Raw genomic sequence first — 70,837 nt, 5'->3', positions numbered from 1 at the left:
TTTTAATGAAAATTAGAATTATAAATTTACTTAAAAACTATACTCAATAATTTATTTTTTTATATTAATATCTGATGAAGAAGACAAACTTAAGTGGTTTTGGGGCTCGATAAATTTTTTTTTTGTCCATAGTAATTTAGATTTTTGAAAAGATGTTGAGATAGAGGAAGCAACCTCTACTTCCTCAATTCAAGTTGTTCTTCAAAATTTTCTAAAAGATTTGGTAATCCTCGCTTAACATGCGAATATGAATATCTTATTCTTAATCATGCAATCATGGGATGAATGCCATAGATTATGGTCGTTGTTAAGTATCTAAAGACTAAGTAATATAAAGGAGTAGTTGACCAATGAATCTTAGTAATTAATATTAGAGTCCACTTCAAAATTGTTAGATTTTCAATTTAAATCTCATTGAAATAAATAAATAAATTATATATGGGTAGTTGTACTTTTTCTTATAAATTATTTGACGATTTGGTCATCCATTTTTATTAAGATATATAATCTTCCAGGTATTATTCCTACCAAATTATTCTTTTTTTTTTCTTTTCTTAAAAAAGCACACACACACTTAAGCAGAGAGTATTCAATTGGTTGATTTCAAAATCAAATCAAATTAAATAAATTAAAAATTAAAATTTTAATATTTATAAAAATTAAATTGAATTAATTTTAAGTAGAAACTGATTCAAATCTAACCTATCTAATTTAATTTATTTTGATTTAATTTCATCATTTAGATTTTTAAATTGATTTTTTATTTTTTATATTATAAAATTTAATTAAAATACTTTTAATTTTAGTTATAGTTTAATCTCCCTAATTATTAAAAATAATATATTATTATCATTAATTGATTTGATTTGATATTATTATTTTTTTTTATTAAAATTGAATCGAATCAATATAATTAAAATTTTTAAAAATAAAAATTAAATGAAATCAAATTAAAATTTTAAATTAATTTAATTCAATTAATTTTTTAGATTTGAATCGAATAATCATCACCACCTGTACAATCAAGTATGGATCGAGAAGAGAATTTTTCGCAATTATATTTTTTTTATATAATTTTAAGGTCAATTGATGTGAAACTATTCTCTATCTTCTTAATTAAAATTTCAAATACAGTGTTAAATCATAAAGAAAAATATTTTTAGTTATGTTTTACAATAAGAATATAAATTTAATATAAAAATATAATATATAAGAGTATTATTTCTTAGTTGGAATAATAATTTTTCAATAATTTAATTTATTTATTTTTATTAATTTTCTTATTTATGATGAATAATTTTGATTATTTTTAGCATAAAAGAATAATTATTTTGAAATAATTATAAGAATTCATTTAAAATTTGTTACAAAATGAAAATTTAATGAAATCAAATAATAATTTAATATTTATATTCTTACAATTTAACTGATAGATTCTAATATATTTGTTTAACATTTTAAACTATCTATTATTATTATTATTATTTTTTAAACGGTTTGAAATTAAAAAATATTATGAAATTTCATATATAATCATAAATAAAAATAAGAAAAATATTTTTATACAAAAGTATTTTTGATGCAACATAATGATCGGTGAGTCATGAACTAAGATAGAGCAATGTGGTAAGAGTTTACTAAATCGATATGCGATTTTACCTGTAAAAATGAAAACTCAAATATCGCATCACTTGATTTTTTATTAAAACTCATATTTTCCTAAATTAATTTAAATTTTACATAAAATTACCGTTAGTAAATACAATTTTAGAAATTCTGCCGCCATGCCTACTGTTAATAAATACAATTTTAGAGATTATGTCATACTTATAATCACGAGAACTTTTATTAATTAGTCAATATCAACTAGATTTTCAAGAGATGTAATAATTAAATTTATCTTTTTACAAAATATGAATTCTTATCCAATTTTTTTTTTAAATATCAACGAGGTTTTAATATATTTTTTAAAATTAAAATATTAAATTTTTTATAATATAAAATTAAATAATAATTTTTCCATATAACTAAACTTTACTAAATTTAATTCGAGTTTAATTAAAAATAAAACTCAGAGCTTTCCCTAGGTCATATTTCTAAATTCTCTAAGCTAGGAAAAGGATTCGCATTGCTCTCAAGACAACTTTAATATATATCATCAAAGAAAAAGAAGAAAGGAGGAAAAGAGAAATACGAGCGATAGTAATATTATAAATAATTGTCTAATATTATTCATTATATTAATTAAAAAAATATAACAATTAAGATCAATTAATAAAATAAAAAAATAATTATTTTTTTCATCCCATAATAATAATTAATAAAAATTATGAAATAAAATGCCTAATATAACTAATACTGATAGGGAGTGTTATTTCTTACGAGGGGAATGTTATAATTTGTGGAACCATTACGAGGGAAAGCTTTATAGCAAATGGAGACGAAATGGCCCCACAATATTAAAATTCCCAGAAAGCCATAAAAGAAAATGCAAAACGTAAAGAAGGAATTGAAGGTGGTGTTCTTTTGGGCCATGGACGGTTTGATTAACTGTTAATGGCGTTGTCTTGCTTTAATTGTGGAGGATTCTTTCATTAAACATTTCATGGATTTTAGGCACGTTTTGCAACATTTCATTGATAATCCTTTTAAAATTTTAATGCCAATATTGTTTCCAAATCTTTTAAAGAATTATTCAGTACTTTTATAAAATATTATATGTTATGAATAACGTAATACTCTTAATTAATAAAATTAAAATTTTTAATTATATAAAATAATTAAGAATAACTCTCAATCCACTAAATTATTTTTATTTATATTTATATATCAAAATATAAAAATAAATTTATTATTTAGTTTTCAAAATACTAGCATTATTAGATTAAAATTAAAAAAATTAATCGAATCGAATTAATTTTAAAATTTGATTTATTTTTTTATTTAAGTTAATTTAATTTAATTTTTATTTTTAAATATTTTAATTATTAATAAAAATAGATATAACTAACCGAATTTATAATATATTATTTTTTATAATACAAATAAATTAAATTATAAGAAATATTTAAAATAAATTGTAAAAAATAAAAAAAATATTAAAAAGCTATTGATCAAATTGAATCGAATAAACTAAATCAGATCAGTTTGATTTGAATCAAATTTTATCCAAAATCAATTCAATTTAGTTATAGTAAATACTAAACTTTTGATTTTTAGTTTATTCAGTTTGATTTAATTTTGAACCAAATCAATCAAATACTCACTTATAATCTCTAAATATTGATATTATTTAACGGTCGATATGTGTATTTTTAAAAATTTATTAAAATATTTTTATACTTATACAATTATTCAGTTTAGTTTGATTTTGAATTGAACGAATACTCATCCTCAATCATCGAGTATGATCATTATTTATAAATCAATTTCCTTCGTTTTATCTCCGTTTTAGAATTGGTGGATGAAATTAAATTTTTTATTTATGAGAATATGATAACAAATAATTTTTGAATGGACGAATTTAGGAGATTGTATGTATTAAAATATTTTAATATATTTTAAAAATATAAAAATTAATTTATTAATAATAATAATATTAAAAAATTAAATTATAAAATTTCCTAATATAAATGATCCACAATACCATTTTATTGTGCCAAGTGATGGTCCTCATATATTATATAATTTAACATCTGTTTAGAATCATCACTACTTTCCGAAAATATTACACTCTTTCTTTTCTTTTTTTTTTTTTAATAAGGAAAAAGAAATGCAATTTGGTTATGTGATTGATTGTTATGGATTACCTAACAAGCATTTTTTTTAAAAGAAAATAAAAAAATAAATATCTCAAGTATTTATTCTTATATACACATGTATATTTTTTATTGCCAAATATAGCATAAATCTGTATTTAACATCTCTTTGCAGCACAGATCAGAAAACTTCTACGGGATTCTCATAATAATACATTAGTAAACATTCATTTATTTATAAGATTTAACATATAATAACAAAAAGTGTATAAATTTTATTTTAAAAAATAACATTAAAATAGAGAGAACTGATTAAAAATAAATTATATTTATATTTATATTTATTTAATTTTTCTTAATAAACATTTGAATATTTAAGTCTTTTCAATTTTCTTCACAACTGATTTTAGTGATTTTAGTCAACATTTGATCGGTTTGATTTGATTTAAATAAAAAATTAAAATTTTAATATGAATAAAAATTAAATTAATTTTAAATAAAAATAAATCGAATCGAACTGATTATTTAATTCGGTTCGATTTAATTAATTTAGTTTTTTCATAAATTTTTTATTTTTTAAATTTTATTTTTAATATTTTAAAATTTAATTAAAAAATTTTATTTTAATATAATCTAATATCTTTATATTACGAATCATTCAAATTTTTAATAAAAATTAAATTAAAATAATTAAAATTTTAAAATTAAAAATTAAATTAAAATAAATAAAAAATTTAATTTTTAAATTAATTTAATTCCATATAATTGTTGAGGCAACTTTGCTTGGCAAGTTGGCTCATTCATAATGTCAACAGATGGAAAATTAATTTAAAAAAAAAAAAGGAAAAGGGCCCACTGGTGAGATAGAGTAGGTTCATTTTGTTGCTGATGGGCTTTTTCAGGTGCTCAGTTATTTTTTTGGCATTGAGCCATCTAGCCAACAGATAGAGTAGATCCTTATTCTGCCTGTTCTGGGCTTTCTTCCTGAGATGAGGATCTGCTGTGAGCTTCAGATTATTTTGCATGCATGTCAAATTGAAAATAATTTTGATATTATGTCCTTATAATTTATTTTGAGTATTTAGAATACTCCTTAATTTTAAAATTATATTAAAATATTATTATATTTTTATTTTATTAATTAAAAAATATTTATTATTTTTATTATTTTTATTATTAATCTATCAATTAAAATTAATTTTTTTATATTTAAATTGATCTCCTATTAAATAAAATTCACTACTCACCTATTACTAACCATTTTTGCTAGTTAACTCCCGATTATTCACACCCTATTGTTGATTGTAAATTTTTATATATCTTTTTAAAAAAATATAAAAAAAAATACGAAAGAATATAAAAATAAATGAAAAGGAGTCGATCGTGAATTTTATTTGATGAGTAGATTAATTAGAGTAAATTTTTTTTAAAAAATAAGTAAATTCAGCTTAAATACTTTTATTTAAAGATCAAATAAGTATTGATTTGATATAATATTTTTTAATAATAAAATATTACTTTTTTAATTTAAAATTAGTATTTTAATTAACATAAAAATATTTAAAAAATATATAAAAATATATAAAAATAGTAAATAATTTTAAAAATTATACAAATATAATTTTATTAATAAAAATAATATTTTAATATAAAAATAATATTTTATTATTAAAAATAATATTATTTTATATTTAGACTTATTTTACCTTTTAAGTAAAAATACAAGAGATTAATTGGCAAAAAAAAAAAAATCAAGCTCATATAGCCTTTGAATAAAAATATAAAGATTTAATTAGACTTATATTAAAAAATTATATTTTTTATTAATAAATTAATAATAAAAATGAATAAAAATTATTTTTAATTAACACGATAAAAATATAAAAGCATTTTAATAAAATTTTAAAACTATAGAAATATTTTAAAAATTATTTAAAATAAATTTAAAGGTAAAAAGAAATAGAAATGTAGTTAACCTGATAGGGTAGGACAGTAAGTATTTTAAAAATTATTAAAATTAAAATATTTAATTTAATAATTTTCACAATTACTTTAGTATAAGAATGATGGTTTCATGGCCGCACTTAGGAAAATAAAAGAATAGAATGCACTTAGGAAAATAAAAGAATAGAATACAAGCACTGGATTGCGTATGATCTCCACTCAATCAGAAGCATCATGATATTGTTAGTGTGCATTAACGAGCACGATGTCGTCACTGTTGGTTGGAACTTGGAAACTAATACCTTAGCCCATACCCAACCCCAGCACAACTTCCCCCACTATATCTACCTCAGCTTTCAAGCAAAGTTTACATTATTATTTCCACACTTCCAATCCTTCATCTAGTAACTCTTCCTTATTGGAGTGTTTACAAAATGCAAGTATTTTCTAATACTTATCTATCATTACTAATGCATTCTGAATATGTAATTTTAATAATTCTGATTTATTTATTTAATCTTTAATTTAATTTTAATTCTTATTATTAATATACAATTTTTGATAATTTTTTTCTAAATTTTATTAATTTATATTTATATCGGATAAATGTATTATCCTTTTACTTAGTGTTTTTCAGATAATACAATTAAAAAAAAAAAAAAAGAAGAAGAAGAATATGGACACTAGGAAGACGGGTACACGTGAATTTGGCCGTGGCTCTGCTATCGCTGATTGTTGGGTACTTGGCATGTGAGGGGTAAAGTTCTTCGTAGGTGACCCAACAAAATAAAAGAGGAAAAAGACAAAAAGAACTGAAAAAGAAAAACTTTAAAAGCAAACATAACAATGATAGAACATAGAAAAGGCAGAAACAAAGTAGGTAAAGTTTCTGCTGCCAAACAATCTCTGTTAATTTTGGGAAGTTAAAGAAAGAGGATTCTGTTTATGACAAAATCCCCTTGAAGCTTCCTTGATCCCATTTACATTTCCATACCTTCTTCTCCATCAAAAAAAGCGATTGATTGATTACAATTTAAGTACCACAATTTCTGGTAACGTGGTTCCTTTTGATTATCATGTGGGCCCCTTTTATCATTCTTCTGAAGAGAGGTCCCCACTCCGCTCCCCAGGCATTAATCTCATTGCCCTCATTAATTAATCCCTTTACTATTTCCATTTTACATATTGTGTTTTGAGTAAAGGGAAAAATAATGGAAAAAAATTTTAAAAATAAAATTTTATTATTGTGTTTTAATAAGAGAAAAATATTAAAAACCGTTGCTTTTAAATAATAAAATTATAATTTAACAACTAATTTTTTTAAAAATATAATCTATAAAATATAAAAATTAATATTATATAATAATCTAAAGTAAATCTGAAATATTCCCTACAAAATAAATTTACGTGAGAAAAAAATTCAAACACTATAGATATATCTTCAAAATTAGCACTTCTCTCAATAGATTACACATATCAGTATATTGCCATGAAACTTATAATACGAAATTATCAATTTGTTATCAAATAATATTTTTTATCAATCTACTGAACGGCATCACTGCTAAATCCTCAAAAAATATTATATTTATTTATACTATTTTTATGGTATAAAATAGAAATAATTACAGAAATAAAAATATATTATCCTCTCATATAAAAATTTTAAATAATTTATTGTATCTACTCTTTTCTAATATTTTAATTTTAGCGTAAAAATGACTATTATAAACATCCACCACTATTTTATATTTTATTTCATGTAAGTTTCTATCGATCACAACACAATTTTATTCTATGCACCTCATCAATTTAATCTCTACAACAATAAAAATATATTTGAAATTTTAAAAATTTTCCTTTCACTTTGCTCTTAATTTGGAGAGTTAAGAAGGGTGAAATATAAATATTATTTTATTTTTTAACTTGTTTATTTTAATTTAATTATAAGTCGAATATCATCCAACCATAAAAATTTATAACTAAATTAATCAAAATAATTGTGATATTGTTAGTTGATATATTAATTGTAATTTAATTAATAATGAAAAATATATTAAAATTTTAATTAATTCAATATAAGCAAGTAACAAATTAGGTTTAATCATATTTAAATTAATAAGTAGTAATATTTGAGAGGTAATAAAATTTTAATTAACTAAAATTTTGATTTGATTTAATTCTGCATGTGCCTAGTCCACCCACCCTCGATTTTGCTATCCGTCAATCTTGAATCACGGCTACTATGCATCAGACTGCACTAGTAAATATGAGACTGAAAATGATTAAACGGTTTTGATTTACGAACTGATTTTTATTAGACTAGCTATGGGTTTCACCTCATTGAGCCAGATTAAAAATCGGTTTGAAACTGGCTAGTTGAGCTATAAACTAGCCGATTTATAATTTTTGTTTTTAAGTAAATAAGTAAATAAGTGATGTATTATAAATTTATGTTGTTATACTCTATAAAGAATTAGTGTCATGCTAATTTTTAATTTTAAATTAAAATTAAATCCAAACCGAAACTGAATTATTTTAAATTATAATCATTAATTGAAACGGTATCGAATCGAATGGAGACCGACTAATTTTCCAGAATTACCCGTTATAGTGACATCCATGTCTTAGCGATGGTGGGTCCACCTGTTGGTTTTCAGTTACATTTTTATAGTATGTTCTGATCACAACGTAGGAATCATTAGAGTGTGTACGATTATAAATTGTAGAATGATTATTTGGATGGGGACCATTACAAGCGTCAAACAGAAAACGCTGTGATTAGTTAACTTCGTTCAGGGGTCCCGCAGTTTACACATAATTTGGCAAGTAGGTTGATACTTCTAACTTTTTTGTTATTAATTTTTAATGGGGGATTTTTATAAAAGTACAAGTCTTTAAGTCTGTCGAAGTATTCATGATTTATACATATTTCAAATTTTTAAGAATTAAATAATTATATATTTTAAAATTAAATAATTTTATTTTTATAAAAAATAAAATTTTTATTAATTAAATTTGTTGAGAGTTTAAACACTAAAAAATATGAAAAATATTAATTAAAATTGATTGAGCCCTACCCCAAAAAAGGATTATTCAATCAAATGTCTCTTATTATTTAAGGAGTAATTCTTTTAATAAAAAAAATCTATGAATGTAAAAAAAAAAAATCACAGTATAAATATGTGATTTTTTAAAAATTGTGTATTAATTTATTCACACTGAACTGATAATCACTTAATTTTTGAGTATCTGTATAGATCAAATCTTCATTTTATTTGAAAAAATAATTTATATTTAAAATATATTTTACATAAACAAATATATTTTGTGAAAAATATTTTTTATTATTTAAATTTAATTTAAAATATAAAATATATCAACAAATTTATATATAGAGATTTTAATAAAATTTTCAACTTGTAAAAAATAATTTTATATTTTAAAAATAAAATGTTATTTTTCTTAAATTAATTTTATTTTCTTTTAATTAATTTTATTTTCTATTAATTAATTTTTTTAAGTATTCTAAACAGAGGTTTAGTAACATTATTTTTCATTGTCGAGATATTATCTTACTGATTATAATATATATACCATCTTTTTATATAACAACTTCTATTGTAACAATTCAATAAGAAAAATCTAAATGAATTTTCATATAATTATATAATATATTTTTTTAAAATAATTTTGTATTAAAAATAATTACGTTCTTTCACTCTAAATAAAAAAAATCAATGAAATAAATAAATTAAATTAATTTATTATAAAATTTTCAATTTTATACAGAGCAATGCATTTTTTTTTAAAAAAAATTCAATTTAACATTCTTAATAGTGTTAGGCTATTAAATAAAAATTTCCCTTTTCGTTAAGAAAATCATAGCCAAAACTAACTCATAACATATAAATTCTTTCAATCCTTTTCAATTATTATCAATTTGAAAATCCCCATCAGATGATGCATAAGCACAAAAAGGTATAGAAAATTCAAGGCCATATAAATGCACAAATAGATAAAAAATTATAAATACAAAAATTTCTATAGAAAATTATATAAATTCGGTGAATTGGATTTAAATAAATATTTTTATCATGAAAGATTATAATTTTTTTCTCTGGTGGTTAAATGCGTCTTTTTATTTTTTTTAATGTCTTTACACAAAATGATTATTGAATGGAAAGTCCGATTGCTTAATTTCGAAGTCAATTAATTTTATAATTTTCGAATGATGATCACGAGCATGATCGAACGAAAGATGTGTGAATGTGATGATCTAATAGCCTAAGACCACCTAAAGGGGCTATGGTCTCGACTAGATGATTGAAACCCACAGATATAATTAAATACGCGTGAGAGGAATAGCATGATCCGATGCAACAAGCGCATCACAAGCGGCACAATGTACGCCCGCGCCAGCCGATCAAACGACAAGCATTATATAATCCCCGTCGCCGTTTCATTCTCTTCAAAAATTCTCATTTCTTTAATTAATTAGTTATTAACTATTAGATATTATTATATTAAGAAAAAAAAAAAGAAAAAAAAAAAACTCTCACTCTCCACGTCTTGTCTTGTCTGGTCTTCCTCTGTTCTACATTCACTTCCTCAATATCCCTTCTCTCGCAGGCAAATTTACTTCTCTCGAAAATCGAAGAAACAGGGACAGTTACAGAGGAGGGTTAAAGTTTCTGCTGGTGTTGTTTGGAGGCCGACGCTGTTGTTGTTGTTTGATTGTGGAAATGCCGCTGTCCAGGTATCAGTTGAGAAATGAGTACGGTTTGGCCGATCCGGAGCTGTACAGAGCTGCCGATAAAGATGATCCGGAAGCTCTATTGGAAGGAGTTGCCATGGCTGGCCTCGTCGGCGTATTGCGCCAGCTTGGCGACCTTGCGGAGTTAGTCTCTCTTCATTCATTGATATTTTAGAGATTTGGCTTGGTTTGAGTATGAATTTTGGCTGTTTAGTGAAATGCTAATTCAGCAGGGATTTGCGTGGATTTTTAATTTTGTCTGCAGTGTTAGTTTGGAGTGATTTTTTGTTTTTCTTTTACTTTAGGTTTAATTTGTTTTTGTATTTAATTTTTGAATTTTGTTTGTTGCTGAAATGATGCTAGATGATGAAGGGAGCACTGGTTTGGGAATATGTTCTGGATTCTGATACTGTGGCTTTATGAATATCTAATTGGCCTATCTTTTTCTGTCACTTCTGTAAATAAATTGCGTGACAAATTGCGAATTTTAGTGGAAATTCAGTTTGTATTCTTATTGGAATGAATTATACACTTATGATGTGTTAGCTTCTTGATCTCTTGAACTTATTTATCGGCATTTAGAGGAGCTTTTAGATGATTGAAGTATGAGTTAATCAATTATGCTGTACAGTTATTGATGGTTTTAAGTTAAAAAAGGGGTGTTTGTGGCAGGTTGAGATTGCTTGCTGAAAATCTGAGATGAAATTTTCATTTCCATTTGATAAGTGAAGGAGCAAGTTATGGATCTAGTTTTTGGAATCAAAATTTTGTTGTCCCTTAAAATGCGATTTGTGTTTCAATTTATACTATTAAAATTTGATGTTTCCCACTTCTTGAAATGGCAGTTGATATTCATTGCATGTTGTTTGAATCGTGTTGCAATTAATATTCTTTTCAAGTTTGCATAATATAATGACTTTTAGATAAATGAAAATGAAATCAAAATTTGAGTGTTGGTCTTAGTAAGAGTTTATGCAATTCTAGAAAACTATGTGTTGTCTAATATTGAGCCTTCTATTAAAGAGTCTCATTAATACTACGCCTGGCCATTGTTATTAGATTGATTCGTTTTATTTCTCCTCTATGGCTAAACACTTGTTTTCACAATAATTTGTTCCTCTTCTTTTAATTCTTAGGACTCTCTCTTTATTGCCTTTTCTTTTGGTTGTCAAAGGTTTGCTGCTGAGGTTTTTCATGATTTGCATGAAGAAGTAATGGCGACTGCATCTAGAGGCCATGGCCTAATGGCTCGAGTTCAGCAGCTTGAGGCTGAATTTCCTTCAATTGAAAGGGCATTTCTCTCTCAAACTGATCATTCACCATTCTTTACTAATGCAGGTAAGGAGGTTGTTGTGCATGTCTATTTATGTATGAAGTGATTTCTGTCTGGTGCTTTTAAGTTCATAGGGTTAAGTGGAGTGAGTGAAGCATAAAGAGGGAAGTTACCAAAATTTCCCTGAGCTGCATGTGATATGAACCTTCTGTTTTTGGTACTTTTACTAGTTTGAATTTCTCAAAAGCGCTGACAAAAAATCACCACGACTTTATCACTTATAATAACAAGTTTGGGTTCTAGTGATCCTAAGAGGTCATTTTACTTGTTTCAGAGAATTAAAGAGGTTGGAATTGGTGTTTCCCTTTGTTTTCTTATTACATTTTGCGTGAAAAATGTCAAGTTTCTTTTACCACTTAGATAGGAAAGATGTCTTTCATAAATCAGGTTATTTTTAATTTTATGATAGAAGTGCAATTTTAGCCGGCAAAGGAGTGATTAGACAATGCCCATGTGGAAAATAATCATTTGTTTGCTTGTTCAAGGCATAGCATGTGCTAAGGCAAGTAGTTCTTGTAGAGAAGCCTTTGCAGTTATCTGTTTTGCGACATGTGCATGCAAATGGAAGTTTCATGTGTTCACATTCTAATGGAAGTCCAGTTCTACTGTTTAACAGTATCAACAGCTTAAGAGATGATTTTTTTTATCCCCTTATTTAACAATAGCAGTAATAACAATAATAACAAAAACAATTAAGTTTTAATCTGTTATTAGTTGTTCTCAGCTGTAGGTATTATGTTTCGGAATCTTCATTTGTTAAATACAAAGGTTGCTTTAATATTCAAGACATGTAAATCTCTTGATACTACTTTTCCCCTTGTCATCTTCCCCTTCCCCTCTCCTTTCCCATTCCATCCCTACTAACTTATCACACTTTTGTACTGGCGCTATTGGGGCATTTGGCTCGCTATGTTGGATATGCTACGTGCATTCTTTGACAATGTGTCATTTCTAATCCATTATCATGTTACTAGACATCTATCTTAACATCCACGTTTTTGCCATACTCATCTTGTGCAATATGTTGTATCTTAGATGCCCAATATTCACTTGCATACGACATTAGTTGTTTTGACCATAATCCTATAGAATTACCTTATTCCCTTTATGCAACAAGCTTTATAAATCTCATATACTGCACCTAGTTTTTCTATAGATGGTTTGTTTTCCGGAAATTTTAGGGTTCTTATATCCAAAACCTTTATAAAGGCAATTGTTATTTAAATGCAATTCGTTTTGTAGGCGTTGACTGGCATCCTAATTTGCGCATGGAACAGAATCTGATCACTCGTGGAGACTTACCTCGTTTTGTAAGGGATTCTTATGAAGAATGTCGGGGTCCACCACGGTTATTCCTTTTGGACAAGTATGAATATTATGGTCCTTCCCCCCAATTTTGATCTTCAGCTTGGAAGTATTCATTCTGTAGTAAAAGCTAATGAGTTATGCTTCTCGGGATTCTGATAGGTTTGATGTTGCGGGTGCTGGAGCATGTTTGAAGCGTTATACTGATCCATCATTTGTTAAAGTTGAAGCAACATCCTTTGGAGTACCAGCATTGGATGTTCAAAGAGAGAAGAAAATCCGAAAAGTGAAGGTATATAGTGAAAAATACAAACATATAGCATGGAAAATGGTGGTGTGCACACATTCATGCTAATATTTGTCCATGATCTATGTAGGCCTTCTCTAAGGATTCTGGTTGAGCAATGGCCTACGGCCTCTGTCTGCATATCTGTGCAGTTGGTTAGATTGACTTGGAGAGCATTAGTAGAGAATTTTGTGAAAGTGATCATTATAATCATTTGCCACCATGATTATAGTTTTAACAGATAAATAGTACTTTTAATAATACTTCATTCTATATTGCATTAGATAGTTGTCTTCTAACTTTATTTTAATGCAAAAGCCTGAGGTTATGATAGAAAGACTATGTCTTCCTTCTGATCATTTTGTTGCTTTGGGATCAATTTGCAATCTGACTGACAATTCAGTATGATGTTACTTATACTTCTGATTTAATCTTTGTTTATTTTACCCCTTTTTAGATGTCTATGAATATGATTATTAGGCCAGGCATAGCCTTTTAGGAGAACTCCTAAGTTTAACCTCAGAATCACCATTTAAAACTTTTCTACTGTGGGTAAACTTTATTTCAAGAATATATTTTTAGTTATTTGTGATTGTCAACACTCAACATACTCTATTAAAAGTTAGCTTTTATATTTAAGGGGTCTTTAAGAAATTTTCATGTGAATTTTTAGCTGTAAATATTTGTAAGGATATCAGATATAATGTAGTCTCTATGTGAGTGTTGATCAATAAAGTTAGAGGAGGCTTCACACTTAGAAGTTTGAGCAATCTGTTTTATTAAACAAAATTAGAACTCAGAAAGCTACGAGTTTTCAATTTTTGGGATGGCAACTCATTCTTCAGCTTTTGATGAAGAATAGGGGAGTATTTTTTGAGGTTTTTTTCCCAGCTAGCTATGCTATGCTGGTGAGAGTACTATCATAAATTCACTTATTTATGGTCTTGTATGGTCCAACTTGTTTCCGACTAATGCTTGAGATGTAATTTGATCCTGTATCTTTGACAGAAGAAAGGATCGCGTTGGAGAAATGGAGAAACCCCTGAAGTGCCAACATCACATGCCAAGTGAGGCTTTTCTGCTATGTTTGTGCATTAAATTGTTCTTGCTTAAGTTGCTAAGTTCTGTAGTGGTAGATTGGTGACATAAATTACTGTCAAATACTACAGATTGCATCAGTTATTTTTGGAGGAGCGGGTTGAGAATGGTCATTCTGACCCTGCACGTCTTGTGAAATTGAAGAGAAGGCAGCTAGATGGATCTCCATTTGATCTGAAATCGGGAAAAAGTTACATGGAGAAATTCCTAGGGACTCCTTCACCAGAGCATAAAGTAGTTCACGAGGTTCCTGTTAATCCACTGCCATTGCAATTGATCTTGGATAATTCTGATGACTCAGGGCTTGAGATAGTTGAGATAATTACTGTAAGTCCTGTTAAAAAGTCATCAGAAGGAAAGGAAAGCACGTGTTTATCTCCTACTTCACCACAAGTTGCAGTAAAACCTCATGGTCATGAATTGAATGGGGAGGCTATTAATAGAGAAATCGTGAAGGTCCCTGATCCCGTTGCTGGTGGTGAGGCAGATGAATCTCCATATGTCATTCATAAGGTGGCAACTGAAAGTGAATTAGCAGTTGATGCAGAGGAGAGAACAGAGGCAAGTCTTGATGGGGATCATTCTGATGACTTGATTAGTGAGGTGGATAACTACATGGATGCTCTTACTACCATGGAGTCAGAATTGGAAACAGATAATGAGTACAAACTTAAAACTGAGCAGGTGTTCTTAAAGGTTGGAGAACATAGGGCAGATTCTGATGCAATTGAGGAACATCTAGACGTACAAGCTAATTCTTCTGATTCTCAGTCATTGGGGAACTACTCTATGTCTGATGATGGAAGAGATTCATTTAAGAAAGGGCAATCTAGTTTTTCCTACTCTGATTCTGTTAGCAATTTTGCTGAGAACATACCATCGGACATTGAAGGGGTAGTGAACATATTCCCTTCATCTGTTCAAGCAGGGATTCTAGATTCACCATTTGACCCTCCATCTGTTGATATGGAGACTCTAGGAAATCAATCTAGTGAGCTTGTCATGGCAAATGAGAAGTGCATTGAGGAAGACACAATTCCTAGCGCTGGAGAAGCAGCTCGTAGTTTGTGTCCATCAGATTCGGATAATTTGCTTCTACTTTCAGTCCCTGTTGCAAATTCAGTTGTGGTGGATACCAAATCAGATGAAATATCCTCCTACATTAAAATTAGTCCCAAGTCACCAGAAATTGACGATAATGTGTCCAGTTTACTTGATTCTTCCATACTTATATCTGATGTTCCTCCACATGGAGCGCATGATCATTTACTTACAGTTTCTTCTGAAGGTTGTCTTGTGGAAGATTCGGATCATGAAGGTCCCAATATTGTTTTACATACTTCGGACATGGCAGATATGGAGAAGAAAGAATCTGATGTCTCTGTGAAAGAAGTGCTTCAAACAGATTGTGCAGATGGAATTGATGGTGTAATTTTGGTTGAAGGAAAAATTGACTCTCCACATGCAGTTATTTTTCCATCAACAGAGCAGATACCTTGCTCAATTTTGCCAGAAGTTGATGTGGATTTAGGCGTCACACTAGCGTCCGAAAGTTCAGGCATGGTAAACCCTGTTCGCATAGATTCTGAAGTTGTTGATGTCGTTGCAGGAGCTAACTCTGAAAATTTAAGGGGTATTGCGGAAACTCCAGAGGTTGATAGCATTGTGGATCATCAATGCTCGGATATAGCAATTGATGTGTCACGGATTGAATATGACTTGAATGAAGTAGGAATAACATATTCTAAAGAGATGAGTCTTGAAGAAACTTCTGGGGCTGATGATGGTGAGGAAATAGGTGAACCTGCGAGCAAGTTGGATGTAATGCGCGGAGATTCTGTCCCTTTCGAGCATCCAGCTAATTATTCAGATAAACAAATTCCTGATGAGCATGTAAACTTAAAAGATGATGTGGGCGCATCTCCTGGTAGTGTTACTGTCACCATTGGGGCTAATGATGATGTTAATGAGGCTAATAACCTTTCTTCAGATTTGGTTGTCTCTTCATCCAGTAATCTTCCACATATTCAAGAATCTCAAACTGGAAATGAGGGTGCACATCAGAAAGGATTGGACTTTAGCGAGGGTGCGCATCAGAAAGGATTTGACATTAATGTGGGAGCTTTTCCAGAATATTGTCCTGAATCAGAGGAACAAAGGGAAGTTGCTCCTACAGTTTTGAACTCCAGTCCATATGAATTAGTCTCTGATGACCATTCCAATGTAGACGTGCTTGAACATGTTCATGAGTCGGCCATAGCTAATCAAACACAGCACTGCTCATATATCAGTGATGATACTGTTCCATCTCCAGAAGTAAGGAAACTGGATTTGGAATCAACAGAACAAGCAAACTTGAGGCATTCTATTGATACTAGTGAAGATGCTGTGTGTTCAACTACCTCTCATCAATCAGAAGTGGAAACTTCTTTAGAACACTCCATGGAGTTGCCTGCTGATCAAATTCTCGTAGGATCTGTGTGTGGAGTTGTGGATGAAGCAAATTTTGAGTCCTTGGATCCTCAGAGTACATCTCCTTGTCACCTTCCAGGGTCTGGACTTCCTTCGGAGCCATTGCTGGAATTGCAATCTGATCAACTTGACAAGGGATATCTGCAAGCAGATGAAGCTAGTCCTAAGACATCAGATCTGCAGTCTGAACAGATGCAGACTGTGAGCAACATAGATAAAAAAAGATGGCCCATTGCTTCTCCTGAACAAGATGCTACTTCAAGCCTAGAACTTCAAATCCCACCAGCAGGTCAAGAACTCAATGATACTATGTCGAGAAGGAATCCGTTTGATTCTGTCTTTCCTAGCTTTTGTGCACTCCCTGAGAATCTGGAGGAGGTGCCACCATTGCCACCCCTACCTCCTATGCAATGGAGGCTAGGTAAGGTTCAACCTGCTCCATTAGCTTCACATAGAGAATGGATTGATCATGGTGTGGACACATTGCTGCCAACACAGTCATCTGCAGCTGATGGGAAAATACGATTTGATTCCCTGTCATCAGGTACAGAGATTATGCAGCCTCCAAACACATTTTCCAATAATATTTGTGCTGATATTCAGAATCCACGACACATGTCTACAGAGCCAGTGGAAAATTCCTTGATGCCAACTCCACTCTCATTGGAGATGCCTGCTGTTGTTTGCAATGCAAACTGTCTAGCATTTTCATTAGAGAGACAACAATCCTTGAACCCATTCTTGGCATCACCTGAAATAATTAATGACCGGCCTGAGGATGGTTCCCTTGCATCAGCAGGAAGACCAATAGAATCTAGTTCAAACCTATCATCACCAGTGGTAGATGTAGAGTATATACTCAATGAACATGATCCTTTACCCTCACGTGGCCTTGAAATTAAGCCCTCAAATCGATTGACATCCGAATTGATTTTAGAGGCGAAGGAACCTGAACACAGTTTGCAAAATTCAGAAGAAGAAGAAAGGGATAGTCATGATAAATCTGTATCACCTCCAATTATGCTTAAAGACCAACAGCATGATTCAGTAACCTTGCATGGAGAAACCACATGGGCACCAAGTACATTAGCTTTCCCACCAATCTATGAAGTTGGAAAGCCAAATGGTAGCAAGCTTCCTCGTCCACGGAATCCTCTCATTGATGCTGTTGCTGCACATGACAAAAGCAAGGTAATGGTGATTTATTGAGTCTTATCTAAATGTCTTGCTGATATGCCTGTAAGGTCCTTTTATTCTAATATTTTGAACCTTTTTGCAGTTGAGGAAGGCATCAGAACGAGTTCGGCCTCAAATTGCACCAAAAGTAGATGAAAGAGATTTGCTACTAGAACAAATACGAACTAAGGTTTAGACCTACATTTATTTATGTGCTAATATGTTCCAACTGTTATTTTGGCATCACAACCCTTCTTCTGTGGACTGATTCTTTTCACTTTTTCACGCTGCAGTCCTTTAACTTGAAACCTACAGCTGCGATGAGGCCTAGCATTCAAGGTATTCAGAATCCAAAAACCAACTTGAATGTTGCTGCCATATTGGAGAAAGCAAATGCAATTCGCCAGGTTTCTATCTCTCTTTCTCTCTGTGTGCAAGTGGGTGCATGGATGTATTTATTTTTGTAGGTGAATACGACATATAATGTTTAATTTTTTGAAATAGGCATTGGCCGGAAGTGATGAAGACGATGATACAGACAGCTGGAGTGATTCTTGAGCAACTTGCTCAAGTGCAGCATTTCGCCATGGTGGTTGATGCCAGCCTTAATTACATATATACTCTCCCTTAAGTGAATAACGAGCTCCAGAGTTTGGGTATTCTTTTCTTCCCTTCACTATAAATTCATGTATAGTCTCTGTTCCACTCGTCTTCCTTGTCATTTGCATTTGTCGAAGATGCTCTGGCTGGTGTGAAGCCTCCTGCTCTTTCTGAGGAACCCAAACCAAGGCAAAATGTTTAGTTTACAAGAATGGCTCTGCGTGCAAGCGCTTATCCAGTCAAAATGTGTGCATAACAATATTGTATCTCGGTAGGTGTAAATTGTGTTGGACTGGCGTAAATTTTTTGAGGTGTAGCGCACTTCTTATGGAATTTTGTAATTTGTATGTAGTGATTTCGCGATATAACCTCTGCTCTATTTGGAATGTCCTCTGGTTTATGGAATGATTGTACCAGGTTTGCATGATTTGTTACAGAATTATTCTAGTTATGAATTAGATGTAATGGGGTAATTTTTATCGATGACTAGTCCACTTTAAGATATATTTTATTTTATTTTATTTTATTTTGAATAGGGAATGCACCGGAGTCTTAAGCTGAGTTATATATGCATTTAACTATTGGTTATTGACAACCAAATTAGATTATATGTTTTTTTTTTCAATTTTAAATATTTTCAATAAATTGATTCAATTTTAAATTTATTTCAAAAAATTATTCTAACATTTTATAGTAGTATTTCAGGTTGTTAGCTCTCTATCAATTCTCTTTTTCTTTTTCCTTTTTTTAACATACTTTGTGTTTAAATAAAAACAATATTCATTCATATTTTAATAAATCAATAATTACTAAATTCTACAATCAAAGTATACGTTAAGTTTGTTATTAAATTTAATTATTTGGATTTGAAAAATAGGTTAAAAAAAACATTCTTGTTATAAAATAAAAGATTAGAAATTTGTAAGCAACCAAAATTAAGGGTTACTTGCTGATTAATTTTTTTTTGAAACTATATCATTGCTTTATGAAAGATAATTAGTTTGATAATAATAAAACTATTTTTAAAATAATAAAAACATAAATATAAAACTTAATTTAATTTTAAATTAACTGATTGAATATTTGATAAAATTAAAATTAATGAAAATTCTTGTTGTTAATAGTTAAATTGGTCCATTTCAAAAAAAAAAAAAGTTAAATTTTGTAAATAGTGCTGGATTTTTTTGAAATCTATTATTTAGTTACGCGATTAATTTGATGTAAATGATTTTTTTTAAAAAAAATTCCTAATATGATTATCGCCACCACATCTACCACATGGAAGTAAGTTATTTCATGCAAGTGATATGTCAAATCAGATAAACAAAACCTCACCAATAGCTTTGGCGTCTTTCTGATTTCCCAATCTAATTTGGTTTTGCTATTTCCATTTCCACAAGCAATACGACTTTCTTACAGGCAAATCAAATAGCACAGGCCAATTCAACGGCCTCTATTCAATCTCCTCCTCACAGCACCACTCAGTCGGTCAATGTTCAGGAAAGTGCACGGCAAGTTCCTTTCCACGTCTAACAAATTCACGTTTGCCACGTGATTTTTTTCCCACTTCACCATACATCCCACGCGTATACATCCAGCAAATAATCTCCAAGTACTATAAAAGGAGAGAACGCCACTGAATTCCTCGCAAGCACAATCTCTGTTGCTACCAGAAAGCGTCATGGCTAAGTCCCGAAGTCTACTGCTTGAGCAGCAGCACAAACAGCAACTAGCTTCGCATCTTGAGAGTGCAGCAGCGGACGACTCTGTTTGTGAAATGGCAAAGGAGATTAAAGATTTGAGATGTTGGATTGAAGTAGCACCGGCGCTTTTCATATCTCTGCATAGGACTCGTAATTCTCCTGGGCTGGAGACTATTCCAGAAGAGCAGATCGAGGACGGGGATGATGATTCTGAATTTTAGTGCTCCCGCTTTCGTTTTTTTTTTTTCTTTTTCTTTTTAATGTGAATGTGTGGGTCCATGACCAATGGCCTTCAATTTTGCGCAGTCAAGTTAAATGGAATTTTGATTGTATTTCTTCCATTTTTCCTCTGAATCATTCTCAATTTAACTCCATGAAATTGCGAAAGGAAAAATTACTGTTTTTCTAACCGGAGAAATATGTAAGAATAGACCAAATGAAAAAAATTATAATTTCAAAATTAAATAAAGTATAAAAGATAAAAAAAGAACTGAAGACCCGTCCTCTTTCTCTTTAAACTCAAATAGTAGATAACACACTAGTATTACTACTAAGAAGGAGAAACTCACAAAGAAGATATTCTTTTGCTTTCTATCTCCCTAAACAAACAAAAAGGAAAAAGTAGCACCAACAGTAAACAAGGCTTAAATTTTGACAAGATGAATTGGAAGATGATTAGACACGCAAAAAGAACTATATCACCTCTTTGTACTAACCACACAGTCTCATAGACTTGCCAACTACTTACAAAGTCAGATTTACAATCAATAGATTCTGAAAAGCTATGAGAATGAAAAATTAAAACTCATCCAAAAAGAATACTAAAAACTTCATTAAAGGAGACTGAGATTAGGGAAATGAAAAGAAAAGCAATAAAATTAAAAATTAAAGGTTAAAAAGCATTTGAAAAGAAAGGGAGGGGAGAATCGTCTGCCAAAGAAGGCCCGATCTCCCCTAAAAGAAACTCAAAAGATTGGGTTTTGTTAGAAAGAGAAGAGAGAATGGTATGATAGCATAGTTAACATAATAGATAAGAAAAAAAAATTACTATTCAGTAATGCTATAAAAAACTTTATTAATTAATTTATTAATTTTAAAATATATATTAAATTATTCATAAAATTTTAAAAAATATATATTCAACAATTTCGTTAATTTTAATAATTAAATATTGAAAAATTTTAAAATATTATAAATAAAAAATTAATTCATAGATATTTTATAAAATTAAGAAATTAATTAAGAAATTTTTATATCATAAAAATTAAAAATTAAAATATTTAATATATAAAATTAATGAAATGATTAATTAATAAAATTTTTAAAATTTAAGAATATTTTAATATAATTTTTAAAATTGAGGAACAGATAAAAATTTAAAAAAAATTTAAAATTCTAAAATATTTTAAAAAATAAAAACTAATGAATTTATTTATATCATGAGAATAATAAATTTATCACTGTTACATAACGATTACATAAATTATTTTTTCAAAATTAAAACAAAAAGAATTAAAACAAAAAGGGCAAGGGGGGGGGGGGGGGAGGGGGAAGAGCCTCAATAGCCGTTACAGTTGAAAATAATATCTGAGAGATATCTTATGGCTATCTTCGCGAACTCAACGTCTCTTTCGTTGAGCAAGGCTCTAGACGTCAAGAAACGTCTCTTTCAAGGTTTTGATTCCCTCAAACAGCTCAAACATGTCCACGCAGTGCTTCTCCGCCTCGGCCTCGACGAGGACAACTATCTCCTGAACATGACCTTGCGCTTCAGCTTTGATTTTGGTGACACACGCTACACTCGTCTTCTCTTTAACCAAATCAAACAACCCAATATTTTCCTCTGGAATACCATGATTCGTGGCTTAGTTTCTAATGATTGCTTTACAGAGTCCATAGAATTTTTCCATTCAATGAGGAAAGAAGGGTTTTTACCTAATAATTTCACTTTCCCATTTGTCCTAAAGGCATGTGCGAGGCTCTCCCATTTTCGTTTTGGAATAATTCTGCATGCGTTTGTGGTTAAAGTGGGTTTTGATTCTGACGTGTTTGTTAATACCAGTTTAGTTAGTTTGTATGTGAAGTGCGGCTATATAGAACATGCCTTTAAGGTATTTGATGATATTCCTTGCAAAAATATTGTGTCATGGACTGCGATAATAAGCGGATACATAGCTGTTGGCAAATGTAGGGAGGCCATTGATATGTTTCGTAGGTTGTTGGAGATGGGTTTGAGGCCAGACAGTTTCACTCTTGTACGCGTCCTGTCTGCCTGCGTGCAAATTGGGGACGTAGGGAGTGGAGATTGGATAGATAGATATATAACAGGAATTGGCATGGCAAGAAACGTGTTTGTCGCTACTTCTTTAGTGGATTTGTACGCCAAGTATGGAAATATGGAAAAAGCGCGTCGTGTGTTTGATGGGATGGGAGAGAAGGACATTGTTACCTGGAGTTCCATGATTCAGGGTTATGCTTCCAATGGGCTGCCTAAAGAAGCCCTGGACCTCTTTTTTAAGATGTTGAATGAGGGTTTGAAACCTGATCGCTATGCCATGGTTGGATTTCTCTGTGCTTGTGCAAGGTTAGGAGCACTAGAATTAGGAGACTGGGGTAGCAATTTGATGGATAGAAATGAGTTCTTGGCTAATCCAGTCTTGGGTACTGCATTAGTTGACATGTATGCAAAATGTGGAAGTATGGCTAAGGCCTGGGAAGTTTTTAGAGGAGTTAAGGAGAAAGATAGAGTGGTTTGGAATGCTGCTATATCAGGTCTTGCCATGAATGGACATGTGAAAGCTGCATTTGGGCTTTTTGGCCAAATGGAGAAGTTTGGAATTCAACCAGATGGGAACACTCTTGTAGGCTTACTCTGTGGCTGTACTCATGCTGGTTTAGTTGATGATGGTCGCCAATTTTTCAATAGCATGGGTCCTGTTTTTCCCTTCACTCCAACAATTGAGCATTACGGATGCATGGTGGATCTTCTTGGTCGTGCAGGTTTGTTAGATGAAGCTCACCACCTGATTAAAAGTATGCCAATGAAAGCCAATGCTATTGTCTGGGGAGCCTTGCTGGGTGGATGTAGGCTGCATCGAGACACTCAGTTGGCAGAGCATGTATTGAAACAGCTCATAGCATTAGAACCATGGAACTCAGGAAATTATGTTCTCCTTTCAAATATATATTCTTCAGGTCATAAATGGGATGATGCAGCAAAAATTAGGTCGATCATGAATGACAAAGGGATCCAGAAAATACCTGGGTGCAGTTGGATAGAATTCAATGGAATTGTTCATGAATTCCTGGTTGGTGATAAGTCCCATCCCTTATCAGATAGTATATATGCAAAACTTGGTGAATTGGAGAAGGCCCTAAAAGCAGCTGGCTATGTACCAAAAACAGATAATGTACTGTTTGATATAGAAGAGGAGGAGAAAGAGCATTTCCTTGGTTGTCACAGTGAGAAGCTGGCTATAGCTTTTGGTCTCATAAGCACAGATCCTAAGCATACAATTCGAGTTGTAAAAAACCTTCGTGTTTGTGGTGATTGTCATGAGGCCATAAAGCTTATTTCTAGAATTTCAGGTAGAGCGATAATTGTTAGGGATAATAATCGATTCCATTATTTCTCTGAAGGTTTGTGCTCATGCAAGGAGTACTGGTAAAATTAGATGTAAATCACAGCCATGGATTTAAGCCTCATATTCAACAGCTTGAGGGTAACTCATCCATTGCAAATGGCATCTTTCTCAAACAGATCAATCATCATTCTTTACCAATGCAGGTTAGAAAACTATCTGTATCTCTATTTTTGTATGCAGTGCTGACTGTCTATTGCTGGTAAGTTCATACTTCATAGAGTTAATTGGACTGTGTGAAGCATATATAGGGAAATTTATGAACATTTTCTTGCAACCAGGGATTTGAATCTTCTACTTTTGGTGCTTGCACTAATTTGAAATTATCAGAAGCACCAAGAGAATCAGCAAAATGTTTATTTGCAATAACAAGTTGTTCATCTTGTCATCCTTCGCAACTATGCGTTTTGCCCATGTGCATACATATGGAAATGGTCTGATGCTCTCTTATTGTTTAAAAGTATCAACAGATTAAGCGATTAAGATATTGGTTTGTGTATTTCCTTTTAGTTAACAAGCTTTATAATTCTCAAATAATGCTTTAGTCTGTTATTGATTATTTTGCTTTCTAAGTCAAGATAAGAAGAATTAACATTTGAATTGACAACCTAAAGGCCATTATCTTTTAAATGCATAATTTGGTTGCAGATGTCAACTGGAATCCTAATTTTCGCGTGGAATGGAACTGAGCATGATCATTTGTTAAGACTTGCCTTGTTTTATAATGGATCATAAAGAATTCCGTTCCTACTATTATTCCTTGGACAAGTACGAGTTCTAGAATTTTTTTCCCCTCAATTTTGATTTTGGGTAGGAGGAAGTAATTCTGCAGGAAAATTGTAAAAACTTTTAACTGTTTTCTTTCTGATAGTTTGATGTTGCAGGGGCTGGAGCCTGGAGCATGTTTTCATTGTCCCATTCATCTATCATTCTTCAAATTTTGCTGCAGTATTCTCTGGAAATACCAACAATAGATTTTCAAGGAGAGAAGGAAGTATGAAAAGTGAAGGTATGCAATAAAAAAAATACCATTATATAGGATGGGAAGTTTTGGGTTGTGCATATTCATAATTTTTAATATTTTGCATTACAAGCCTGCTGCAAGGACTTTGTTTGAGCAAAGGCCTGGTGGCTGCATGCATGTGAATTTGGTTAATTTGGCTTGGAGAGAATCTATCATCTAGACTGAATTCTGAGGAAATGGTGATTGATGATTGTAATCACTTTTCAGGCATGTCAAATTTAAATGGAAACAAGACTCATGATGATACTTAATACTGATTCCTATAGTGCATGTCATTTGACTCATTCCTTATGGGAAAGCTTGATTGCATTAGAAAGTATGTGTGATCTATGATAATTTCATTTATTGCTTTAGTAAAAGTTCACAATGTGAATAACATGACATTTGTTTATGACTAACATTTGTTTTAGATAGGAATCTTGTCTTTTATAAATCAGGTTACTTTTAATTTTATGATAGAAGTGCAATTTTAGCCAGCAAAGGAGTGATTAGACGATGCCCATATGGACAATAATTGTTTAATCCCATATTAGTTGTCAGCTCTAGGTATTATGTTTTGCTACCTACCTTTGTTAAATACAAAGGTTGCTTTAATATTCAAGACATGTAAATCTCTTGATACTACTTCTCTCCTTGTCATCTTCCCCTTCCCCTCTCCTTTCCCATCCCATCCCTACGTTATCACACTTTTGTGCTGGTGCTATTGGGGCATTCGGCCCTCTATGTTGGATATGACCAAGCCATCTTAAATGACCCTCTCTTATTATATCTTCAATATATGCTACATTCTTTGACAAAGTGTCATTGCTAATCTCATCTGATATCATGTTACTAGAGATCTATCTTAACATCCACATTTTTTCTATACTCATCTTGTGCGTATGTTGTATCTTAGATGCCCACATTCACTTGCATACGACAGTAGTTGGTTTGACCATAGTCCTATAGAATTTGCCTTATTTTTCCTTTATTCAATAAGCTTTATAAATCTCATATACTGCACCTATTTTTTCTATGGATGATTTGTTTTCCGGTTTAGGGTTCTTAATGTAAAGGCAATTGTTATTTAAATTCAATTTGTTTTGTAGGTGTTGACTGGCATCCTAATTTGCGCATGGAACAGAATCTGATCACTCATGGAGACTTACCTCGTATTGTAATGGATTCTTATGAAGAATGCCGGGGTCCACCACGGTTATTCCTTTTGGACAAGTATGAAAATTATGATTCTTCCCCCAATTTTGATCTTCAGCTTGGAAGTATTCATTCTGTAGTTAATAAGTTATGCTTCTCGGGATTCTGATAGGTTGGATGTTGTGGGTGCTGGTGCATGTTTGAAGCGTTACACTGATCCATCATTTGTTAAAGTTGAAGCAACATCCTTTGGATTACCAGCATTGGATGTTCAAATAGAGAAGAAAATCCGAAAAGTGAAGGTATATGGTGAAAAATACAAACATATAGCATGGAAAATGGTGATGCGTACACATTCATGTTAATATTTGTCCATGATCTATATAGGCCTTCTCTAAAGATTTTGGTTGAGCAATGGCCTCTGTCTGCATATCTGTGGAGTTGGTTTAGATTGACTTGGAGAGCATCAGTAGAGAATTTTGTGAAAGTGGTCATTATAATCATTTGCCACCATGATTATAGTTTTAACAGATAAATACTACTTTTAATAATACTTTATTATATATTGCATTAGATAGTTGTCTTCTAACTTGATATTAATGCAAAAGCTTGAGGTTATATAGAAAGACTATGTCTTCCTTCTGATCATTTTGTTGCTTTGGGATCAATTTGCAATCTGACTGACACTTCTGTATAATGTTATCTTATACGTCTGTTTTAATCTTTGTTTATTTTACTCCTTTTTACATGTCTATGAATATGAAATTTAGGCCAGACATAGCCTTTTAGAGAACTCCTGGGTTTAACCTTGGAATCACCATTTAAAACTTTGCTACTGTGGGCAAACTTTAATTCAGGAATATATTTTTAGTGATTTGTGATTGTCAACACTCAACATACCCTATTAAAAGTTAGCTTTTATATTTAAGGAGTCTCTAAGAAATATTTTTCATGTGAATTTTTAGCTGTAAATATTTGTAAGGATAGTCTCTATGTGGGTATTGATCAATAAAGTTAGAGGAGGCTTCACAATTTGAAGTTTGAGCAATCTGTTTTATTAAACAGAATTAGAACTCAGAAAGCTGCAAGTTTTCAATTTTTGGGATGGCCTGTAACTCATTTTTCAGCTTTTGATGAAGAATGGGAGAGTATTTTGGAGGTTTTTTCCCAGCTAGCTATGCTATGCTGGTGAGAGTACTATCATAAATTCACTTATTTCTGATCCTGTAGTGGTAGATTGGTGTCAGAAATTACTGTCAAATGCTACAGATTGCATCAGTTATTTTTGGAGGAGCCGGTTGAGAATGGTCATTCTGACCCTGCACCTCTTGTGAAATTGAAGAGAAGGCATCTAGATGGATCTCCATTTGATCTGAAACCTGGAAAAAGTTACATGGAGAAATTCCTAGGGACTCCTTCACTAGAGCATGAAGTTCACGAGGTTCCTCTTAATCCATTGCCATTGCAATTGATCTTGGATAATTCTGATGACTCAGGCCTTGAAATAGTTGAGATAAGTACTGTAAGTCCTGTTAAAAAGTCATCAGAAGGAAAGGAAAGCACGTGTTTATCTCCTATTTCACCACAAGTTGCAGTAAAACCTCATGGTCATGAATTGAATGAGGAGGCTATTAATAGAGAAATCACGATGGTCCCTGATCCCGGTGCTGGTGGTGAGGCAGATGAATCTCCATATGTCATTTATAAGGTGGCAACTGAAAGTGAATTAGCAGTTGATGAAGATGAGAAAACAGAGGCAAGTCTTGACGGGGATCATTCTGATGACTTGATTAGTGAGGTGGATAGCTACATGGATGCTCTTACTATCATGGAGTCAGAACTCGAAACAGATAATGAGTACAAACTTAAAACTGAGCAGGTGTTCTTAAAGGTTGGAGAACATAGGGCAGATTATGATGCAATTGAGGAACATCTAGATGTACAAGCTAATTCTTCTGATTCTCAGTCATTGGGGAACTACTCTGTCTGATGATGGGAGAGATTCATTTAAGAAAGGGCAATCTAGTTTTTCCTACTCTGATTCTGTTAGCAATTTTTCTGAGAACACACCATTGGACAGCAAAGGGGTAGTGAACGTATTCCCTTCATCTGTTCAAACAGGGATTATAGATTGACCATTTGACCCTCCATCTGTTAATATGGAGACTGTAGGAAATCAATCTAGTGAGCTTGTCATGTTAAATGAGAAGTGCATCGAGGAATACACAATTCCTCGCGCTGGAGAAGCAGCTCGTAGTTTGTGTCCATCAGATTCAGATAATTTGCTCCCACTTTCAGTTCCTGTTGCAAATTCAATTCTGGTGGAAACTAAATTGGATGAAATATCCTCCTACAGTAAACTTGGTCCTAAGTCACCAGACATTGACGATAATGTGTCCAGCTTACTTGATTCTTCCATACTTATGTCTGATGTTCCTCCACATGAAGCGCATGATAATTTACTTAGTTTCTTCTGAAGGTTGTCTTGTGGAAGATTCGGATCATGAAGGTCCCAATATGGTTTTACATACTTCAGACATGGCAGATATGGACAAGAAAGAATCTGATGTCTCTGTGAAAGAAGTGCTTCAAACAGATTGTGCAGATGGAATTGATGATGTAATTTTGGTTGAAGGAAAAATTGACTCTCCACATGCAGTTATTTTGCCATCAACAAAGCAGATACCTTGCTCAATTTTGCCAGAAGTTGATGTGGATTTAGGCGCCACACTAGCCTCCGAAAGTTCAGACACTGTAAACCCTGTTCGCATAGATTCTGAAGTTGTTGATGTCATTGCAGGAGTTAACTCTGAAAATTAAGCGGTGTGATGTCTCATGGATTGATGACTTCCATTGGAGGGTCTGGACTTCCTCCGGAGCCATTGCTGGAATTGCAATCTGATCAACTTGACAAGGGATATCTGCAAGCAGATGAAGCTAGTCCTAAGACATCAGATCTGCAGTCTGAACAGATGCAGACTGAGCAACATAGATAAAAAAGATGGCCCATTGCTTCTCCTGAACAAGATGCTACGTTCAAGCCTAGAAATTCAAATCCCACCAGCAGGTCAAGAACTCGGTGATACTATGTCGCGAAGGAATCCATTTGATTCTGTCTTTCCTAGCTTTTGTGCACTCCCTGAGAATCTGGAGGAGGTGCCACCATTGCCACCCCTACCTTCTATGCAATGGAGGCTAGGTAAGGTTCAACCTGCTCCATTAGTTTCACATAGAGAATGTATTGATCATGGTGTGGGCACATTGCGGCCAACACAGTCATCTGCAGCTGATGGGAAAACAAGATTTGATTCACTGTTATCAGGCATAGAGATTATGCAGCCTCCAAAGTCCAAACCCGGTTTCCAATAATATTTGGCTGATATTCAGAATCCACGACACATGTCTGCAGTGTTGGTGGAAAATTCCTTGATGCCAACTCCACTCTCATTGGAGATGCCCGCTGTTGTTGGCAATGCAAACAGTCTAGCGGTTTCATTAGAGGGGACAAGAATTCTCAAACCCATTCTTGGCATCACCTGAAATAATTAATGACCGGCCTGAGGATGGTTGCCTTGCATCAGCAGGAAGACCAATAGGATCTAGTCCAAACCTATCATCACCAGTGGTAGATGTAGAATATATACCCAACGAACATGATCCTGTACCCTCATGTGACCTGGAAATCAAGCTCTCAAACCGATTGACATCTGTATTGATTTTAGAGGCGAAGGAACCTGAACACAGTTTGCAAAATTCAGAAGAAGAAGAAAGGGATTCTCATGATAAATCTGTATCACCCCCAATTACGCTAAAAGATCATCAGCATGATTCCGTAACCTTGCATGGGCATGATTCAGTAACCTTGCATGGAGAAACAATATGGGCACCAAGTACGTTAGCTTTTCCAGCAATCTATGAAGTTGGAAAGCCAAATGGTAGCAAGGTTCCTGGTCCTCGGAATCCTCTCATTGATGCTGTTGCTGCACCATGACAAAAGCAAGGTAATGGTGATTTATTGAGTCTCATTTGTCTTGCTGATATGCCTGTAAGGTCCTTTTATTGTAATATTTTGAACCTTTTTGCAGTCTAGAAAGGTATCAGAACTGGTTCGGCCTCAAAATGCACCAAAAGTAGATGAAAGAGATTTGCTACTAGAACAAATACGAACTAAGATTTAGACCTACATTTATTTATGTGATGATATGTCCCTATTGTTATTTTGGCATCACAACCTGTTCTTCTGAGGACTGATTTTTTTTTTTTTTTCAATCTTTTCATGCTTCAGTCCTTTAACTTGAAACCCACAGCTGTGACGAGACCTAGCATTCAGTCCTTTAACCTGTTCTTCTTATGGAATTTGTAATTTGTATGTTGATTTCGCGATATAACCTCTGCCCTATTTGGAATGTTCTCCGGTTTATGGAATGATTGTACCAGGTTTGCATGATTTGTTACAGAAGTTTTCTAGTTATGGATAGATGTACTGGGGTAATTTTTTATCGATTGTTTAATCCACTTTAAGATTTATTTTATTTTATTTTATTTTTTTTGTGGAGGAATGCCAGATGAAACTTAAACGTGGATTTTCAGGTGGATTAAATATGCCTACAAGTTAGATTAAGGCTCTTTTATTTATGAAAAATAATTTGTATTTTAAAAGTATTTTTTTCTATTTTTTAAAGAGGATTTATTTTTTATTACTTAATTTTAATTTAAAAATAAAATTTATTAATAAATTTATATATAAAAATCGTAATAAGAGTATGAAAATGACTTTTTTTTTGAAAAAGACAAATCATTTTTCTTTAAATGGCTTTTTTTTTTTAATTGGAAAAATATTTTCCATTAACTAAATGTTTTGAATGTTCAAATGTTATAAATTATGGAAAATATTTTTCTCTGTTTATTTCAAAGTTTATTTTTATTGTTCTATTTTAGTTTGTGTCGATAAATTGATTTAATTTTAAATTTATTTGAAAAAGTTATTCTAACATGTTAAAGAAGGCTGTTAATTCTTTATCAATTTTCTATTTTTTTTCACATACTTTGTTTTTAAATAAAAACAATAATATTTTATGAGTAAAATTATTTTATTTTTAATAAATTAATAATTTCTAAATTCTGTAATCAAATTATACGTTAAGTTTGTTATTAAATTTAATTATTTGAATTTGAAAATAGGTTAAAAAAGGCATTCTTCTCGTTATAAAATAAGAGAATAGATATTTTGTAAGCAACTAAAATTAAGGGTTAGTCATTAACTTGCTTATCAAATTTTTTTTGAAACTATATCATTGCTTTATGAAAGATAATTAGCTCGATAATGCTAAAATTATTTGTAAAATTATAAAAGCATAAATATAAAACTTAATTTAATTTTAAAATTAACTGATTGAATATTTGATAATATTAAAATTAAAATTAAAGAAAATTCTTGCTGTTAATAGATAAACTTTGTAAATAATGCTGGATTTTTTTTTAAATCTATTATTGAGTTACACGATTAATTTAATGTAAATGATTTTTTTAATTTTTTTTATCAAATAAAAAAAAAAGCTCATCAGACAGTATTTAACAAGATGAGTGAGTTAGACTCTAGAGGGCTAGAAAAACTAAAGACCCATATAAAGAAATTAATTTTCAGAGACAAAATAAAATCAAATCGGACTAAAATCAAATTAAATCTAAATGAATCAGACTACAAAGTAGAGATTACCGGAGATAGCGATGAGTTTTCAAAATGTTAACATCATCAAAAGATGAACTCTCTGTAGCAGTAGTATAAAACCCTAAAATATATCCAAAGTTTAAAAAGATGCCCTTATCACAAAAATATCAAACTTATAAAATTAAAAAAACAATTAAAAGCAAATAGAAAAGATCATCTACACAACTGGCAAGAGCAACTGAAGAGTAGAGACACCCAAAAAAACAAAAGAGAAACCAAAATAAAAAGACTACTAGAAGAAAAGGAGAAGGAGACACTAAAAAACAGAACAAAAGTCCAAACAAAATGGAAACAAACAGCGCAACTATAGACGCAGAAACACCCTTATTCTCTATCTTCCTTTTTACTATTAAAAACCCATCTTCTTCATCGGTTTTTCTGCCACTAGCCCTTTCTCTCTCTTACTCACGATGCATCGAGAGATTTTTTTTTTCTTTCTAATATGATTATTGTCACATCTAGAACATGGAAGTAAATTATTTCATGCAACTGATATGGCAGATCAGAAGATAAAAATCTCACCAATAGCTTTGGCGTTTTCTGATTTTCCCAAACTAATTTGGTTTCGCCATTTCCATTTCCATAAGCAATACGGCTTTCTTATAGGCCAATCAAATAGCATATGCCAATTCAACGGCCTCCATTCAATCTCCTCCTCACAGCACTATTCAGTCGTCGTTCAGGAAAGTGCAGGGCGAGTTCCCTTTCCACGCCTAACAACTTCACATTTGCCACGTGATTTTTTCCCGCTTCACCATACATCCCACGCGTATAGATTCAGCAAACGATCTCCAAAGTACTATAAAAGGAGAGAACTCCACTGAGTTCCTCGAAAGCCCCAATCCCAGTTGCTAGCAGAATCCGCCATAGCCAAGTCCCGAAGTCTACTGCTTGAGCAGCAGCACAAACAGCAACTAGCTTCGCATCTTGAGAGTGCAGCGGCGGACGACTCTGTTTGTGAAATGGCAAAGCAGATTAAAGATTTGAGATGTTGGATTGAAATTGCACCAGCGCTTTTCATATCTCTGAACAAGACTTGTAATTCTCCTGGGCTGGAGACTATTCCAGAAGAGCAGATCGAGGACGGGGATGATGATTCTGAATTTTAGTGCTCTCCTCTCAGAGAATTTTTTTTTTTTAAATGTGAATGTGTGGATCTACTGGGTCATGTATGGGCCAATGGCCTTCAATTCAAGTTAAATGGAATTTTGATTGTATTTCTTCCATTTTCCTCTGAATCATTCTCAATTCAACTCCATGAAATTACGAAAGGAAAAAGTACCATTTGGTATGTTATTAAAAAATTTATTAACTTATTCAGTAGTTTTAAAAATCCATTGAATTGCTGCTGAACTTTTAAAAAATATATATGATAGAATAATAAAACTTGATATTGTTTTTAAAAATTAATTTTATAATTTTCAGAATTAAACAGAATTTTCAAAAATTTAATTTTAAAATTAAGACAATAATAATTTATTTTTAATTTATAATCTAGTAGAAAGTATAAAAAAAAAAATGAATAAAGTATAAAATGAAAGTGTATTTTTTTGTAAAGATACAAATTATTTATAGCGGAAAGAATGACCGTTATAAACTGTTATAAAAATTTTGGGATAATATAATAAAATTATAATAGTCATATTTAATATTAAATTTAAATATCAAACTTGTAACAGTAAAAAAATCTCACAAATAAAATTTTTAATAACTATAAAATTTTTTATTGGGTTTAAATATTTAGTGTTTTTTGAATTATGAAACAAACCTAAATTAACAAAACTTAACCTACAAAATAATTAGTGAAATTTTTGTTTATATGAATCAAAACTCTTTTTTGCTAATATCCTATTAATCTCATAACACTCTACAGATTTTGTTGTCAATGTTGTTTTGCACTAATAGATTATATGCACACCTGATAGTTTATAAGTGTTCTAAAAATTATGACACAACCTCATATAAGTGACCCCACTCCACACAATATATGTGATATTATCAAGTATATATTGCAATTTATATACCACCCAAAAGGAACATGAATAGTGTAACCAGAACTAACAAGTGACTTATTATTATCCATATGAACCTTTTTCATAGAATCTCCAATAACAAAAGTTGAATTTCTATTACGGTTAATTTTAAATTGGCTAAATCTCATTCATCTTGATATTTCATTTATTAACTTCTTTCTTAAAAATATAGTAAAAAAATTGGCCAAATTCACTTTGACTAACAAATATAATTCCATTTCTTTGTTCAATAATATCTGTCTTAAACAAATATGTCTTTTTTTACTATTAAAAATTTTATTCTTTACGATAACTATTATCGTTTAGTAATTACAATATACAAATGATATTGATTTTATTCTCAACGTAGTATTTGTTAAGAAATTTCTTAGCCGTTTAAGTTTCATTATCATCTAATTTTAGAGCAATAAACTCTCACTCATGGTGGTTTTGATAATAATAATTGATTTTCAAATAATTGCACCACCAATTCGATACATGTTTAAATTTTATCTTATTTGAATTTAAATTTCAATTAAATTCTTCTAATACAGCAAGACATCACTGTATAAAATATTATAACTCATAACACCTCAAATAATTCTTAAATTTCACTAAAATAGCCCAATGATTATGATTAGATTATGCATAAATCTGCTCAATCTATATAATATAAACTATATCAAGTCTAAAAATTTTATTAAATGCAATAATATTCTAATAATATATACATATCTAAATTGAGTAATAATATAATCCCTATGAGATATTTACTAGTTTGACATTGAAATGTCTAAATTTTTTCATAAAAAACTCAATCTAATGCTCTTTGCGATATAATTATACTATCATTTCAATTTTAATATCCCAAATCACATTTACTTCCTTTATATATTTTATATCAAATTTATTAATAGAAAAATATTTAATTTCACATACCATATTATAATTTGTGTTAAATATAAGCATATCATTCACATAGGAATAAATAATCACATGGTCATTATAAGCATATCATTTACGTATGAACAAATAATCGTATATTCATTATGTATAAACTTTATAAACATATATACCAGCACTATCCACTATATAAAAATCTAAAAATTTTATTTTTTTAATTAGAAACAAAACAACTCTTATACCATATAAATAATTTTTTTTAAATCTTGAAAATAAATAAATAAATAAATCCCGTTGATAGATAAAGTAGCAACTTTTTTTTTCCTTTTTTTAAAGGATCTTAAAGTATAATTTTAGCAAAATATCTCTATATTTTTAAATATTTTAGATAAATTTTATACATAAATTTTCACAATTCATAAGAGCATTAGCAATTTATTATTTTATTTTATTCTATTATATTACTCTTCATGCTATTATAAATAAAATAAATGTAAGTATGTATAAAAGTAATAGTATTTCATAATAATTTATTACTCTAAACTTTTCAAAAATAAAAAACCATTAAAACTCCACAATAAAAATTAGATGTAACTAACCATCACTTTATAATTGTTTTTATATATACATATATATAAATATATATTGACACATTGGGAGGAAGTAATTTTTATTTCTATTATTAATTTCTCAGTTTTCGTTTGCTTTTGAACATAACTTGTCTAAATATTTTTTACTATCTCTATTTTAATAAAAAACTTAAATTATTTAAAAAATAAATAATTTTTTTAATGCACAACTTGATAATAAAAAAATAGATAGTCCTATTTGTTTGTAAAAATAAATTATTTACTCCATAAATTAATTCATATTCATCCAAATATTAAATATCTTTGGAAAATATTAAAAATAAGAAATTTGTTATAATAAAAAAGACATTGGTTATCATTTTTTATTTTTCAAACACACATATAATTGTGTTCCCTTTTCAATTTATTTTTTATTTATTTTTTTATTTTTTAAAACAAAGCTACTGATCCATCAAATAAAAAGGGATATCATTCTAAACAGAGAGACGATTATACCTAATAGATTCTCTAGTTAAAGTATGAGCATTTAGAGTAGCATTACGATGAATCCATTTAATAGAAATATTCGTTATAGAGTGTAACAAATATTTACAATCATTCAAAATCAAACCTCTACATAAGATAATTTGGCAAAAATGCTCCTCCTTCTTTCTCATCTCTCGAGCATAAATCATTAAAGTATCCCGAATAAAATCAAGAGAGCTTCTACAAGATAAAACCCAAATAAGGTTCCAAGACTGACGTTGTCGTTGCGATTCCGGAAACTCATAATAACTAGTAAACCTCCATTGAACATTACCTTCCGAAACAACCGAATCAATAAAATTTAAAGAAAAGTCAACCACAGAAACAGACACATGACTCTTCCACATTAACGAAAGGCCTCATCTCATTCCTTATCTATTGACTGAGAAGCAACCATCAAAATGTAAAAAACTACGAAAAAAATTCCATATAAGAACTATGAGCTTTTGTTTCCATAAAAAATAAAATATCTGGCTTATAACTAGTAACCAAATCCTTCAATACATTAACTGTCTGAGGATTGTCGAGTCCTCGGCAGTTCCAACACAGGATGATCATTGCTTTCGACTATCCCGACCTTTGACGGGATGAGCCGCTTCACTATTGTCTGTCAAATTAACATTCGCAAGGGTATTGTTAGAGACATCCTGTTGAGAGGAAGGAAAACCTATAACAACGTTTTGTTTAGTGTTTCTTGGCCTTTTTTTAGCATCATTTATTTGACCTGCAATCTCCTCATCAAGCTTATCAGAACTGTATTGACCCACATAATTATTGTCCATGTCTATAATATAGTCCTCAGTCTCCTTATTTACAATGGGTTACTTTTGCCAAATAAGGAGAATTGCCTATTATGTACTGTTAAATTAATGTTTTCAAAATTGCTAGTTGATGTCAATTCTGCCACAAATCCCGGCAGAGCAGAATTGCCGGAATCACGCAGCCACAGGCTTGTTGGTCTCTAATTCCGATGAACAGGTGCTCGGAGGAAATCACCCCAACCAAACTTAATATCTTCTTTTTTCAACCTCAGCCACAAGTCATAAAAAACCTTCACATGACTCAGTGTCCCACATAGATAGCAAAAAATAGCCAGCTCGTATTAAAACTTCATAGTAAACACATTTCCAACAAATTTCTTACGCCATTTCAAAGGTTGCCAAATGTTCAAACAAACTTTAACTCTCATAGACCCGACGACATAGCTGAAGCATTTTTCTTGTCATACTATAGTGGCCAACAAAATTCTCGATCAATTTAGCCAATGTTTCGTTCTTTTTTTTTTTATTTAAACTCATTTCTAAATTGAATCCACAGGTTTAATATTTGATGGACGCACAATCAAGATTTTAAAGTAAGCTTTTAATTATTTTCTCTTAAAGGATAAGATTCTCACTCTCCATTAAAGGATAAGATTTTATCGCTTAACGTTGAAGAATAAAATTTTCTCCCATTAGGATAAGATTTGTCATTATTAAAGAAAAAGATTAGATCTTTAATATTATTGAAAAAATAAAATAAAATAATAAAATTTGAGTCGTGTTAGACACTGTATTTAAAAATTTATTTTGCAATTCCCTAATATTAAACAAGTCTTTCTGAAATTTAATTTTTAGAAACAGAATAATAATAATTTATTTATAATCTATAACTCAACAGAAAACATATAAAAGAGGGAGAATAAAGTAAAAAATAAAGGATGTCTTTCTTTGTGAGGATATATTATTTATAGTCACGATGCATATTATGTTATTTATGGAAAAAAATGGTTATAAACTGTTATAAAAATTTTGAAATAATATAATAAAATTACAACGGTTTAATTAAATATTATATTTAAATATTATAATAGTAAAATAATCTCACAAATAAAATTTGAAACGATCGTGAAATCTAGATTTATTTTATAATACTTAATTATTTTATTAATTTTAACTATTAAATATTATTAAAAAAATAAAATGCAGTCAATAAGAATAAATATATAATAAATATTTTATAAAATTAAAAAATTAACTAATAAATTTTTTATATTATAAAAATTAAAAATGAAAATGTTTATTTAATTTTAAAAAATAAAATATTTAATAGATAAAATTAATAGAATAACTAATCAATAATTTTTTAAAATTTCAGTATATTAATATATTTTTTAAAATTAAAAATAGATAAAATTAATAAAAAATTTTATAATATTTTAAACTAATTTTAAAAATAAAAATTAATAAATAAATAGTAAAATTTTTAATGTTAAATAAAAATTACGTAAGCAGATTTTTCAAATAAAAAAAAAGGGAGAGAGCCTAATTAGCCGTTACAGTTGAAAATGATATCTTCGATATCTTATGGCTATCTTCCCTGACTCAACGTCTCTTTCTTTGAGCAATAGGTCAATTTTAATATTTTTCAGTTTTTACATGTTATTATAGGTTTTCGGTCAACATCAATATATATATATTTTTTTTGTATCATTCATTTTCTAATTTGTTCTCCCTTCTATATTTTATTTTATTTATTTTCTATTTGCCAATATAACCGGTTAATTATTTATTATTTTATTTTAATAATTTAATTTAATTTTTAATGTTTAAATTCACACTAAAAAATTTATTTATAATAAAAAAATTAATTAATTATAATTTTATTTTAAATATTAATGCATAATTTTTAGGTAATAATTTATATAAAAAAAATTGTTTATCCACTTATCAGGTAGATTATTGATTAATGAGATAATGGTTAAAAAAAAAAAAAATCAAACATTCACATTTTTATGGATATATTCTAACCTATAAAAATTAATTAACATATCATAATCTAACTATTTAAAGTTATTTATAATCTATTGTTAAATTTATCGTTAAGTTAATAAAAATTTTACATTCTTATATATTAATCGGCATTAAAAATTAATATTTTAATATAATTAATAATAATTAAAAAAATTTCAAATTTTAAAAATTTCAACAAGTATATATTTTTTAATAAATATATTCAGATTTAATTTTAAACTTATTAAAAATTAATTAAGTAGCCGCATACAGAACATCTTTTCACCACTGCTAGATTTATAATGAGCCAAATTCTATAAGCAAATCACATTTTAATATTTACGATTCGGTCCATAAAAAAAGGACAAATACACTATCTAAATTGCTGAGGAGTGGGGACTTAAAAATGTTGAATAGTAAATTGACGCACCCTAAAATGATAATAGAAAACCTGAAAGGCCAGAACAGATCTGAAACATCGTCTCAACAAACTAAGGAAAAAAAATTAGCAGTAGAAAACCAAAATCTCTCCTTTCTCTTTGCTGCTAGCAAAATCAACCACCAATATGGTGGGACGAGTAACTCATAATTGGGTGGAGGAGAAAAGGTTCTCTTTTCTTGACGGTGCAAAAAAGAACTAACTGAGCAATGGATCATCAATTGAGCAGTAGATCTGTGGCCTCAAGCCTAAAGAAAGGAAAATCAAGGGAGAGGGAGAAAAGATTTTATTTTAGAGAAAAAGACAACTATAAAAGATTCAATTAGACAACTGTTGGTATGAAAAAGCAAACACTAAGATTAGTTGTTACTAAAATGACAGCTGAGACATGTTAACCTAGTGATTAAGCAAGACATTATATTTAAACATTAACTGGGAGAGCCCACAGCCAGAAATTGCGAGACTCCACTATTGTGGACACTGGACAGCAATAAAAAAGGAGTCGTTAGATTATTCTGATTTATCAGTCACAACAAGAGGTGCCCAGGTGGGACCTTTAGCAAGCAAAAGTCAAATGCAGATTGCCCAAGCCCCCGAATCCTAATCTGATCCTACAACGACACCGTTTTATCTTCTGTTTCCCTTCTGCTTTGGCCTTTAACTTCTTTTTCTGCTCTGTAATTAAAAAGAAAAAAACTGCCTCGTGTGCTCCGTTGGTCCCTTCTCTTTGTAAACCCTCCTTAATTCTTACACGTCTATATCCACAACGCCTACACACAAATATATGGCTCTGTAGATAAAAAGGTAAGATTTTTGTAAATAAAAGAAAAAAAATTTGATTTTCTTTTTTGGTATTGTGCATGTAAAATTCGATTTGGGTTTTCAATTTTTATGGGAAAATCGCTTGCCGCTTCGACCAGGATTCACAATCTTGCGAAGCATCTAAAACCTTCAAAACACGCAAAACCCACATCGCGAACTGAGCGCCCAGGCGAAGACAAGTCGAAGAAGATGGAAAGCAGCGCCAGTATAGACAATATCAACTACGGTAGTAGCAACGGCAACAGCAGCACGCGCTTGCCTCTATCGGAGGTTGTGTCAGATTGCGTCAAGAGGTGGTTCAAAGACACCCTCAAAGAAGCCAAGGCTGGGGATATCAACATGCAGGTTTTGGTTGGTCAAATGTATTATAGCGGATATGGAATCCCTAGAGATGCCCAGAAGGTGAACCTTAATGGATTTCTAATGGGTTTATCTTGCTCTTTTTTCTCTCCTAATTTGATTGATTTTTGGATGGTTTTGGTCTGTTACTATTGATTTTGTCTGTGATTTTAATAATCGGTTTCTTATTGCTTTGATTTTTGTTATTGGGGATCGAAAATAGGCAGGGAAAGCAGTTGCTAATGGTTTGCAAAGTCGTGGGTTAGGTTTATATTGGGCTTCAGATACTGAGGACTGAATATTAGTGTATTGTATTCTTGATATGAATCCATTATCGTTTTTTTTTTCTTTTTTTCTTTTTTTTTTTTGGGGGGGGGGGGGTCCTTGACATATTCTGTTTGTATATTCTTCATTCTTATTCCCTTTGCCTCTTGCTTTTGCTGTTTATGGGATTGCTACAATTTGTTTGGACTACAGGGAAGAATTTGGATGACAAGAGCATCAAGGACACGGTCTTCAGTTTGGAAAGTTAGTGATAAGCGTCCAGGTTTACCTCCGTCTATATAATCATAATTTTCGGTTGCTACCATTAACGTTATAATGGATTGCCTTAAATTTGCATTTCATGATTGTGTTTTTTTTTTTTTAAATCAGGTTATAATGCAAGTGATTCAGACTCAGATGAATTGAAGGGTGATTCTCAATAAACCAAATTGGTTTCATGGGCAAAGCACAATGTGAGCGAGCTGGCATTCACCTTTTCTATTAGTCTTCTTGTGCTTAATCTGTTTTTTTATTTTTTTTTTTTTTGGTAAGTGCATGCTGTTTGTTAATTATTCAGTATAGCACTGTTTCTAAGATAATGAAAGGCCTTATTTGTGCCCCATGCAATCAACTGTTTGCTTGTATGATTTCTAGAGGATGGTTTTCTGAGAATTCATCGCTAATTACAAATGTATTCTCATACTGAAATCAAACATATATTGATGTTGTTTTGTCTGCATACCTAGAATTATGCGTTTCCTTGGGTACATATGGGAAGGTTTTACCTGTTCTATAAACTGGACTTGCTTACCCAAGACAATCACTGATGAAACATATTTGGCTAATGATGTCATTCAATTTCTATGGCTGAAGAAAAAATGGATGACTGATGGCAATCTTTCCAAAGGTTTTCCTAAAGCAACATGTGCAAATTGCCAAATTGCGGAGCTGTCTGATATGCTCAAGGATATTTTGCTTGCGTGTGTCTTGTACGACTTCAATAATGAACATCAGATCACCTAAAAATCACAACCGGTTATAAGAGATTTTTTTATCCAATTTATTTTTAATGTACTTTGCATGTCTCTGACAGGAGATTTTTCTTATAGCTGATAGTGTGTGATTTAAGTGAATATCATAGAAAACAGGTGCCTGTTTTCCCTCACTTCTAACTCTTCCTGCATGCCTTATTTAAAATTTGGAAATAGGTATATCTAATAATGTCTACTGCAATGAATTTCCGTATTTAACCTAATTGTATGCTGAGGCCAATGATGTTATAAGATTCTGAACAATTGCCTCAGTTCATTTAAGATGCTCCTGATTTATTTGGCGATGGAGATTTCATGACTAACTTAATAGAATAATAATGAATTATGGGAACATCATTTGAACTTACTTCATAGGCACTTTCAGCTGCCTTTTCATCGTGTTTCTTTACATATGATACCACTTACCTATGTCATAGAAGTTTTCTTTTGTCTCACAGTCTTATTTTGCATGTGCCTTTAGTTAATGTTATGTCCTTCCTTCTGTTTTAATAATCTATAGTACCTGACCTATTCTAATATATATCCGTAATTCAGCATGTCTCTGTTAATCTGGCAGATTTAGTATCTGTTCTGGGTTGACAAAATTAACACTGGGACGTTGTTAACTTTAGACTTTAGTTTCACTCGGTTGCCGGATCATTTTTTATATGTTTCCATATGATAACATGAAATTCAATATTGAAGAAGGATGGCAATCTTGTAGTAAAATGAAAATATCACAGGGACGGTGAGTGGCCAGATGAACAAGCATGGGATATCCAATGAATGCATCTACACAACTGGGAGTTGCAGCATCTGAGAAACTATTATTAGGCCACAACTTTGTGTTGAAAGGCTACTACTATTTGTGAAGTGGCCTTAGGTAGAGAAATCAAGATATTCTTTTACAAAATCGGGTTAATCGAATGATACTGTGGTTTTGGTACATGCTTGGTGCCTGTGCTGTAACATTATGTTGGAACAATTGTGTTAGGGTCCTTAGAAATGAGATTGAGTTATGGGACGATATGGATCAATGGATGAGGAAGAAAGTGGTTGTTTCTTTTTTGACCTATGATGAAGGTTGTACAAGCTCATTAAGAGAGAACTTGAAAATCTCTTGAGTTAAGTACTCAACAACTTTTGCTAAATTAATCATGTCTTCTTTATTATCTCAGCTAAAGTTAAATATAAAGGGAAGAAATAACCTCTTTCCATAAACAATTCCATAAACAAAGGAAATTATTAGTATGATCAGAACATGGAGTATCACCCTCCTACTCCTACAACTAAAGAAAGTGGAAGAAAATAAAGCAAAACACTAACACCACTACTAATAGCACTATTAACCACTAATAGCACTACTAATAGCACTATTAACCACTAATAGCACTACTAACAGCACTACTAACAGCACTATTAATCACTAATAGCACTACTAATATCACCATTAACACATAGGAGACTAACACTACTAGCAAGTAGGATATTGCTAGTAGGATATCACAGATAGTAACAACATATGAAGCTAGTTTTTTTCAACTGCATTAGTGATTTTGACTTGGTCCTGCATTTCAATTTTTTTTTTCTCCATGTGTGAGTTTCTTGTATATTAACAAGGGTCTGCTAACAAATTGCATTCTATCTTATCTCTTGTTACCTTTGTTTCCTCTGGTTTTCAGGGATGATGACGTTCCTTTTCCTCTCCAGGTTCTATGTGATTGTTACAATATCTATTCTTTTTCCCTTTTATCTGATTTAGATTCCCTCAGCTGTATTTGTGTTCAAGCTGTTTACCATCATGATATGTATTGTTATTTGTACTTTCAAGACAATCTTTGTGGGTTAAATATTGGATTTTTATTTTCATGATTTTTTTCGATGTATAATCTTATTCCGGGTATAACTTGACTCAAATGTGATGGATGTCTAAATTGAAAATGTTATGTGGGAGCTATGAGTAAGTAAATAATAAATGTATGTAATACATTGTTATTTCTTCTGATAATTTATTTACATTGCAAGTAAACAGGATAGGATAAGCTTATTATTATTTAAAAAGCTAATTTTCTCCCTTTTTTTACATTGGGTTTTCATAATGGCTTGCACCTGAAATTTTTAACTGCATGATGCTAGCGATATGTAAATTAAAGAGGCTAGAGAATGGTAGTAATATACTAAACAGAATTAAATAAGAATTTTAATTTTCTAAGAGGAGACTATTTCAAAGTAATTATAAGGAGAGGACAGTAAGTTAGGCTGTTCTTAAAATGCAATATGTGGTGGTTTGGAGAAAAGCTTAACTTGTTATATATAAATAGCATAAATAAAAGATATGTTAATCTAAAATTTGAATCAAGTACACAAGCCATCATACCACCAAAAATATCATCAAAGAGCCCTAAATATGATGGACAAGTCCTACTATATGACCGCCATAATGCTAAACACTTTACACAATTTTCTCCGAGTTTTGGTATTTTCTGAGAGCACCGGTCTCACTTCACGTCTCTTTCATCTAGAGAGTGGTCTCTTTCTCCACCTTCAAATGGTTTTTGTTTGTGTTTGTTTTTTTTATTCCAGTTTTTCTTTGTAATTTTAGGATTATTTGTGATGGTTTCTTTGATTTACTTTTCTCCTGGTTTTTGGTTTTTGATTTTTGTTGTGGTTAAATTCTTGCATGCGGGTGTGAAGGCTCATAAATTCAATTCAATTCATATACATGTTATCTTCTATTTCGGTGAAGAGAGGTAAGGCGGTGACGTGTAGAGCAACACTCGAAAAGTGCGATTGGATCATCAAAGTGAATATTTCCACCATTGCCAACTTGATTTATGAAAGTTGTTGTTAACTCGAATGGTAAAGTTCTATATGATTGCATCCATTCCTAGGCTGAATTTGATGGTTTATATGTGTGCTAGAACTGGATTTTTTCCTTCCGGTGGTATCTCATTGAATAGATAATAGATTATCTCCGTAATTTTTAATTGATTTCTTTGATGGCTTTTACGGGTACAATAACGGGATATCCCTCAAGTATATCATCTTTTAGTTATCAAAAGGAAGAACGACAAACCGAGATTTCTCCACTGAATTCGATTTCGAATAATCTGATGTTGGATCTCTAAGACTTTCTTCCGTTTTTATTGTGTCTTATTTTATGTTATTGGTTCTGGAGGCCTGTTATATTTGTAACGGGTCTTGAGTCTTCTAATATCTGCTTCATTCTATGAAATCCCTTTATTTTTTCCATTAAAAAAAAAAAAAAACTTGCGCATAATGCTTCCCTAAATGCATGACAAAGCAAAAATTTCAATGCGCTAAGGTCATCATCATGGCCACATGAGATGATATACACGACGTAGACCTAACTCGCTTGGGGTTCAGTTTTGAGTTGATTTTGAACTACTTAACGTTTAATATTTGAAACGTTTCCTGTTTAATTTAAAATAATTAAAGGAATTAAAACTTTTTATGTGAATAATTATAAACTTTTAATAAAAATATAAAATAACTGCTTACAACATTATAAAAAAAATTTCATATAAATCAAAATCAACAATGAATATATTAATATACAAATTTAATACACACGAATCAAAATATAATTAGAGGTAAATTAAATGATATAAATGCCAAATATTTATCAATGAAAAAAAATAACAGTATTAAAAACAAATATTTAGCGCACTCCCAAACTTAGTCTGATGGTAAGTGCATCCGGTTAAACCTAATAGATCTCAAATTTGAATTCCCCATCCCCATTTCAAAAAAAAAAAAAAAAACAAATATTTAGCCTCTTTAATTGCTAGGTACAGTCAAGCGACAGTTTCAAGCATCAAATGTTTGCATCCTAAATTAAAATAGTCAATAACTTCCGTTAATCAGCTAATGATCTTTAACAAATGGAAAATCTATCCTTGAATGTCTAATTACTTAAATAGAAAACTTATTTTTTTTATTAAATAATATTTTATTTTGCTTTAATTTTTTTATAAAAAAATTATATATTCTGTAAGCTTATTATTAATTTAAATAATAGCAACAAAATTGGAATTTCCGACTCTTGTTGAGATTTTCTGTTGCCAGTTGGCCAAACAAAAGGAGCCCATTAGAGGTGATGTGCAGACTACAAAATAGTGTACGCTACTGCACTCCAAATCACAGTCATCATCACCAATTCATCAGTTCATTTGCATTCGATTGTTCTGTAAACCCTACTGCTTCAAACTTTGTAGCCCATGAGGTGGATTCAACAAGGGATGATAAAGCAGAGATAAGAGGTGAGGATGGAAGGAGAACCACCCCTGCACCACCAACACCACCACCGGTTGGAACAAGAACAGCAAGAACCACACGTCCCTCTTCTCCCTTTATCTCTTATTAGACGTTTATATATAGGCCAATTTCTTGCAAGATGGGATGCCAGGTTGTGTGCCCCTCTCTCTCTTTCTGTCTCTCAACGCTTCAACTCTACCGTCTTTATTTAATTATTTTTCCTTCTACACGTTAACTATATATTTTATTGATTAAATTTATAGCCCTGTGTAAGTTTGCACGAATTCCATGATTTTAACCTTTTCTTAATTCTCTCTTAAACCTTCATTGCTTATTATAATTGGAGTTGTGGGGCAATTCGCATTGAGCAAATATTGTATATCTTATGGGTCAGCAACTTTTATTGCACGCTTTTGTTTGTATTCCCTTTTTTTTTTTTAATTGTTTCCTTTTTGCCTGAATTTCTTTGTTTTCTCTTCCAAAGCTGTTCATTATCCCCTCAATATTCACAAAGATGCAAAATCTTTGGAGAATTGTTACACTCTTTAGACTTGGTCAACTGGCTAATCCCTCCTGCATGCTTGAGGCTATCACTCTCTTGTGTGTCATTTCATTGATCGTTGGTTATTTGCAGAATGTGGGAATTCTGTGTTGGTTTGTACATGATCACTCTTTGGCCGAATTCCTTAATCCTTCCTGCAATCTATGGAGCTACTGAATCTGCCTCTATTGCATTGTTTGGTCCCATTGTTGGACAATGTGCAGAGAAGTTAACATATGTTAAGGTTTGCAATAAACTTGTCATTTATTGAATTCTGTTTTAAAATGTTATGCATGAAGTTCAAATGGTGTGTCAATTCAAAGAGGTGTCTGTTGAAAGGATGAAATATTTCCAGATTCAGCTTTGAATTTGAAACTAGAAAATAAATGAAACTTTGTGCAATTTGAACCTTATGCTGCATTAATAGTGTAATTGCCTTGAAGGATGATAGCAATTTTTTCTTTTTTTTTCTTTTTTTCTCTTTTTTTCTCTTTTTGTTGGGGTTTCGGTTAATGGAAGTTTCAGGGCCTGATAATACAGTTTCAGCAAGTACAATCTCACGTGGCACTTAAGTAATCTGCTTATGAAATGCCTTGAGCAAGGCATTGGTGTCTGTTCATATGAAGTGGGGAAAAGTAACAAATTAGCTAATTACTGGCTTTCATATATGTATATTGGCCTGGTTGGCAGGTTCTTCGAATTTGGTTGGTGACCCAGAACCTCTCCTTTGTAATTGCTGGACTCTCAGTAATTGCATTACTAGTCTTTTCAACCTTGAAGTCAACAAATTTTACAGCCTTCATCTTCCTTGTGATACTAACTAACATCTCTGGAGCCATTGGTGTGCTTTCCACCCTTGCTGGTACCATCTTAATAGAAAGAGAATGGTAATTTATGAGTTAACTTGAATCTATTTTGATGGAGTATAGTTCCTTTCGAGTTGAGCAGGATAATCTGTCTTGTGTATTTAAGTTTCCAATGTTCTGATGGCCGATTTCAAAGTACAGGGTAGTGATCATATCTGAAGGCCATCCTCCCCATGTCCTAACAAAGATGAATTCAATTATCAGACGAATTGATTTGACCTGCAAGCTTCTTGCTCCAGTTGTTGCTGGCTCCATAATTAGTTTTTTATCTACTAAAGCCTCAGCTATGGCTTTAGCTTTCTGGAATATGTCAGCAGTATGGATGGAATATTGGTTTTTCACATCTGTATATAAAGGAATTCCAGCCTTAGGTGAAGGTAGCCGAAGGAGGAATTCGAGACTCTCGCCAAGTAATATGGAAGAGGGCGTGCCTACTTCTACAAAGCCAGAGAACTTGCATTCTCAAAATGGAGAAAATTCAGCATTGATGGAAAGGAAATGGAGAAGGAAATTAACTGTATGGGTTTCAAAGGCCCCTTTTGTTGGTGCTTGGAAAGTGTATCTGCAGCAGGATGTTTTGCTCCCTGGAGTAGCTCTAGCTTTATTGTATTTCACAGTTCTTAGGTAATGGTCTTTCAATTCATCATTTTTTTTTTTGGTTCTCAGAAATAATTGTACATCTTTTGGCAGTGCATTCGGAAGTAATACCTGACAGTAATTTTTATTTCCTACATTGCTTGGAATGATACTTCAAACTTCAGACAAGTGTCTCCAGCAATTTCCTTTTCATATTATTAATCTTATCCCTTGTTTCCCTATGGATTTGGCTCTAGTTCCTAATTGTTTCAAGTTAATTGATGTTGATTTCATTGTTCCAGTTTTGGCATCTTGATGACAGCTGCACTGAAATGGGAAGGTGTACCTGCATTTGTCATTGGAATAGGACGTGGAATAAGTGCTATAATTGGTATTGGCGCGACAGTTGTATACCCAATCTTGCAATCTCGTATTTTAACTCTCAGAACAGGACTTTGGTCAATCTGGTCTCAGGTAAAGCCTGCAATATAAGTTGTCTCCTTAAATTTACTCCCTACTTGACCTTCATAATTTTTGTAATCGTGTATATTCTGCATGCAGTGGAGCTGCCTTTTGTTATGTATTGGTTCGATATGGGTCCAAAATCGCCAATTGTCGGCATGTATGCTGATGGCTGGAGTGGCAACCTCCCGACTTGGCTTGTGGATGTTTGACTTGTCTGTTATCCAACAAATGCAGGTGCAAATGAAATTGTTATGTGTGTGTATATAATGATTTTCTAGGTCTTTTCTGTTCATTTATGCATATACAAGTTGGTTCCACTTCTTCTTTACACTCTCTTTCTCTCTTTTTTGAATCCATACTAAAATCGTCTTCCTTTAAATTACTGTTGGGGCAGGATCAAGTTTCTGAATCTGATCGTTGTGTTGTTGGAGCTGTCCAGAATTCTCTTCAATCTATTCTAGACTTGTTGGGTTATGTGATGGGAATAATCATCTCCCATCCGAGGGTAATAGTACATAACACATATTTCTTCACATGTTTGCTTCTTTCAATTTTTCATGCTTTACATTCAAATTATCAGTTTGTTTTATTGTTGTATTTGATATCCAGGATTTCTGGAAGTTGACTTTAATATCTTTTTCGATGGTCACACTGGCTGCATTACTCTACAGTATCTATCTGTTTCGGGTTCGAAAGCACCTCTTCCACTTTGATAAGCTAAAATGTTGGTAAAAAACATGTTTTAATTACAGTCCATATGCAGTGGCACAGAAAAGTTCTGGTGCAATTTGTACAAAAATTTTTCTCACTCAATGTGGGAAGCAATTGAGGATCTTCGAAAGCATCTACTTTTCACACTCTTCATGCAAGCTTCTAGAGTTAATAAGGGCTTGTGGGGTTAGCTCACTGTGGTCTCCAACTGAAGGAATATAGAAGAGTGTTAGATTCGCTGGCATATGTTGACTGAGGTTACTGGATTCCCTATTCCTGATTTCAAACCCCAAATTGTCAAACCTAATGATTAACCAGTTGTTTTAAATTTTTATCAAAGATTTATATTAATTATGGGTTGGGCTCAATTTCGGATTCTTATTCGGGCTTCACCACCCTCTCTTCGAAATTTTTTATTATGGTTAAATTTTTTATTTGTTGTTATTTGTTCTATTGTTTAGTTAATGTATTAAGTTTTTTTTTTTATTATCATAATAAACTGGAGTTGCAATTTAGTATTATGTTTATCTACATTATGTAAATTTGTTAAATTAAATATAATTATTTTTTATAGTTATCTACATTTACTTGTTTTTTTATTGTTTATTTAATAAATTAATGCGTGAAACTGAATTGTATTGTTATTTTTATTTAATTATTTAAATTATTTAAATTTAGAATTGTTTACTATAATTTTTTTAATATTTTAGATTTGTAATTCGAAAATTTATATAGTATGTCACAAATAAAAGCGTAAAATAATTAGATTCAAATAATCGGATTTAAAATAAATTAAAAAATAATAACTCCCATGTTTCTCAAGGAGAAAGTATTAATAATTAATAAAATTAAAATAAATAAATATCTCCCTCCATTTTTATGTTTACCTTTCTTTTTTTTATCAAGTATCCCAAATTATATCTCATGTTTTAAAATGTTAATTTATTCATTTGTTTTTTAAATATTCCTATTTAATATGCATTAAAAAAGGAAATTTTATTAATTTCAATGATAATTTATGAATGAAATAATATGATTGCATGATATATTACAAAAAATAACATAAAATTTATTATTTTAATTATATTAACAATATTTTCTTAATTTATATAAAAATAATTATATATCTAAAAATAAAAATAATTATTTGGTAAGAATAATGTAATAAATGCATATTTTATTTAAAAATATTAAAAGAATTAAAATTTAAGAATATTTTTGTTTCTTCTCATTTAAATTATAATTTTACGAAACTTCAAGTACTCTATGATAAAATAGCCTTGAAGTTATCTCAATTCCAGAAAAATCTCACTGGTTTCAAACAAAACATTTGAGCTGAGGAGTAGGTGGACCATTGAATGAGAAGGCTCAAACAAAACAAGGATACGGGATGCTGAAACAGCCACTGGTTGACCGACAACAGCAACAAGGAGATTCTTCTTCTTCCACTTCTCACCCTACATCTCTCATCAGATGTTTGTATATTGCCCACTTTTTCGCAAGATGGGATGCCAGGTTCTCTCTCTCTATATATATATCTGTGTGTGTGTGTACTAAAGATGAATTAGATCAGGCAGTTTTTGTTGAAGTATTTGATGATGAAAATAAAATTACAGTGATAGTTACATGGGATCTCATTACTTGTGAATCGTTTGTTGTCTGCAGAATGTGGGAATTCTCAGTTGGTCTGTATATGATCACTTTGTGGCCAGATTCCTTAATGCTTGCCGCTATTTATGGAGCTATTGAATCGGCCTCTACTGCATTTTTTGGCCCCATCGTCGGACAATGGGTGGAGAGGTCGACATATGTTAAGGTTTGATCTAGATCAGCTGGTTCTCGATAACAACAATAGCTATCGATTTAATGAACCTATTCTTTTTCTTGTAATTAATTTTGTTTGCTGGTTGAATAAATGGCAGGTTCTCAGAATCTGGTTGGTGACCCAGAATCTTTCATTCATGGTTGCTGGATGCACAGTAATTGCACTAATAGTATTTTCAACCTTGAAGACAACAAATTTTACAGCATTTATCTTGCTTGTGATATTAACCAACATATCTGGAGCAGTTGGTGTGCTTTCCACTCTTGCTGGTACTATCCTAATAGAAAGAGAATGGTAATCTTTGAATTACTTGTATAAATTCGAACTCCTTTAATGGAGAAGTAATAGTATTCTTTGAATTGAGCAGAGACTATATATTTGAATTCAGGGTAGTGGTGATATCAGAGGGCCAGCCTCCAGGTGTACTAACAAATATGAATTCAGTGATTCGACGAATTGATTTAACCTGCAAGCTTCTGGCTCCAGTGGTTAGTGGCTTCATAATCAGCTTTATATCAGTTAAAGCCTCTGCTATGACTTTAGCTCTCTGGAATACTATAGCAGTTTGGATGGAATATTGGCTTTTTACGTCTGTATATAAAGGGATTCCAGCCTTGGGCGAGAGCAGCCAAAGAAAGGTCTTAAGATTTTCACATAGCGATCATGAAGAGACTGCATCTCTTTCCAGCCAACAAGCGAGCTTACTTTCTCAAAATGAGGAAACTTCAGCATTGGAAGACAAAAGCTGGAGAAAGAAATTAAGCGAATGGATTTCCCAGGCTCCTTTTCTTGGTGCCTGGAGTACTTATTTACAGCAAGATGTTGCGGTTCCTGGAGTAGCTCTGGCTTTGTTATACTTCACAGTTCTCAGGTGATGGTCTATCAATTCTAGGTGTTGTATTAGCTGCCTCTGTTAACTTCCAAGAGACGCTAAAAACGACACCGCTTTTAAGGGTTTTCATTTCGTTTTTGGTATCTTAAAATGCTTACTAGTCTTGCAGTTTCGGCACCTTGATGACAGCCACCTTAGAATGGGAAGGAATTCCTGCATTAGTACTTGGAATAGCACGTGGAGCAAGTGCTTTGATTGGCATAGGCGCAACGCTTGTATATCCAATCTTGCAGTCTCACATCCATACTGTCAGAACAGGACTCTGGTCAATCTGGTCTCAGGTATGAATATATATATAATTGAGAGACTTGATACTTATAAGTGATTTGGTGGTGTTGGATGAAGTTCTGTGTATGCTGTTCGTGTGCAGTGGAGCTGCCTGTTATTATGTGTAGCTTCAATATGGGTCCAAAACAATCTCTTGTCAGCTTACATGCTGATGGCTGGAGTGGCAACATCTCGCCTTGGCTTGTGGATGTTTGACCTATCTGTGATTCAACAAATGCAGGTTCACATGTTGAAATGTTAATTACTTCAAGTTTCTCAGGATTAATCCTGAATCTGAATTGCAATTAAATGTTGAGGCAGGATCACGTTCCTGAATCTGATCGTTGTGTTGTTGGGGGAGCTCAGAATTCTCTTCAGTCTACTCTGGATTTGTTGGGATATGTGATGGGAATAATTATCTCAAACCCACAGGTAACATCCTATTATTTTCCTGGAAATTTTTTGTTCATCATTAGAGATTTTAATTTTCTATATTTGGTGTTCAGGATTTCTGGAAATTGATATTAATTTCTTTTTCGACGGTAACATTGGCTGCATTGCTCTATAGCATACATGTTTATCGAGTGAGGAAGCACTTGTTCCATTTTGAAAAGCTTTTAGTATTGGTGAAGAAGATGATGATTATGATAAGTTCTCCTGAAAAAGGAAATGGGTATTCAGTCTTGAGTGCATCGCCATGTTAATTACTTGGAGAGAAAGAAGCGTGGTTGGAGAATCGTAAATTTCTGATGAGTCTCATGTGAGATAAAAATAATAAGTTTGACTGTACTTGAATTTGACATTTTTTAATTTTTGATAAATTTTTTAGTTTTAAATATGAAGACAGTGCAATAAGATAAAATAGTTATTTTTTTAATGAAAAAAATATTATGAAACCTGGTTCCTGGTTTTCGGTCAGGTTTTACTAGGCGGTAAGGATCTAATGCTTTATAGTTTATGTATAATTCAATCTCAAAGTCAATGCATCGGGTAAGTAATAATTATTTATAAAAGGTTTGGTAACGGTGACACTGACAATGATTAAATCAGGTTTATTTAATAAAAACTCCTCTTTAAAAATCAAATAAATTATAATGTATAATCTGATTTTATCAATTTTTTATTTTAAAATTTATAATTTTTTAAGAGTTTATAGATTTGCTAATAACACAATATTAGGGAGTATTATTTTAATATAAAATTTTAAATTTTAAAATAAATTGTAAATTTCAAATTTAATAAAATTATATATATATATATTTAAATTTATTTAGTTATATTTTATTTTGAAATTTAATAAAAAAATTATGTTTAAATAAAATATATATCATCTAATTAATTTATATTCGTGTTAAATAAATTTATTAAAAGATAAAAAGAAAAAAAACTCACCTCATCAAAGGGTGAATATTAGAGTTTATAAATTTTGTGATCTTATATTTAGTTTGCTTCATGAAAATTTTTTTATATTTTTTTATATTTAGTGTAATTGGAAGACATAATTAATGAACAATACTTTTTAATAAAAAATTTAAATTATTTTAAAAGAAAATGACTTTTCTTTAAAGGAAGTAATTTCTATATTTTGAGAATTTTGTTGATACTATTTGCCTTTGGAATTTTCTACCTTTTTTGGAATTTGATGGTTTGGCCCTACCTCTCTGCAATTGACTTTTTTTTTATAATTTTAATCTTTTTAATTTTGAAAAGAAAAAGAAAATTGCATTATTTTTATACTAAAATGTTTGAATTGAAAAGTATTAGACATTACAAAGAATTACTTAAGGAACCGATTTAAACTTTATGGGTATATATGATAACAAAATGCTAGAGTGGAGGTTCTATTAATATAATATTTGTCCGAGAAGCAGGGCCACGGCCTAATGTATGACCAAATTTGCACCATCAAAATTTGAGTAGCAGAGTGGGCCGAAGAGCTTGTTGATGTTTGCTTAGATAAATCCAATCGACCCAACAGTCAACCTTCGTCTGCATGGAAACATCGGTATGGGTTTCAGTGGAACGATGATTATATTTCTTTTCCATATCAGTTTCAGCTCCTTAGCGATATAGCCTTAGGTTTTCTCTATTTACAGCTTTTGGCCTTTTATTTGATAGGCATAGTTTGAGACCCTCATTTTTAACTTTTTTTTATATAGATTTGGATTATCCCAGTTATAAAACTTAGACTCTCTTTTAACTATGTATTGTGAGTTTGGGTTAGTCTTTCTCTTTCTAGTTTTCTAAAGAGAGTTTTCTCTCTTTTTATTTCTTCTTTGTCTGAGAAATCAGTCCTCTTTTATCTGTCGATGTTGCTGTGATCTATGGGTTTCTTCTCCTCCTTTGAGTAGGAGGTGCATATATGTTTATTTTCTGTTTTACTTTTATTTGGTTGTCTATTGGCTTTTCCTTTTGTTGCACTGCATGATCTTAGTATCCTTAGATTCTATTGTCTCTAATGAAGAAAGGAAGATCAGAAAGAAGGCTCTGTTTAACGGTGGTTATTCTCCTGGAGTCAACACCAGGCTTTCTACCATTGTTAGTGACTCTCAATCACAAATGTGCAACTGGAACTCTGGTGGCCACCTTCTTGTAGTTGTTGTTTATCGATGTTTTTCCTTCCTTGGTCGTTCGATTTTCTTCTCTCTTTGGCTTTGGTCTCTGCTTCTGAAAATACGATTTCATCCCTTTTTTCCCCTAACTCAGTTGAAATAGCAGATTTAAGAGTTGCCCTTCTAAATTAACCTTGTTTTTCAGTATATTAGTTAGTCTTTTGGGCACCATTGATGAGTTTTTTTTCTGCCATACTTTTTTTCCTCTCTTATAAATCTAGTATTTTGATCGATTTTTTTGAGTTTGCATATTATCTTTTTGAGGGTTTAACCTTCGTCGTAAAGGATTTGTTGTTGAAATGTTGGCTGCCAAAGTCACTGTTTTTAATGCCCTTAACGGTTGTAAAGGGTTTGATGTTGAAATGTTGACTGCCAAAATCCCTATGTTTAATGCCCTTCAACAGCTGCCCTGACAGCGATCCAAAAAGCTCCTCCAGATTCTTCTATTAAGGTTAGGGTTCCGTGCGTCTGTTTATGGGCTAGACTCTTTTATGTTGAACCTTTGTAATTTGATATTATAACTTGTAGTATTTTCCTGTTGTATTGGACTTTAGCCCAAAACATTAATGAATTTTTTTATCTCTAAAAAAAATCTGTATTCTACTTCAAATTTTTTCTTTCATAAATATTTATCTTTGATAAAAAATAATAATTAAGTATATTTTTTTAAAAAAATTACATAAAATTAAATTAAAACTTTATTATATTTTTCTATTGTATTGGGTTTTAGTCCATAACATTAATAAATTTTCTTATTTTTGGAAAAAAATGTGTATTGTTTTACATATTTATTTTTGATAAAAAATAATAATTAAATATAATTTTGATAAAAAAAAATTACATAAAGTCTAAGTAAAACCATATTAAAGTAATTGAATAAAACCTAGAAAATATAAGAAATTTGAACATGAAGTACCATCCCAGGCAGGAGACTTGAACCCTTCACTTCACAAAATTTGAGGGAGGGAGTTTCTCGGGTCAGTTAGTTCTAAATGTGGGAGAATTTATTAATTAATTTTAAAAGTAATTCATTAAACACTTAATTAAGATTTATTTATAATAAATAATAACATCTAATTATTAATATTTATTATTATTTTGGTATCAATAAATTCCAAATAGTTTAATATAATTAAAGTACTAAATTAAACCGATTACTTGATTTGAAGTTTAATTAATGTTTGCCCATAGATTTTAGAATCTTCAAATCAAATTGACCTGAAAGAGGAGTACATTACCAGTCCCGTTACCGTACGATGAGACTCTTCTCATTCTAAATATTAATTTTCAAATTGAGAAAAAAAAAAAGAATTAGACTTTTAATATTTTCTATTTTCTATTAACACCATTGATTTCGTCATGCCCGATATTTTGACTTTTTTTAAATTGTTTTTATTAATTTTCACGAATAAATAATAACCAACATTGCAGTTATTATACCTTCACTATACTTTTTTTTAACAAATTATGAATTAAATTATTTAAAATAAAAAAATTATGAATTAAAGTTTTACTAGAAAAGAAAAGTCTTGTGGAAAACTAGATAGGCATTTGTAAAGCGCACGCATAGGGAAAAGAAGAAAAAGTAAAAAAAGGTGGGCAGAGAATTGAGCCAAATGTCAACTTATACGACTGTACTGAATACGTACCACCTGATGTTGAGATGCATTACTGTCCCCGCGTTGGAACCGTGTCCACTCCCAACTCAACTAGTTGGAATTAATTGGAGTTGGAGGACCCTCTTTTACCTAATTTTTCCACATAATTTATCTTATATTCTCACCACTTCCACTCTTATACGAAATATAAATTTTAAAATAAAAATAAATGGAGTATTATTTTTTTAATCTTTTCTATCAATCTAAACAAGTTATTAGAATTTATGGTACCTCAATGTCATTTGGCTTTGGAAATTTCATATGGGTATTTTATAAATTTTGTTTACAAACTGAATTTTGTGTTAAAATTCTCTTAAAATGTAATTGAATTTACTATTAAAAATATCATATATTTGAAAATATAATGAAAAAAAAAAGAAATTCTCAAATTTAATCATAGAGTAAAATAAATGTAAAATAGAAGAAAAAAAACCTAAAACATTAAATTGACATTATGATATTTAATTCATTGAATTGGGGAGAAGAGAAGCAAAAGAAGATAGAGAAGAGAATCCCCATAAAAAGACCTTCACCAGGTGGAGGAAAGGAATAAAAATGGGGATGAAAAATCAAAGAGACAGAAACGTGAATCTTTGCTTTTTGTCTATTTCCTTTCTTGTCTTCCGGATTCTCTATTCTTACAAGCCACGCGTCCCTTACTTTTCTTTCAATTATGCTCCAGGACACACCAGTACCAAGTACCACCCCACTACACCTCAATTTCCTTTTATATCACTGCTAATTTAAAAAAAAAAAAATCTTAACCATGCTTGGTTTGAAGTAAATTACTCATAATCCTTTAATTTTCGATGATTCAACGCATTCTGTTTATTTGATTGAATTTTGACCCAATTTTCAAGAAATTAAAAAAGTTATTTTCTTTTTTTAAAAAAATTTATTTATCTCTATTAATTAATCATTCCAAAAATATATGGATAATAGCCTCCTTTATCACTTGACAAGAAGTCCCTCCACTTGAATTCTATGTCCCTTTCTCTTGAATTCTATGTCCCTTCTCTACCGGAAAAGACACTGTCGTTCTTAGCAAAACCAAATAACCTCTCCATAATTTTTATTTAAAGTTTTGCAACTTTTAGTTTTAATTTAATTAAAAATTACACTTGATTTAAATAAAAACATATTAATTTTAGTAAATAATTCTCCATTCTATTGGGGAATATTTATTCCATATTAATTAATTAATTAATTAAAAAATCTTGAATCAAATCTAACAAATAGATTAAAAAGATAAAAATAAAAAATAAATAAATATTTACTATTTAATTTATATATTATAAAAAATTTATTAGGTGATTTTTTTTATTTTAAAAACTATATTAGAATATCATTAAAATCTTAAAAAATCTACTAATTAATTAATATATTAATTTTAGTTATTAAATATTATAAAAAATTTAAAATACTCATTATTCGGAATAACTAATTAATAATTTTTTAAAAATTTGAGTGATTAATTATTAAATTTTTTAAAATTATATAAACTCAATGATAAAATATTTAACGATTAAAATTAATAAAAAGTAAGTTTTATAAAATGTGTTTTTAATGTATTTTTAAAAAATAAGATATTAAGTAATAAATTTTTTATATTATAAAAATTAAATAATAATTTTTTAAAAAAAAACCTATTTAACTAAATTTTTTAATTTAGTGTAATATAATATAATTTTTTTATAAAATTAGAGTCGAATTAAATATTATATAAAATTAAATTTAAATTCTCAATTTTAAATCTATTTAAATTTAAAGATAATAATATTAAGATAATGAATAAAAGTTATCCAAATGGGAAGGGAAGGGGCAAGTTGGAAGGCAAAAGGTATCAGTGGCAACCTTCCTGACCAAAAAAATCTGGATATTTTGTTGAACTTCCTATCTCTCTAATACCGTTCTTATCTGAGAAAGGTTGGTACTATGCAAACGCCACCTATAAGTACGGCTATTTTATACACATTTGCTTTTTCTAAATTTACAATTAAAAATTATATATATATTTTTAATTATTTTCTATAGAATACCCACTTTTCCATTCGTGCCCCACAGCAATAAATAATTTATTTTTTAAAATTTTTTAAAGAAATATGTGGAAAATTATTCAAGTACTGTCTGCACTTGAATCTGTCCTTCCTCACATACTCCTCCACCGAATGAGATGGCCAGCTGCTGCTCTTTTGATAAGACAATGACTTCTCCATTTACTTTATTACCCTTCTTTCTTTTTTCTCCCATTTACTTCTTGTCCTTTTCGTCCTTCTTAGTACGGATCACTTTTATTTTCAAAACTATTTTTATACCCCTCCCCAGTCTCTACCCCTTTTGATTTTTGGGTAAACATTGAAGGGTATTATTGTCCATAAAAATAAACGAACGGAATTAAATTGGCCTTTTTAAAAAGGAACAGGAGGCTATTACCGTAATTTCGTTATCCTTCTTCCTCACTCTCGCTTCAACTAACCAAACCCATACCAGATCCTACTTATTATTTTTCTGTTAACGGTTGCTTTGAAGCCTCAAGAAAATCGAACCACCATACTTTAATCTTTTTTATTTAGCATCGCCTCTTCTCTCCCTCCATCTCCTCTTCTAAAAATCATTGAACCCATCACCCCAAATCAAATCACTTGTAGTTGTTTCTAATCTTTCGCCATGAAAAGGCAGAAGATGACTGTTGAATTCGATGACAACTGCAACAAGAGCAACAACCTCTTTGATCTCCTCTCTGAAGAGATTGTTTTCGCTATTCTGGACTTCCTCGACACCAACCCACTTGATAGAAAGTCGTTTTCTTTAGTTTGCAAGTCGTTTTACAGTCTAGAATACAATCATCGCAAAACTCTTAAGCCTCTCCGCCAAGAACACCTCCCAAGAATCCTCAGCAGATACCCACATGTCTCCCACCTCGATCTCTCCCTCTGTCCTCGAATTAACGATAATTCTCTTACGGTCATCTCGAATACCTGCAAGGATTCGCTGAGGTCTATTGATCTTTCGCGCTCTAGGTTCTTTTCCTATAATGGGTTGATGAGTTTGGCTTTGAATTGCAAGAATTTGGTCGAAATCGACTTGTCGAACGCGACGGAGCTGAGAGATGCGGCGGCTGCAGCGGTAGCGGAGGCCAAGAATCTGGAGAGGCTTCGGCTGGGGAGGTGCAAGTTGATTACGGATATGGGTATTGGGTGTATTGCCGTTGGGTGCAAGAAGCTAAGATTAATTAGCTTGAAATGGTGTTTGGGTGTTACTGATCTGGGAGTTGAATTGATTGCTCTCAAGTGTAAGGAGATTAGGATTTTGGATCTCTCTTATTTGCCGGTAAGAATAGTCTGTTTTTGCATTTAAATTCACTCATGAGTTGTCATTTCTATAAATTTGGTTATGCATTTGCCTAATTTTTAACCAAGCATGAGTTAATTTGATGGTTTTGGTCAATCAATTTGCTTTTTTCCTGTCACAATTTTATTTTTAAGGAGTTCAGTTTTTCATTTTGGTTAATCATACTTTATGGTTGGGAAAAATTTATTGCTACATTAAGTGTTTTTCCTTTCTGCCAGATCACAAATAAGTGTTTACCTTCCATTTTGAAACTCCAAAATCTTGAAGATCTGGTCATGGAAGGATGCTTTGGGATTGATGATGATAGCCTTGCAGTCCTCAAAGACGGTTGCAAGTCACTGAAGGTATATTAATTACCAATTAATTGGATTTTATTATATTCTGTTATGCCCCTTTCTTTTTTCAAAATCTCATATGAGTACTGATGAAGCGTTATAGATTCGGATGTTATTTCTGGGACTGATTTCTAAATAGCTACTGATCTTGTCTGCCTGTGAATAATTTCTGATTGTCCCTAATAATGCGGTTTTGACTGAAAATGGAATTAAGTTATTTTCATCTGCAGTATCATAAGTTCCTTGCTACTGAGTTGAATTTGTTATATAAGTTGATGTTTACATATATGATGGTATAATTTATATGTGAACTTTCCATTTTAATATGTATTAGTCCCTGTTTCAGCTGATTTAAAGCTAACTTTAATTTGTCCTAGAGGTGTTATCTAATGATTTTCTTCTTTTGACAGACACTTGATATGTCAAGTTGTCAGAACATTAGTCATGTCGGTTTGTCTTCTCTGATCAGTGGTGCTGGAGGTTTGGAGGAGCTGACCTTAGCATACGGCTCTCCAGTAAGCCTTTTGATGTAGTTCTTTTTGTCTATTTCGAGATGTTTAAATTTGTTTCGAAAATTACTTAACAGCGTCGCGGTGATTGTGTGGTTCAGGTCACACCTGCGCTTGCTAATAGTCTGAGAAGTCTTTCAGCATTGCAATCTGTCAAACTAGATGGTTGCATAGTTACCACTGATGGATTGAAGGCTGTTGCAAATTGTGTTGTATCATTAAGGGAGCTGAGCCTAAGTAAGTGCTTAGGAGTGACAGATGAAGGTCTCTCCTATCTTGTAACAAAGCACAGAGAGTTGAGGAAGCTAGACATCACATGCTGTCGCAAGATAACTGATGTATCTATTGCATACATTACAAGTTCATGTGCAAACCTCACTTCCCTAAGAATGGAATCGTGTTCGTTGGTTCCTAGAGAAGCATTTGTACTGATTGGACAACGATGCCAGTTTCTTGAGGAGCTTGATTTAACAGATAATGAGATAGATGATGAAGGTTTTTGCTTTGCTCTACTGTTAACTGCAGCATAAAAGACACTAATTTCTTAACTGGCGTAGTAATTTCAGCTCTCTTTGCAGGTCTGAAGTCGATTTCTAGATGTTCCAAACTCTCCAGCTTGAAATTAGGAATTTGCCTAAACATAAGTGATGAAGGACTTGCTTATATTGGCATGAACTGCTCAAAACTTACTGAGCTCGACTTATACAGGTATCCCATTAGCAATTTTTAACTTTGTTATCCTTATTGTCCGACAGGAAGTCGATCTATGTTTTGGGGGGATTATCTTAGTTCAAGTCTGCTGTGTAACCTTTAGCATGTATAGCTAGAATAACTCTTTGTGCAATATGTACATATTTCATGGGTAACATGACATAATGAGAAATTCGTGATCTGATGGATTGTGTTGGTTGTTCAGATCTGCTGAAATAACAGATTCAGGAATTTTGGCAATTGCTTCTGGTTGCCATGAGTTGGAGGTTGTTAATATGTCCTACTGCAGAGATATTACCGATAGTTCATTGATATCACTGTCAAAATGTGCGAAATTAAACACCTTTGAAAGTCGAGGATGTCCTTTGATCACATCTTTGGGTATAGCAGCCATTGCTGTCGGGTGTAAGCAACTAAGTAAGTTAGACATAAAGAAGTGTCACAATATTGATAATACTGCAATGCTTCCACTTGCTCACTTTTCACAAAACCTCAGACAGGTACTTCCCTTTTTATGTAATCTGTTTCATTTTTCGCCGCTTATCAGAGCGAGAACTCTGGCACATATCTAGAATTATGATTCATTATTTCTGTTCCAGATCATTTTATCATATAGCTCAGTCACAGATGTGGGGCTCTTGTCCCTCGCTAGCATCAGCTGCCTGCAAAACCTGACTGTCTTGCACTTGAAGGGCTTGACACGAAGCGGATTGGTAGCTGCCTTATTGGCATGCAGAGGACTAACAAAAGTGAAGCTGCATGTAGCTTTTAAATCACTGCTTCCTCAAGCACTTTTCGAGCATTTAGAAGCACGCGGATGTGTGTTCGAATGGAGAGACAAAGAATTCCAGGTATGTTCTGCATTTTTAATTACTCAGCTGAACAATGTTGAAACTTGAAAGTGAAAATAGATGATTGTAGCTCTGCAGAAGCCTTAATGCAAAGTAGTAAATTGGGCTGTTCTTTATTTTGTCAGGCTGAATTGGATCCCAAGTGCTGGAAACTGCAGTTGGAAGATATGATTCCGTGAAGAATATGGAGGGTGTAATTGAACAGAAACAATCAATGGCAGGACACGAGAAGGCCAAGTCCATGAATGTGGAAATTGGTGGCGGAATTCATGTGATGTGGTTGTTGAAGATTTATTTTATATATTAAAACTTTCTGAAGTGCAGTGTATCAGAAAGTGAAATTCTTGTTGCCCTTTCACGCTAGATTTACTAGTGTAGCATGCAACACGAAACCCTAATTGGGTTGGAAAATTATCCTTCATTCTTTGAATTGGAAGTGTAATTTACACGTTTCTTTTTGTAGGCCAAAATTCACACGTCATTTAATTAAATTTTTTATTTATTCACTGCACTCCACTAAATAAAGAGCAAGAATCTCAAATTCAAAACCGATAATATGGTTTTCTTCATGAAAATTCACGTCATTTAATTAAGTTAGACTTTTGATATTTGATTATGACTATATAGGGTTTTTTAATCTAAAATTAATTAAATTTACCATTAATATATTTTCACAAATATATATATATATATAACTCTATTTTTAATTTTAAAAAATTTGCTTTCGTTCAAGTTTTGTTATATTAATAAAATGATTTTTCCTATCAGTCTAAAGTTTTTCAAAAATTATATATTTATTAATATTTAAAATTTAATATGTATATATATGTAAAAACACTGGGTTTGGGCTGTATTTTGATTTGTTGTTTATGGGTTAGTCTTATTCTGAATTTGAATTTTGTGCTATAGGCCCATAAATTGTATCTTTAACTTTTATTTTTTTTTCCTCAATTCATAAGCCAAATGCATTATATAATAATATGTGCTTTTTTCGTATTTTTATAATTTAAAAAGTGAAAGAAAATAAATCCTAATTGGCATTGTATCTTTAAATTTACCCGAAATATTCAGTTGTTTTAAAAAGAGAAAAAAGGAAAAAAAAAGGAAGTCGCGGATTTACGGGTACACCGTGGAACCACTTAGGAATTCACTTCCCCAGAACTAATGCATGCGCTGGTCAAACTTGGAAATGGTCAAAATATGGATAGCAAGGCTATATACGTCATTTTATGTTAGAAAAACTCCCGGCTCATGCGATAAGCAGCTTGGCAACTTTTATTTATTTTTATAAGGACTATTCGCTCAAAAAAGTCTAAATTTTAGGAATTTTTATATTTATAATTTAAATTTTTAATTTTAAATAAAAAATTTTAATTTTTAAATTTATTATAATTATAATAATTTTTTAAATTAATTTTAATTTAATTTAATTTAACTTAACTTACATAATATATTATATATTATTATTTTTATCATATAAATAATTTGATTAATTAAAATTAAATTTTAATTAAAATTTTTAATTTTTAATTATATAAAAATTTTAAATTATATAATTGAAATATTTAATTCTTCTCTATTTAAATAAAAATTTTATTAAAAATTTTAAATAATTAGATATTTAAGATTTTAACTAAAATTTAATTTAAATTAAATATGATATATTATATGATCTACCATAATAAATTTAAAAATTAAATTTTTAATATAAAATTAAAAATTTAAATTATAAATATAAAAGCCCAAATAAGCCTTTTTATAAAAACAACTTGGCAACCTCATGATTGGTTTCAAAAAACAAACCTTAATCTTTGGAGAAAGAAATTGACATGTAGGGATGGCAACAGATCGGGTATTTTTGGATATCCGATCTGATCGAATCCTAATAAAACAGATTTGGGTAGTTATAATCGGATTTGGGACGGGTTCGAATTTTAAAAATAATACCCGTTGCGGGTTCGGATCGGATTCGGGTTTTATGTACAGGGTACCCACTACCCGAACCCGTTTATATAAATAATTAATTTAATATAAAAAATATATTTTACAATAATATTTATAAATTTTTTTTATATATTTTTATTTAAAAATTTAAATTTAAATATTCTTTAGAAATATTAAATTTTTTAAATGAAAATTATTAATGAAAAATATTTTTTATATAAATTATTAATTAAAATATATAATATTAAACGGGTTCGGGTTTTATTCGGATAATAATAATCGGGTTTGGGACGGATTTGAATAATTTAAATTAATTTTTAATCGGATTCGGAACGGGTTCGGGTATTACTAATATAAATCGGATTCGGATTCAGGTAGTTTAATTTTCGCGGGTACCCTACCCGTTTACATCCCTAACAACATTCGATTCAACTCCATTTATTTTAAAAAATAAAGTTTTTATTTAATTAATTTTTAACATTACAAATAATAATAAAAAAACCATAGTGATTTTAATGATTTGTTTTTTTTATCTAAATCGGATAGATAAAAGTTTTAAAAGTGATTTTCTTTTGTCTAATTTATGAGTGAAATTTTAATATACCTAATGCAAATATTTCCTTTTTTGTATTTCTGAGATATATTAATTTGATGAATTAATTTCCAAAATTTATTGAGAATTTTTTGGAACTTAAATATTAAGTTTTCAATTTTTCTTGCATTTTTATCAATAATTATTTTAAGACCATTTATTAAAATTTATTTTGACCATTTTAAATTTTTATATTTTATTTTGTGTGCATAGGATAGTTAAACTCCTGTACGTTCTCTCTCCTAATCCTTAATCCAACCAACATAGCTTCCTAATTTCCGGCATACTCCGACAAAAATAAAAAAAAATCTCCCACACGCCTCCAACAATTGTTTCCTTCGTAGCCTAGAAAATGTGATTCTAGCAAGAGACCCGACACCAAAATCCTTTGCTAGATCTCTCTTTCGGTAACAATTATTCAGAAAATCGTGTTTTTATGTTTAGCGAAAGGGAAGAGCTCAAAGCTCAATCTAATATTAATCTGGACACAGCCACCAGCAATATTTGGATCAACTAATAGTTTAACTCAGTAGGAGGAATCAAAAGAACGTACTCCTTAAAATGCTTCATCTCCATTTTTACTAATTTATCAGCATAAGAATTAACTTTTCTGCGACAATATATAAAAATTATAATTTTATTTTAATTGAAGAATAGATTTCACTTTAAAATATATTAAAATATATTTTCATATATATTAAAAAAAAGATAAAATAGGTAAAAAAATTACTTTTTCCTTTTTTTTAGCTCACTCACTACTCATCTCGATCATCCTCACCTTTTCTCCCTCTTCTTTTTTTTTCTCTCTCTCTACAACTCTAATGAATATTTCACCATGAATTCTTTTCGATCTAAATTGAGCGTCGGATGATCCTCACTAGAGATTCTCGATAAATTCTTAACTCGCTTTCCCTATTTTACAGTTCCTTCCAAAATCACATTTTATGGAATTCATATGAAGAATTAAAAGGAAATTACTTTAGCAAGTGGTGTCATATGCGGAAAACAATTGGTTGATATAAAATACCAATAGACCCTTGACTCGTCGTTTATGGCCTCACGTTGTGTGCCTTCTACGCCTCAACAATAACTATAATGCTGATAAGGTTGGAAGCAATAGTAGGACCAATGTGTCCGAACAACAACGATATAAGACTATAAGCCTAAAAGCGACAATAGGAAGTCTGACCAATACAATATAAAGATCAGACCTCCCATATCTATAACCTTTCTTATGCTCGGAATAAGCTAGCCGACCTCACCAATACTCAGAGCAAGTAGACCAACCTTTTTAAAGCACACAAGGTCTCTCTAGGGTCATGATAGTGCATGCGATAGGACTGACAAACATTACACGCATGATGAATAGGGTATAGGCCAAGCGACTCAACATTTATTAAGTGACTGCCCGCCATTAATGAGCCGCCTGACATATCTGTCACAGTATGTCACCATTCGATAGGACATCTGTCAGAACCTCCTAATATAGTAAGGGTATAAATACCCTGAGCCAACCACCTTAAGAGACAGATTTTTCAGCCATCACTGGATAATTAGATACACAGTCTCTCTTTCAAACTTCAATTTCCACAAACTTGAAAATTTTCGACCTTATTAACTCTCAACGATCCAATCAGAGCCATTAATTTCTCCGATGAATCAAATCCTACCACGTGTGTCCACATACCCTTACCTTATCGAATCTCAAACCATCAACATTATAATCAAAAAATAAGTTTTAACTCTATATTTTTTATTTTTTATTTTTGCTGTCAATCCAATTAGATACTATAATTGTCTAAGCATCACATATTTGACAAAAGTTAATATAAAAAATTATAAATTTTTAATAATTTTCACAATTTAAAACCTTAAATGAAAAAAAAAAACTTATCATATAATTAAACTAAAATCTAAACAGAACCTATTAAAATCGTATAATAAAATAAACTTGCTAAAAACTATACAAAATCAAAATGATCTTTCTCCAAATCAACAATATTTAAATCTTATTTTAAAATTTATACATCTTCTCTATTTATTCTTTTATCGCCATGTATATCATGATTTTTACCTACAAAAAAAAAAATTAATGAATAAAACGAAATCGATCTCAAAATGAACCGATTAAAAAAAAAAACTTATTTTGAAAATAGACATCAAATTTCATAACAAAAGTACAAGCGATCTCGAGCTGTTCGTAAATTCAAGCCCATTTTAACATAGTATAGTTAATTCTATATCTATAAATATATCTCTCCTCTCATGCCTGCCATATCTCCATTGCTTCATCGATCCTCCTTTTCATTTTTGCTAGTCATTTATTGTTGGATCTAAGTTATTTGTGGATGTAACTAGGGGTCAGCATTCGGTCGGTTTGGTTTAAAATCAAACCGAACCGAATAAACTAAAAACTAAAATTTTAGAATATATAAAAATCGAACTGAATCGATTTTGGTCAGAAATCACATCAAACCGAACCGGTCTGATTCGATTTTTTTATCGGTTTTTTTATTAAATTTTTTATTTTTTATACTTTATTTTTAATATTTTAAAATTTAATTAAAATATTTTAATTTTAATATAATTTAATTTCTCTATATTATTGAAAATAATATATTATTATCACTAATCGGTTTAGTTTAGTTTTTTCGATTTTTTTTATCAAAATTGAATAGAACCAAAATAACGGAAATTTTAAAATTAAAAATCAAATCGAATCGAATTGAATAAAAAACCGAATCGAATTTCAAAATTAATTCGATTCAATCGATTTTTTCGGTTTGAACAATGTAACGAAGAGAATCAGAATTAGAAAAAAAAAGTATTATTTCGGTTTATTAATACAATTTTTTTTACAATAAAAAAAATCGATTTACAATTTAATTCTAAAATATTGTTGCCATTCCATTATATATCTAAATTTAAATTCAAACCCATTCATTACCTTGTATTTTTGCATAATCAATATGATGATCTGAGGTCCAGAAAATAGGGTTTTACAATGGGTTCTGTAAAACTGGAAAAAACTTAGACCTAGAGGAGAGTATTTCTCCTTTTATATGTTTTCTCTTGTCTGCTAGTGACGTATAACAGAATGTATGTCATTGGGCCACCTGTCCCTGTCATGCGAATATGGACGTACGAGGAAATCAGATCGCTGCCCCATGCATAGCGGCCCCTGATTCTCCCCGGGCACGCATGCGGATGGTCCCACAAAGCGAATGGGCTGAATTCCTTCCTGGCTCCGAGCTGCCCGGAAGATAAGGTTAAGACTGGGCCTAGAGGGGGTCTGTTCATTGGGCCGGAAGAGCTGAGCCGGCCTGATTGAAGAATTTGATTGGAGTCCGGTCTTTGAGCTGGGTGGGCTAGACCTGGCTCTTGAAGGAGGTTTAGAAGCTTTCAGATTATGGGCTGTCCTAATAGGCTTGGCCTTAGGCCGGGGCGAAGAAACCCAGCGGTCATCAATTGCCCCTTTACCTTCTCATCAGTTATTGCTTCAACTGATGAGGGGTAAATCCCAAGAATCATTATGACCGCGCCTGTTTATGTACAGCTTCCCTCATAACGCCCTTTCACCTTATTGTCATTTTGACTTTCGAATCCTCTCTGTCTTTTTCCACTTCTGGCTTTCCTCTGTTCTTCCTGCACGCTGCCATCTTCGCTTCCCTGCTTTTATCTTCAAGGTACGGTTTCCTTCCTTTCCCATGAATAGCTTTTAAGAGTCCTGGTACCGCTAGACTAGAGTCTAGCGTCGACTCGTCCAGCATAAAAACCTCATTCTCAGGGTATATCTTGATATCACCTCCCTTTTCACCTTCAGGACCCTCACCGGAATGAGAGGATCTTTCTTCCCGGTCCACATACCTCTGGTATGATCGATCTTCAGAAAGACGTGAGCTTAGTTTTTTCTGTTAAACAGAAAGAGTATGGTTTACCCTTTCCCTTATCTCCTTTCTTCCACGGGGTTTTCTAGTATTTTGAGATTGCTTCTCGAATGCGGACCCCTAATTTCATTCTCTTCATGTCTTTTTTTCGAATATGTCTGTCTGAGCGGGGGTTTTACATCCACAAGACTTCTGTTCAATACCTTCTTCAGGTTGGTCAAGGCGAGCCAAAAGTTTTATTGATTTGTCTCTCATGTAGGTCTGTTTTAATCTTGCTTTTGTGATTTTTATTGAGAGTCGTTCTGACTTGCCCCGGTTTTGGATTTTTTGCAGCTTCTAAGATGAAGATGGATCAGATTAAGCCTCCTAAAATTCTTACGCTGCTCAGAGGGAGCCTGAACGTTGCCTCGGACGCCCTCCTAGCAGGACGATCGGTGGGGGGGTTTACCCAACAAGTGGCCAAAGTCTTATCGTTCAGGTCATCCAGCAGGCCTCCTCCTCCTGCTGCTGCCCAAGCTCCAGAGCCGAGCTTTCGAGGTGCCGAAATTTCAAGGCTGCCAAGTATCGACAGGTCGGTCTCAGCCGCTCTAGCTGTTCAAGCTCTTAGGTCCCCTCGGACTTCAAGGCCGAGCGAGGACTCCAGGTTGACGGGAGCGAAGCCTGCCCCGCCTTTTGGCGATACTTCTGGAGAGAGACTTGAGGCCTCCATAGCTAAGATGGGGACCCTTGCAAGCAAGGCTGAGATCTCCTCTGTGAGGAATGTCCATGGGGTCCTTTCCGAGGTCGGCCCAACTGCCGAGAATAGGGAACTCAGCTTTGTAGATGATGGGGGTGTAACGGAGAAGGTCGGGGGCAAGCGTCCTATCCCCACCGAAGTACTTGTCCTGGTTCGCGTTCCAAAGAAGTCTTGGGCTTCTAGAAGACCGGCTCCTGCTTTTCTTCCTCTCGGGAAGAAGGAGAAGGTTTCCATGATGCCCCTGATGTCTGCTCCTAACTCAAACTCATGGAATAATATGATTTCTGAGATCTATTGTGGAATACAAGATGCAGTTCACACATGTAATATAAAGCAGCTCATGGCGGGCTCATGTCGGGATTTTGATGTAGGGCGCTTGTGCTATGAGGAACAGAGATTTGCTGCACTCAATCAAGCTTCTGTTGATGCTTTCAAACATATGTTTTGTGACATTCAAAGTTTAGCTTACAAATATGCAAGTGAGGACAATGCATTAATGACTATGTTTAAATCAGGAAGTAAGGGTAATCTGCTAAAATTAGTCCAACATAGTATGTGTGTAGGTTTGCAACATTTATTTGTTCCATTGCTCTTCAGAATGCCTCGCCAATTTTCCCGTGGAATGTTTTGTTCATTCAGTAACCAGTCGACAAGGCTGATCTTCCTGGGACTTTAACTTGAAGACTTATGTTTTTCATGCGTGATATACACACAGCATATGATGGAACAGTGAGAGATGCTTATGGGTATCAACTTGTTCAGTTATCCTATAATGACGAGACAGAGTTCAGCTGGAGTGTAAGGAGCGTCTAAAGGAGTATAGGGAGTTTGCCGAGCTAAAAGTGGGGGATCTAGCAGACTCATGAAGCTTGTCTTTCGAACTGTAAGGATTCTCCTGAATTGAAAGCTAAGAGAATAGCGTAGGTGATAGTGATGTAAATGTAGATGATAATGCGCCTAGGCATGTAAGTCCTTTGAGGACAGTTTTTGATAGCGGTTGTCGAAACCGTAAAAAATAAACCTATTATTAATCAACAAATAAATTTGCAGATAGTGGCAATAGGGTCGAACCACAGGGAATTGATACCAAAGATTTTCCTAATAATGACTAAGGCAAATAAATGACAAATAAATAAAAGAGGGGGGTTTTGTTTTGAAGATGTACTGAAGCTAATTAACAATAGAAAGCAAATAATTTAAAGATGAGTAAATCAATAAGAGAAAAGCTTCTAGTTGAAGTATGGATCTATTTCAGATTATTTAGAATTGATCATTGATTCTTTAACACTCCTATTTATTTCAATAAATTAGTTTAGGATGTGGAAGACGCTTCTCACAATCCAAATTCCTCCTTAGTTCTAGTTTGATTAGGAAACGTTCGCTAATCAAACACTAGTTAACAAGTTGCCAATGAACGTCCTTGGGGCTTTTAGCATCGAACAACTGTTAAGTGCATTAAGACTTAGAGAAACCTAATTCTAATCTTGCCAACCGCGTGGTCAAGTTTAGATTATGCAATTTGATTAAATGTGTATTTAAATAATCTAAGCAATTACGGACCTAAATTATTCAAACA

At 31.5% G+C, this 70,837-nt stretch overlaps 6 protein-coding genes and 1 pseudogene across 17 annotated transcripts; all 7 read left to right on the top strand.

Annotated features, from left to right (window-relative positions):
• Positions 1 to 10,220: 10,220 nt before the first annotated feature.
• LOC110621859 (protein SCAR2) lies at positions 10,221 to 19,211 on the top strand. The gene is made up of 9 exons (XM_021766134.2): positions 10,221 to 10,602; positions 11,633 to 11,796; positions 13,034 to 13,157; positions 13,259 to 13,388; positions 14,391 to 14,449; positions 14,552 to 18,143; positions 18,232 to 18,318; positions 18,422 to 18,535; positions 18,633 to 19,211. Exons 1-9 carry the CDS (start codon positions 10,448 to 10,450, stop codon positions 18,684 to 18,686), a joined length of 4,479 nt encoding a protein of 1,492 aa, XP_021621826.1. The 5' UTR covers positions 10,221 to 10,447; the 3' UTR covers positions 18,687 to 19,211.
• Positions 19,212 to 21,983: 2,772 nt separating this feature from the next.
• Positions 21,984 to 27,628, top strand: LOC110623304 (putative pentatricopeptide repeat-containing protein At3g08820). 6 transcript variants are annotated; one of them, XM_043959921.1, is made up of 4 exons: positions 21,984 to 23,977; positions 24,071 to 24,218; positions 24,721 to 25,081; positions 27,500 to 27,628. In XM_043959921.1, exons 1-2 carry the CDS (start codon positions 22,033 to 22,035, stop codon positions 24,097 to 24,099), a joined length of 1,974 nt encoding a protein of 657 aa, XP_043815856.1. In that variant the 5' UTR covers positions 21,984 to 22,032; the 3' UTR covers positions 24,100 to 24,218; positions 24,721 to 25,081; positions 27,500 to 27,628. The 6 variants fall into 6 exon arrangements, with proteins under 6 accessions (XP_043815856.1, XP_043815852.1, XP_043815855.1 ...); XM_043959917.1 differs by having other exon boundaries at positions 21,984 to 24,218; positions 24,721 to 24,840; positions 24,944 to 25,081; XM_043959920.1 differs by having other exon boundaries at positions 21,984 to 24,218; positions 24,957 to 25,081.
• On the top strand, positions 24,121 to 30,754 carry LOC110623303 (annotated as a pseudogene).
• A 9,089-nt stretch (positions 30,755 to 39,843) lies between these two features.
• Positions 39,844 to 43,528, top strand: LOC110623788. Of its 3 annotated transcripts, none has more exons than XM_043960429.1 (4): positions 39,844 to 40,002; positions 40,119 to 40,422; positions 40,837 to 40,906; positions 41,014 to 41,362. In XM_043960429.1, exons 2-4 carry the CDS (start codon positions 40,210 to 40,212, stop codon positions 41,064 to 41,066), a joined length of 336 nt encoding a protein of 111 aa, XP_043816364.1. In that variant the 5' UTR covers positions 39,844 to 40,002; positions 40,119 to 40,209; the 3' UTR covers positions 41,067 to 41,362. The 3 variants fall into 3 exon arrangements, with proteins under 3 accessions (XP_043816364.1, XP_021624502.1, XP_043816363.1); XM_021768810.2 differs by lacking the exon at positions 39,844 to 40,002 and adding an exon at positions 43,337 to 43,528 and having other exon boundaries at positions 40,009 to 40,422; positions 41,014 to 41,096; XM_043960428.1 differs by lacking the exon at positions 39,844 to 40,002 and having other exon boundaries at positions 40,009 to 40,422.
• Positions 43,529 to 45,738: 2,210 nt separating this feature from the next.
• On the top strand, positions 45,739 to 49,590 carry LOC110621902 (solute carrier family 40 member 2). 4 transcript variants are annotated; one of them, XM_021766192.2, is made up of 9 exons: positions 45,739 to 46,083; positions 46,567 to 46,717; positions 47,164 to 47,360; positions 47,481 to 47,963; positions 48,218 to 48,389; positions 48,477 to 48,614; positions 48,775 to 48,885; positions 48,990 to 49,067; positions 49,144 to 49,590. In XM_021766192.2, exons 1-9 carry the CDS (start codon positions 45,944 to 45,946, stop codon positions 49,207 to 49,209), a joined length of 1,536 nt encoding a protein of 511 aa, XP_021621884.1. In that variant the 5' UTR covers positions 45,739 to 45,943; the 3' UTR covers positions 49,210 to 49,590. The 4 variants fall into 4 exon arrangements, with proteins under 4 accessions (XP_021621884.1, XP_021621886.1, XP_021621885.1 ...); XM_021766194.2 differs by having other exon boundaries at positions 45,740 to 46,083; positions 48,961 to 49,590; XM_021766193.2 differs by having other exon boundaries at positions 45,741 to 46,083; positions 48,990 to 49,590.
• A 772-nt stretch (positions 49,591 to 50,362) lies between these two features.
• LOC110621901 (solute carrier family 40 member 2) lies at positions 50,363 to 52,990 on the top strand. 2 transcript variants are annotated; one of them, XM_021766191.2, is made up of 8 exons: positions 50,363 to 50,606; positions 50,757 to 50,907; positions 51,014 to 51,210; positions 51,305 to 51,787; positions 51,918 to 52,089; positions 52,179 to 52,316; positions 52,397 to 52,507; positions 52,582 to 52,990. In XM_021766191.2, exons 1-8 carry the CDS (start codon positions 50,482 to 50,484, stop codon positions 52,777 to 52,779), a joined length of 1,575 nt encoding a protein of 524 aa, XP_021621883.1. In that variant the 5' UTR covers positions 50,363 to 50,481; the 3' UTR covers positions 52,780 to 52,990. The 2 variants fall into 2 exon arrangements, with proteins under 2 accessions (XP_021621883.1, XP_043815626.1); XM_043959691.1 differs by lacking the exon at positions 50,363 to 50,606 and having other exon boundaries at positions 50,766 to 50,907; positions 51,014 to 51,185.
• A 5,821-nt stretch (positions 52,991 to 58,811) lies between these two features.
• On the top strand, positions 58,812 to 62,608 carry LOC110623434 (F-box/LRR-repeat protein 3). The gene is made up of 8 exons (XM_021768376.2): positions 58,812 to 59,675; positions 59,915 to 60,040; positions 60,442 to 60,546; positions 60,642 to 61,035; positions 61,119 to 61,248; positions 61,457 to 61,751; positions 61,851 to 62,102; positions 62,228 to 62,608. Exons 1-8 carry the CDS (start codon positions 59,013 to 59,015, stop codon positions 62,279 to 62,281), a joined length of 2,019 nt encoding a protein of 672 aa, XP_021624068.1. The 5' UTR covers positions 58,812 to 59,012; the 3' UTR covers positions 62,282 to 62,608.
• Positions 62,609 to 70,837: the final 8,229 nt, after the last annotated feature.

This window comes from Manihot esculenta, chromosome 9 (genome assembly GCF_001659605.2).
Source record: "Manihot esculenta cultivar AM560-2 chromosome 9, M.esculenta_v8, whole genome shotgun sequence".
In the NCBI taxonomy this organism is placed as follows: Eukaryota; Viridiplantae; Streptophyta; class Magnoliopsida; order Malpighiales; family Euphorbiaceae; genus Manihot; species Manihot esculenta.
The sequence above is the reverse complement of the archived record's forward strand: the minus strand, read 5'-3'. Positions and strand labels throughout refer to the sequence as shown.

Excerpts from the sequence above, each read along its gene's own strand:
- LOC110621859 (XM_021766134.2), top strand. The coding sequence starts at position 10,448 with ATGCCGCTGTCCAGGTATCAGTTGAGAAATGAGTACGGTTTGGCCGAT. Across the intron at positions 10,603-11,632 it reads CAGCTTGGCGACCTTGCGGA|GTTTGCTGCTGAGGTTTTTC; the intron begins GTTAGTCTCTCT and ends TGGTTGTCAAAG. Across the intron at positions 13,158-13,258 it reads CGGTTATTCCTTTTGGACAA|GTTTGATGTTGCGGGTGCTG; the intron begins GTATGAATATTA and ends GGATTCTGATAG.
- LOC110623304 (XM_043959920.1), top strand. The coding sequence starts at position 22,033 with ATGGCTATCTTCGCGAACTCAACGTCTCTTTCGTTGAGCAAGGCTCTA.
- LOC110623788 (XM_021768810.2), top strand. The coding sequence starts at position 40,090 with ATGGGAAAATCGCTTGCCGCTTCGACCAGGATTCACAATCTTGCGAAG. Across the intron at positions 40,423-40,836 it reads TCCCTAGAGATGCCCAGAAG|GGAAGAATTTGGATGACAAG; the intron begins GTGAACCTTAAT and ends TTTGGACTACAG. Across the intron at positions 40,907-41,013 it reads AGTTAGTGATAAGCGTCCAG|GTTATAATGCAAGTGATTCA; the intron begins GTTTACCTCCGT and ends TTTTTAAATCAG.
- LOC110621902 (XM_021766192.2), top strand. The coding sequence starts at position 45,944 with ATGGAAGGAGAACCACCCCTGCACCACCAACACCACCACCGGTTGGAA. Across the intron at positions 46,718-47,163 it reads AGAAGTTAACATATGTTAAG|GTTCTTCGAATTTGGTTGGT; the intron begins GTTTGCAATAAA and ends CCTGGTTGGCAG. Across the intron at positions 47,361-47,480 it reads ATCTTAATAGAAAGAGAATG|GGTAGTGATCATATCTGAAG; the intron begins GTAATTTATGAG and ends TTCAAAGTACAG.
- LOC110621901 (XM_021766191.2), top strand. The coding sequence starts at position 50,482 with ATGCTGAAACAGCCACTGGTTGACCGACAACAGCAACAAGGAGATTCT. Across the intron at positions 51,788-51,917 it reads TTATACTTCACAGTTCTCAG|TTTCGGCACCTTGATGACAG; the intron begins GTGATGGTCTAT and ends CTAGTCTTGCAG. Across the intron at positions 52,317-52,396 it reads CTGTGATTCAACAAATGCAG|GATCACGTTCCTGAATCTGA; the intron begins GTTCACATGTTG and ends ATGTTGAGGCAG.
- LOC110623434 (XM_021768376.2), top strand. The coding sequence starts at position 59,013 with ATGAAAAGGCAGAAGATGACTGTTGAATTCGATGACAACTGCAACAAG. Across the intron at positions 61,036-61,118 it reads TAATGAGATAGATGATGAAG|GTCTGAAGTCGATTTCTAGA; the intron begins GTTTTTGCTTTG and ends CTCTCTTTGCAG. Across the intron at positions 62,103-62,227 it reads GGAGAGACAAAGAATTCCAG|GCTGAATTGGATCCCAAGTG; the intron begins GTATGTTCTGCA and ends TTATTTTGTCAG.